This window comes from Malus sylvestris, chromosome 7 (assembly GCF_916048215.2).
Source record: "Malus sylvestris chromosome 7, drMalSylv7.2, whole genome shotgun sequence".
NCBI lineage: Eukaryota > Viridiplantae > Streptophyta > Magnoliopsida > Rosales > Rosaceae > Malus > Malus sylvestris.
In genome coordinates this window covers 20174627-20246293 of record NC_062266.1, presented here as the reverse complement: position 1 = coordinate 20246293, position 71667 = coordinate 20174627, and the positions used below count along the sequence as shown (strand labels likewise).

Here is a 71667-nt window from a genome sequence, read left to right as displayed (position 1 = left end):
CAGACGAACGGATACCTAACACAAGCAGATTAATTTCAGAACGATCAAACTTGTTCTGTTATTAAGTTGAAATAAACGAACGGACAAACAAACAAATATGACTATTAACATTATTTTATTAATGCAAAAGAAATAAACAAGATTTCCAAGACGGCTACAAAACAAAAGTTACATTTTGACTTTATTTGTACCATATTTGACCAATCTCGAAACTACTGAGCACCGGTCAACGTTATACCGTCAAGGACTCAGAAGAGTTTCCCTCAAATCAGGAGGCCAATCACAGTGCGACACGTGTCGACATCAGAAGCCAATCATAACGCGACACGTGTCAACATCAGAAGCCAATCACAACACGACACGTGTCAATGTCAGAATGAAACTAGAAACTCTCTTCAATAAATAGAGATCATTCTCTCACAATATTTCCTAATGTCATTTGTACTAAATCATTCACTAGTACTCACTAAAGGAGAGCTTGAACCTATGTACTTGTGTAAACGCTTCACAATTAATAAGAACTCCTCTACTCCGTGGACGTAGCCAATCTGGGTGAACCACGTACATCTTGTGTTTGCTTCCCTGTCTCTATCCATCCCTGTCTCTATCCATTTATATACTTATCCACACTAGTGACCGAAGCAATCTAGCGAAGGTCACAAACTTAACACTTTCTGTTCTACCAAAGTCCTCACCGATTTTGTGCATCAACATTTGGCGCTGTCTGTGGGAACGACACTTATTCACACTCTCTTCAGCTTTATTAAGGTGGTTTCCACCATTCGTACACTCTCTTTTGACCAGGCATCCCTCTCCAACATGGGGAGCGAAAGAAGCCACAGCACGCAGAATGACAACCCTCTTGCACTTGGTGCGAGGCAACGAAAGAATGAAGGAAAGAGGGTTGCTCTTCAAGCTAAAGTCAATGAGCTAGAAGCTCAGAACAACAAGATAGCAATGAAGAATGAGGTCCTCTAGGAGCAGTATGAGAAGCTCTTTTAAACGCCCAACGAAACTAGGCGTACTCAAACACGCGAACTCGTTACCCTTGTGGACATCAACCATCATCTGGGTGCCCCCCAACATGAAGGGTCACCTTCCTTCGACATGGGTATCCCTGATGAGGAGTGAGCTAATCATCAGAACATTGATCAACATGAGACTTCTCTCAATCCAGCTACTTCGACCCAAAACAAAAGAAGTGAGGGAAGACACCTCCTTACAAAAGGAGTGGAAGGATCGAAAGCCATCTTTTGTGACTGTCGAGAATTCCTAAAGCAACGTGATGCGAAAATTACTTAACACACAAATTAAACCCTCTTGTATCAATTGTAGTAAAGAATGTAAGTAGGGATCGTTCTGGACTGGGGATTACGAGAGCTAGCTAATAACCTCTAAACTAACTTAAAAACATAAAATTAAGTTTAAAACACCAAACTAGACTCAAAAGATGCAATACAAACTAAAAAGACTCAAAACTAGTTTAAAAGACTCAAAACAGCTTATAACAATGAATTAGACTCTAAACTGACCCTAGGGATGGTTTTGGACGAAATTAGGTTCTAACTTGACTCAAGACACTTAAAAACACAAATCAAAACAGATTTTGACTAATAAAACACTTTAAAGTAAAGGGGGATTTGATTTTGACGAATTTGAAAACAAAACAAACAGATTGTAAACTAAAACAGATTTTGGACGAATTTGGGTAAACTATGGATGATGGGCTAGCTAGAGGGTTCTTCTCCACACATGACATACTTGCACATAAACCAATTTTCAATTGTTCTTTCAATAAATCATGAAACTCAACACCCCAGGTTAATTAAGTCCGCTTAAATTAACCTTCAAGTTCTCCTTAAGTTATTGAATTGGATGGGAAAGCGCATACAACAATTAAAGCATTCATCAAAAGTCCTTTTCGTGAACAGCACAATAAAGATACAATTAAAGATCATTAAGCATTATGAGAACTTTAAGTATTGACGAGGCAATCGTTATAATGATGAGCATGAAACTCCTGCCAAGAATTCATTTAACGCGATCGTTTATAAGCTACCTCCACTACTTGTGAATATAAGTTTGTAACTATTAGGTGAAACTCCCTTCTACTCTAGCATCATATTCATGCATGCAAACTAAGTGTGCACTCTTAATAAACATACACGAATAAGTTATCAATCAAGTAGTTAAACAAATTGAATTCACAACTTATGAAACCACAACTGAAGGTAATCAATTCATATTGCAAGTATGTTCATGGCTTTGAATTCCCCTCTAGCTAAGGGGGATTTAGTACCTCATACTCACAAAGCAAAGATAAACAAATTTAGACATTGAAAACAAAAGAATGAAAACACCTAAAAACGCTCCAACAATCCAACTTGAATGGCAAGCACGTCCAAGGGTCCTTATTCTTCTCTTTGTTGTGGCACAAGGTGTGGTTTGATGGATGCATATGGATATATGGAAGAGAATGGCTGAATGTGTTCAGGTTAGATGGAGGTCACGGCAAGGAAAGGGAAATGAAGGTGCATGGAATTGTGTTTTTGTTGTGGGATTGTGTAGAATGGTTAAGAAGAAAAGACTATGCCTTGCGCCAGAATGTGTCTTCCTCCCTTCTCCCTAAACTGCCCCCCCAATGTGTCTTTGGATGGATATATTTATAGGCTAGGGAGAGGATGTAGTGGGTGCTGGTAATAAGTGGATGTAGTGGTAGGTGAATGTGTTGGGTGGTTGAAATGAGTGGATGTGTTAGGTGAAATGAGTGGATGTAGTGGTAGGTGAATGGATGTGTTTGGTGAAATGAGTGGATGTAGTGGTAGGTGAATGTGTTGGGTGGTTGTAATGAGTGGATGTGTTGGGTGAAATGAGTGTGCTAAAATGGTTATTTATAGGGAGAAGATGATGCACAAACTTCAAATTTCGTCCATTCCTTTTGCTCCAAGCATATGCTATCCATTCCATGCCCAAAAATGCTCCAAAATGCACTTCTTTGCCATATTAACCCTTTAGACCTACAAACACACGAAAATAGCTTAAAATACTATAATAACTACGAACTAACAACATAAATGCCAAGAAACAAGCTAACTAAGTCTCATAAATATGCTCCTATCAAATTCCCCCATACTTAGCTTTTGCTAGTCCTCGAGCAAAACAAAACAAACAAAACAAAACACAACCTAGACCTTCATTCCCACAGATTTTGGTCATCCTTACACTTGAGCACATACTTAATCACAGTCACCACTTACTAGTTCACAATTAACCAATTAAAACGATGTTTTGAATGTAATAACATGCCTTAGAGAATTTGCTCAATTCCTTACAAGATACTCTCTATTTTCACACATATTTTCTGACTACACACCCTACACTAGTATATGTGTGAAGATTGATGTAAACACGAAAGATTAGGACTCACATATGTTATAACAAAGAAAGCAATTTTCTGGAGTTATTAAGCATGTTTAGATATGATCTCGTGAATGGAATGCTACTACTTAGATGCGAGAACTAGTGACACCATATGCTCATACCAATTTCGAACTCCACAAATTGAAACACACAACACTCAATATTGAAGTCAAGGGTTGTAACAGGGCTTGGGGGTAATGGCTAACAAAGAAAGGATAGGGATAATAAACGTTCTTAAAGCGATAGCAAGCAAAGCAATGAAATAGACACTTGGAAATCACTTTAGAATGTAGAATCAACTTTTAATTACAAAGGGAAGATTTATGCAACACTTAGGGCCGAATTCAATCTTTTGAACCCTTTCTTTAACAAACAACACTTTAGAGCTCTTTTTCATACTTTTTTTTTTCAATTCTTTTTTTTTTCTTTTCTACCCGTGCTTTATTAAGGACTTTGGCACACACACACACACACAAGAATCACTTCCCCCACACTTGCTTTCTGTAATACATTGATCAAAAAGGAGTTCATTTTAAGTCATGCTTTACTATGCTTAAAGAACAAGGGTATGGATGGTCCTAACACTAGGCTAGGTAAGGATAGTGTGGGTTAACAAAGAACATAGGCTTAACAAGGCTCAATGGGGCTAAACTTAAACACATAATGAAATAGGGGCACGGCAATTTGGCTTTGGTGGTCACTACACAATTTCATCTTGAATATGTGTTATGCAAATCAATAGCATGCTTTGAATGAAATAGGCATGAGTTCTAGCATTTGGAACTAAATGATGAAACGCCTTCTAAGTAGCAACCAAGCAAAGAATAATGAGATCATACAACGACTTTAGAAAACAATGATGCACAGATTATTAACTCTCCAAATAAACGTTTAGGCTCAAGTTTCACAAGGTTGTAGCGTTCATTTGAGTTCCTTCTTTCAAGCATGTTACAAAATCTGATTTTTCCTTTATGATTGCATGTGAATTCATAAATTATAACCACAACCAAGCATACACCAAAGAGTAAATCAAATTTTCATCCATGTTTATAACTCTCTTTAACAGTCATGTAATTAAAAACCAAATCTTCATCATTGTGTTGGAAGGTACCCTAAGACAAACAAACACACAAAAACAACTCTTTTGGTTTTTTCAAAACAATTTTTCAAATTTTTATGAGATTTTCGGATTTTTATGTCAAAACACACTAAAACACTCCAAAACAGCATAAAAACACTTAAAAACAGCAAGGAACAACACTAGAAGTAATGGGTGATAAACTCCCACGAATTTCATGCAAAACAACTTGGTTACCCCCCCCAACACTTAAATCGAACATTGTCCTCAATGTTTCAAGCATAAACTCACACAAACACAAGCATGCAATCAAACAGACAGAGTGGAGTTTAAGAACGCAAATCTGGTTTTGGAGATAGATGATCTTGTTGTCTTTCACAGCTTTGATCTCGAACTGGTTCGGAATTTTGAGCGAGAGTTCCTTGGTTTCAAATCAGACTCCTTCTGCTAGGTTGATTTGATTGTGCAATCTGCATTCTTTTCTGCTTGTTTCTTCTGCACAGTAGGCAGGCACGAGGTAGAAGTGATGGTCTGTTTCTTTCTTCAATCTTTCCAAGTACCCACCTCTTGCTTTCTTTCTCCTTGTCCCTAGCTAAGGATGAATTAGCACATTGTCTCCACATGCTTCGAGGTATCATTTTCACTTCCCTTATCTGTTCATCAGGCAGATGTGGTAGACGAATAGGAAGCATAAGATGTTGAAGATGAGTACTCGAGAGCAGGGCTAGGTAAGCAATCAGGAAGGGGTTCCAGGCAGTCGATTCCAGATCGGAAGATTGATACCAAGTGCTGGCTGATTGCTCTCTTTCTCCTTGTCCCGTAGATGAAAACAATGACAAGGAGAAGGACAGGAAGAAAGCATGATATGAGATACTCTTGCTTTCAACTTTCATGATATGAAATACTTTTGCTTTGGATGAGTTGTTTGCAGAGGTACCCCAAGGAATAAGGAACACTGAGTGACTCGAGAGGCTTCGTTGGGAAGGCATTCTCGGAGATGACGGAAGGTTATGTATGTCTGCCTTGCTATGGAGGGTGAAGGTCGACATTTATAGGAAATAATAACTGGTACTATTCTTTCACTCTTGTCAGCAACCATTGGACGATTGGACAGTAAACTTCACGTGCTTTCTACTTCACCAGAAATCTTCGACAGATTGCCCATAATTTTCGCAAGGCTGAGTGTGTATGTGACAGGCGCTGACACGTATGGAAAAGCAGATGCCTCTTCGATTTTTGAGCTTGCCTCTTCAAGTTCTGAGCTCGCCTCTTTGAGTTCTGAGCTCCATCGAATGCAGAGGTTGCATGTGACAAGTGTGGACAAATCTGGAAAAAAAGATTGGCCTGTGATTTCTGAGCAAGCCCAGCTTTTGTGAAAACTAGCGCCTCTTCGATTTTTGAATTGGCCTCTTCGATTTCTGACCTCGCCTCTTCGATCTCTGAAATCACGTCGAGTGCTGATTTTTATAGAGGTATGCAGTACGTTTCAAAGCACACTTGAATTTCTGCTTGTAGAAACTCCCTTCTTGCACTTCTACGATCTTGACTTGTTCGACCTCTTCTTTCTTCAACACCTTTGAAAATGTCTGGCCCTTCCAACCGTCGTTTTGACTTGAACCTTGGTGAAAAGGCATCCATGCCTTCTCCAGACAACATATGGCGCCCATCCTTCATATCCCCTATTGGTCCTCCTACCGTTGGGGATTCGGTAATGAAGAATGATATGACCGCTGCGGTGGGGGCCCGGAGCCTTGTCACTCTCAAAGATAACAGACTGCTTTTCAAACGGTCTGATGAGTTGGCTGTTAAGGATTCTCTGGCTCTCAGTGTGCAGTGTGCAGGTTCTGTGTCTAATATGGCACATCGCTTATATGCTCGAACCCGTCAAGTTGAATCATTGGCGGCTGAAGTGATGAGTCTTAAACAGGATATTAGAGGGCTCAAGCATGAGAATAAACAGTTGCACAGGCTCGCACATAACTATGCTACAAACATGAAGATGAAGATTGACCAGATGCAGGAATCTGATGGTCAGATTTTACTTGATCATCATCAAAGGTTTGTGGGTTTGTTCCAACAGCATTTACCTTCGTCTTCTGGGGTTGTACCGCATAATGAAGCTCCAAATGATCAACCTCCGATGCCTTCTCCTTCTGGGGCTCCGCCAACTGCTGAGGCTTCGCCGACTACTGAGACTTCTCCTAAGCAGCCTTTGTGAAGGCTCTCTCTTGTATTTTTCTGCTTAATGTTCCATTTTTTTATGAAAATGAATGTAAAATACCTTGCATATTTGTCAATGTTTCAAAAATAAACCCACACCAAAAACAATTAAACAAGCAACAAATAAAAATGACAATCATGGCAAAATAAAACTGCAGAAAATGGAAGGTTTTTAGGAACGCAAAACCAATCGTGGAGCAATTCAAAAATCTTCCTTATTTGAATACATGGGTTGCCTCCCAAGAAGCGCTTGCTTTAACATCTTCCAGCCAGACGAAACTTCCTTCTAAACTTGGATAGGGCCCATAGCATGGAATTGATCCTTGAATGGAAGGTGATACTTGACGTGATCCGGCAATGATTTAAATTCTAGTGTAGGTGCTTGAATCATCAAAATCAGCAAGTTAGTATATAATAAAATCGAAGTTGGAGAAGATGGCTTACTTGTTTGCTCCAACACAAACTCAATTACGAACACCACATCAAGGATATGGGACTTGGCCAGATTTGGTGTTTTGAGAGTTATGACTTTTCCCGTGTCATAAAATCCAACTTCTTTGGGAATTTTCGTCTCAAGTGTATCTTCTTTGATGAATTCTAGACATTCCCCATCCACTTCTTGCTCTTGATTCTTTGGAAAGGTTTCGAATATGCCTTTCTCACCCTCTTCTTCCTTAGATTGCATGATCCTGCAAGGAATAAGGACATTTGGTGAAACGGGGTCAGGACAAATTGAATTTAGGCTCACCTTGGTTGTAGTGGATGGCATAGAGGGCATATAGAGATGTGGCAAGGGTGGTTCTTCCCTTGCCGTGGCCTTGTTATTCTCTTCTTCTTCAAGCAGCAGTTGTTCATCCATGTTTTGGCTTGGTTTGGATGTCTTGGGTTCACCTCCAACCTCCATAGCACTTCTTAAAGTGATAGCATCATGGATTTCAAAATCTTCCTTCAAATTTTCAATAGTTGAGTTGGAGAGTTCACTGTGCTCTTGAATTTGTGCCATGAACTTCATAATCTGTCCAATTTGCTTATCCAATTCACTCGTCTTCTTGGCTTGATTTTGCATCTCTTTGTTTCGATTTTCTACTTCTTGGTTCAAAGAGGTGAGTAACTTATTAAACATATCATTATCCAAAGACGTACCTGAATTGAATTGGGCAGATTATTATGGTGGCTATGATGGTTCATATGGCCAGTGATAGAACTCATCTGATGGTGGCAAATATTCTTCTTGTTGTGAGCCCTGTGTCAACGAGGTTAGTACATCAAGAATTTCATCATAACTCATAGGCATACTTGAATTTGATTGGAATTGTTATGGAGGAGGTTGTGGTGGCTACATAGGTCTTGAATAGAACTCTTCTTCTTGCTGTTAATATCCATCTTGTTGGAATTGTTGAGGTTCTCCCCACATGTAATCTGAATAATCTCTCCAATCCGAATTGTAAGCGTTGGAAAACATGTTATCCCATGATTGGCTATGTCCTTGATAACCCCAAGCATCTTCATTCGCAACGAATTGAAAACATTGATGAGTTGGATATCCTTGCCCATAGGACACACCATATGTAGGGACACTTTGCATTGTGGTCCTTTCGGGATATTATGACAATTGAGAAATAAGTTTCGCCAATTGAGCTTGAATGGTAGCAAAATTCATGTCTTACTTCTCTAGTACCTGAAATCAAGGAAACAAAACTAAATCAAATATCAAAAGTAAAATAAACAAAAAAAAAAAACACAAACAGAAACAAAGTCAGTAACTAAAAACAAAAGACATGAAAATATACAAAAAGAAATAACAAGGGATTAGCAAAGTTGCTAATCCCCATACGGCGCCAAAAACTTGATGCGAAAATTACTTAACACACAAATTAAACCCTCTTGTATCAATTGTAGTAAAGAATGTAAGTAGGGATCGTTCTGGACCGGGTATTAGGAGGGCTTGCTAATAACCTCTAAACTGACTTAAAAACATAAAATTAAGTTTGAAACACCAAACTAGACTTAAAAGATGCAATACAAACTAAAAAGACTCAAAACAGCTTATAACAATGAATTAGACTCTAAACTGACCCTAGGGATGGTTTTGGACGAAATTAGGTTCTAACTTGACTCAAGACAATTAAAAACATAAATCAAAACAGATTTTGACTAATAAAACACTTTAAAGTAAAGAGGGATTTGATTTTGACGAATTTGAAAACAAAACAAACAGATTTTGGACGAATTTGGGTAAACTATGGATGATGGGCTAGCAAGAGGGTTCTTCTCCACACATGACACACGTGCACATAAACCAATTTTCAGTTGTTCTTTCGATAAATCATGAAACTCAACACCCCAGGTTAACTAAGTCCGCTTAAATTAACCTTCAAGTTCTCCTTAAGTTATTGAATTGGATGGGAAAGCGCATACAACAATTCAAGCATTCTTCAAAAGTCCTTTTCGTGAACAGAACAATAAAGATACAATCAAAGATCATTAAGCATTATGAAAACTATAAGTATTGACGAGGCATTCGTTACTATAATGAGCATGAAACTCCTGCCAAGAATTCATTTAACGCGATCGTTTATAAGCGACCTCCACTGCTTGTGAATATAAGTTTGTAACTATTAGGTGAAACTCCCTTATACTCTAGCATCATATTCATGCATGCAAACTAAGTGTGCACTCTTAATAAACATACACGAATAAGTTATCAATCAAGCAGTTAAACAAATTGAACTCACAACTTATGAAATCACAACTGAAGGTAATCAATTCATATTGCAAGTATGTTCATGGCTTTGAATTCCCCCATAGCTAAGGGGGATTTAGTTCCTCATACTCACAAAGCAAAGATAAACAAATTTAGACATTGAAAACAAAAGAATGAAAACACCTTAAAATGCTCCAACAATCCAACTTGAATGGCAAGCACGTCTAATGGTCCTCATTCTTCTCTTTGTTGCGGCACAAGGTGTGGTTTGATGGATGCATATGGATATATGGAAGGGAATGGCTGGATGTGTTCAGGTTGGATGGAGGTCATGGCAAGGAAAGGGAAATGAAGGTGCATGGAATTGTGTTTTTGTTGTGGGAATGTGTAGAATGGTTAAGAAGAAAAGACTCTGCCTTGCGGCAGAATGTGTCTTCCTCCCTTCTCCCTAAACTGCCCCCCCCCCAAATGTGTCTTTGGATGGATATATTTATAGGCTAGGGAGAGGATGTAGTGGGTGCTGGTAATGAGTGGATGTAGTGGTAGGTGAATGTGTTGGGTGGTTGAAATGAGTGGATGTGTTGGGTGAAATGAGTGGATGTAGTGGTAGGTGAATGGATGTGTTGGGTGAAATGAGTGGATGTAGTGGTAGGTGAATGTGTTGGGTGGTTGTAATGAGTGGATGTGTTGGGTGAAATGAATGTGCTAAAATGGTTATTTATAGGGAGAGGATGATGCACAAACTTCAAATTTTGTCCATTCATTTTGCTCCAAGCATATGTTATCCATTCCATGCCCAAAAATGCTCCAAAATGCACTTCTTTGCCACATTAACCCTTTGGACCTACAAACACACGAAAATAGCTTAAAATACTAAAATAACTACGAACTAACAACATAAATGCCAAGAAACAAGCTAACTAAGTCGCATAAATATGCTCCTATCCCAATGTCAAGACAATCCCATCCATGTAAACTTGAAAATCAATGACCCAAGGGTCTCTGAAAGACTCGATCCCCTCCTATGTCCCAGGCCGGCTGCCAATTTAGGGAAGGGGCAAGAAGTCCTAGAGAAACACGAAGGTATAAGGACTTAGAGATGTTCCGACAAACATACCTTGGAAGTTAGTACGGCAAGTCCAGGGAAAAATCACATGTTCTTGATAAAACCTTCATACTTCCAAAATGAGATGGAAATTTACGAAAGAAAGCTCCAGTGGTACATGACTTCACTCAGGACCCTCTTGTCCTACAACTTCTTAAGGAAGTAAACAAGTTGAAGGCTGAACGACAAGCTGAGATACCTGATTGGGACCAACCTAGGCCTGGCCCTCTTACAAGGAGGATCCTCGACACCCCCCTCCAAGCTAAGACAAAGCAGAAGATTGGCTTGCAACTTTATACTGGAAAGGAAGACCCGATTGAACACCTTAACCTTTTTAAGTCCATCATGGCATACCAGATGCACACCAACAAAGAGCGATGTCTTATCTTCCCCTCTACCCTCTCTAGTGGAGCTCTAAACTGGTATTGCCGTCTTCCACCTGAGATGGTAGACTCATTTGAGGAATTGAGGAAACTGTTTGTCTCTCAACACATTTTCCAGACCGATCGCTTGCACTCTGCAGATGACTTGTACACTATTCGCCAGAAGCCAGACGAGTCATTACGTATGTATGCTGGCCGCTTCAGCTATGAGTATTCCCATTGTGCCCAGTCAGACGACAAGACTACCCTCAAAGCCTTCACGGCAGGCCTACGTGACTGTTTCTTTAAGTACATGATCAATGCCAACACTTGGAAGACTTGCTCTGAGGTGATGGCACAGGCTTACAACCATGACTCTGCCAAGGCAATGACATATCAAGGGAAACCCCTCACAGCCACCCCTTATCAGCAAGTAGGGAGTGGAAGTCAGATCCAACCAAATGAGAAGACCTCGACCTTCTAAACGGCAGTGGTGCATCCCCCTGCCTTACTTAATACTTCGCCAAGTCAATAGACGTATCAACCTCAGGGCAAAAGGAAAGATTTCCATCCTCACCAGTCTCATTTTAGTAAAATGAGTAAAGGACACTATAGCGATAACCAAGGGTATCGCCACGATAATGCCCGCCCCCAGGCAATCAACACAGTGGGCCAAGCACGTGTTAGGACAGGCCCTACCCCGAGATATGAGACATACACACCTTTGAACGCCACATGCGTGGCCATTTACCCCAGCATAGCACACCTGATACCTAAGCCAATGCTGAGCCAGTCGGGTTACAAGCCTATGAACAACGCAGGCACGTTTCGCTGCTACCACGAGTATAACGGTCATGATGGTAAGAAGTGTATCACCATTCGTGATCATATTGAAGTTTTGGCGCGTGAAGGAAAAATTGATCAATTCTTCCTTCACCCTTCAAGGGATAACCGTAACCAACGCCACATGAATGGGATATATTCCATAAGCGGCGGCACACCCATATCTGAATCTTCCAACAGAGCCATGAAAAACAGCGAACGAGCTTGAAGGTCTGGTCACCAAGTGTTTCACGTGGAAGACATCAGGGGAGGCAAGTATCAAAAGCCTAACTGGGATCCAATATGTTTCTATCCTAAGGAAGAAAGAGGTATCATATACCCTCATAATGACCCACTGATCGTGGAAGCTCACATAGCCAACTTTGAAGTACGACGAATCCTGGTAGACACGGGGGTTTCGGTCAATATCATGTTTGCTGAAACTTTCAGGGCACTTAGGGGTGGTTTGGGAGTGAGGTGCTTAAAAAAAAAACACCCATGAAAAAAAGCTGTAAGGGTTTTAGGTGTTTGGTAAACCCAAAAAAAAAGGCTTACTTTGGAAGCTGCTGTGAGAATAAGCTGAAATCGAAGGAAAAAGCTGAAGCTGCTATTTGCAGCTTTGGAAAACTGGTTTTTTTTCAAAGCACATAGAGCTACAGTGCTCCTTTAATGAAAAGACCCACTATCAGACTGCTTTTTTTTTTCAAAAGCACTTCTACAAAAAGTTTACCAAACACTCTGCTGATTTATTTCACATCCGCTTATTCTCACAACACAGCCGCTTAATCTCACAACAGCTGTTTTTCAAAGCACAGCAATACCAAACCAGCCCTTACTGTAGCTGAACACTTGCTCGATCGCTCGATTTCTCCTCTAATAAGCTTTTCTGGTGATATCGTACAACCTTTGGGGATCATACATTTACCTTTCACCATTGGTACAGGCCCTTATACAGCTACCATTACGACTAACTTCCTGGTGGTTGATTGCCCAACGGCATACAATGTCATCTTGGGACGCACAGGCATCAATGATCTCAGGGCCATGGTATCAACACATATGTTGTTGATGAAATTTCCAACCCCCTATGGCAATGGTTACATCATAGGAGATCAACTTAGTGCACGATCATTGTGGATGTAAATTTCTTCCTCCTTGATCTTGGACAATTTTGCACCTACAAAACAATTAACACCTTAGGTTAAGGCCAAGAGCCTCACGCGCCCACGATGAATGGGGGGGCTTTGGCCGAAGAACCTCCGATGCCAAAGTTAGAATTTAGAGAGAAAGAGTGTTTAGAGAATTTTGAGATTTTTGCCAAAGTGTTGGAATTGGCTTTTTTGGTGAGAATGAGAGTATATTTATAGGGATAGGAGGTGGCTAGGGTTTTTTGAGTTTAATTTAGGTTTAATTAGGAGTTACAAAATTGATTATTTGTATAAATGGGGTAATAAAATGGAGAAAGGTGAAAAAGGTTAGGAAAAGGGAGGTGGCCGGCCTCTTAGTAGTTTTAGGTGTGAATGGGTGTTTTAATTGATAATTAAGGGATTGATTAGGTAATTAATCCCTTAATTAATCAATTTTTAGGGAACATGAAAGGAAAATATCATTTAGCTAATTGATTAGCTAAATAATGGAATACAAAATATATAAATAAATTAGGCTTTAGGAATTACCTTATAGAAAGGATTTGATGAAATAGGCTTTAAATTGTTACCTATTTTGGGCACTTTTGACTTGGTTTAGGGATGATTGCCCGCTGCTCGCGCGTAGGAATCCCAGTATGCCTCAAGGGTATTTTTGTTCTCTTTTACCCAAGAATCCATGTGTTGCCTTGCGATTATTTTTGGCTCCACAAATGTCCCCACACCTATTGGGCTGCTCGTAGGAAAGGGCAGCAGGTGTAGAGATCATCTTGCTTTAGGAAACGTGGGACTACTTCCTATTTTGATGTAGATTCTCTCTTTAATAGGAAATTAGATCCTTCTAGGAAAGGGAAATAAATTTCTCTCAAAGCCTATTTAAGTCCACCTTAAGTGGGTTATTAAATCAACTTTGGAGAGCGATTTATTCTACCCTACAAGAGAGAGAAAGCTTAAAGGATATTTGTTCCCCTCCTCTAGCAATTTTCTACATCTTGCCCGTGCAAATGACCGTCTTTCGTTGCTTTCTTCGTCTTCTTCATGTCGCACTAAGGTAAGAAAAAATTAATTTTCCTTGTCTTCTTCTTGGATGGTGCTACATCGTGGCAGCCGTCAAGATGGTGCGGCATGTCGGCTGGCATGGGCCAGGAGTCGGCTCGGCATGGGCCGATGAGGTATTGTGGCAGGGACCACTGCTTTAAGCTACTCAACTTGGCTAGAACCAAAGGCAACTTGTATGGCTGGGGCCACGGATTATGGCGATGTGGCGCAGGGCTAGCTGAGTCACATGGCTCGTGTCTTTTTGGGCTTTTAGACATGACGCGAGCTAGGCAGGTGATTGAGAGAAATGAAGAGGTTGCAGGCCTCATGAGCTGCTGGAATGTTGGGTTGAACTCCTCTGCTGGGTACCACGAATGGCATTGGCTACTTTAACTCTCTTCGTTAGGAGAAACGTGGGCTGCTCCCAAAATAAGAGGTGAATAGGATCAAGGCGGATGCATTGGCTCGTCCAATCACCGTTGTGGATCCTGTTGCAAGTGAAGGTGGGAAAAGGGATCTTCCCTGCCTGCTCAAGAGATGCCGGCTGAGAAAAAACCAAAGACTTCTTTCGCTGCTTATGCAAAGGATGAAAAGTTTATTGCTGCTTATAATCAAGTGATCCACTTCAAGAGAATCGTCGATAGGCTTGAACCCCAAGTGTTGGAACTTCAAGGTGTACTGAAGATCAACGAAAGTTTGAAGAAAGAAGTGGATGAGCTGCAGCGCGTCCATGTTGGTATTAGTGAAGTAGTTGGAGAAGTTGGTGCTCAGGCTGGAGCAGTCGGGGGTGATGCCGCTGCTAAGAGCTTCGCGGCTGCTGAAGGTGTGGCGACCGAATAGTCGTGGGATGTCCAGGCTGCTAAAGTGTAGTCATCTAGGTAGCCTTTAAGATTTTCTTTGTTTTTCCTTGTAGCTCTTGTTTTGCTTGAACTCCTTCGGCCTTTGCTAGTCGTTTATAAACATGTTTTCCTTAGCTTTTCTTCATTTTTGCTTCTTTTGTTCATGCCCTAACCTTTAGACTTGATAGACCAGTGGCAAGCATGCTACTTTTTTATAAGCAGACAAACTCGCGTAACCTATGCAGCCGTAGGTGTTGGTGTAGAACTTTGCAAAGTTGTTAGCCATTGGGTTGGTAGCCGGATGCCTTACTTACAGAAGCAGACAAGTCCGCGTAACCATTAGGCTGTTAACCTTGACTTTCTCCCATTCCGTAGGTTGCATAGTAAGTATCACAACACTTTAGGACTTGGTGTAGGTTGTTCCGCGCTTGGCAGAGGTGAAGCTTATCGACTACGTAGCATGTCGGCAATGGATAAAACTTCGTATATGCGTGCTAGCTTGTTTAACCTTTCACAAGAATGTGTGGTTGTATAAGTCTAGTGTGGCTTTACTGCTCGAAGGGCAAGCCGTAAGCAGTCTTCCGGAATCCGTAGGCTACCTTAGTGCACTCGGTAGCAGCTTTAGGATTCCAGGGCAGCCGTCCATCGGATGTACTGCGTAATGTGCCATCTCCGTCTCTAGGGCCCGGTTCCCCATGGATTAGGCCAAGAGACCCAAAATCCTTCAGTTAGCTAAGCCTTGAAAAAGACCATTGCGGCTACTTCTAGGAATCCCGGCGTAAGCCATCGTGCATCTAGTTATACTAGGGTAGCCCGGCTCATCCACGTCTGGATATTCGGAGTGTAGAGTTTATCCTCCCGTTCTTAGAGAGCTGACCCATGTGGGTGTCGGGGAATTGGTTTACCCTCTCACATTGGAGAGTAATTAGTTTACCCTCTCACACTGGAGAGCATGGTTGGTCTTTCTGGGGGCGCAATTCTTACGGTAAGTCCCTAAGAAGGGCGCGGTCTTCTTTTGAAGTGCAGGAGTGATCAGTTGTTGTAAGCATGCAGCCAAGCCAAGTCGTGATTACTTCTGAATTCCTCATTGAAAAACGAGTTAAACGAACGAGAACTTATATATAAGGTAAGAACTGCATAACAACTGGATAATCCTCGGCTGGTAAGGTAGTGCCCTTCGAGCTGCTTGAGTCTTCAGGCTTTGATGTAGCGAGAGGTCACACATGGTACTTCCTCAGATTGTAGGCGTTCCACTGTTTTTCGATCTTTTTGTCGTTTTATGGTGGCGAGGGTGTAATTGTTCTTGCCACCTACTCTGCTGATCTTATACGGACTTTCCCAGATGGGATCCATATTTTTTGAGCCTTTTCTGCTGGCAGTGATGAAGGTTTTTCTTATAACCAGATCTCCGGGCTGGAACTGCCGGATCTTGGCCCTTTTGTTGTAGCTGGAGATGAGCTGATGCTGGTAAGCTGCAATGCGAGTGATACTCTGTTCACGCCTCTCTTCTGTCAGATCTAAGCTTGTGGCCATCTTCTTTCGGTTGCTCATCTTTTGGTTGTACGATACGCCCATAGACATCCTTGGAGTTCGTCTGGCCATTTTCTTTTCTCAATGGTGGGGGATTTCTTATAGCAGTCGAGGATCATCTTAGTGGATGCTTTGGCCCGCCTATTGCCTTGAGGATATCTTGGTGTAAACATGTGCTGCTTGATGCCATATTTTTGGAAGAACTTCGCCAAATTTTTGCCCACGAATTACGGGCCGTTGTCGGTGACCATGGATTAAAAGATGCCAAATCGGCAAATGATACTCCTTCATATGAAGCGCTCTATGTCTGTCTGAACCATGATCATCATGGGCTCTGCTTCTACTTATTTGGTAAAGTAGTCGGTTACCACGATCATCATGCATTTGCCCCTGGTAGTCTGGCTGGTGATTAGCTAGGACTCGGAATGAATGGAAAGCTTTTTCACCACCAAGTCTTTTGTCATTCGAAGGCCTGCTAATGGGGCTTCGTACTCTGATTTGTTGTTAGATGCTTTGAAGTTTAGAATGATCGCCTGCTTGAGCATTGAAACGTCTGGGTTGGCAAGAACCACGACTGCTCACCAGCCTTCGTAGTTGGATGCGTCGTCGACATGCAAACGCTAGAAATCTCCATTGAGGGAGCAGGTGTGGCTAAAGTGTGCTCGGCTGCCTTCGGGGCATCGTTGGGCCGAGTTGTTGCATTCGTCAAAAAACTTTGCATCTACCAGGGTCTACACCTTTATCATCGCCGGTTTGGATTCGGCGGAATAGTGCATCATGATGATGACTGCTTGCGTTTGAAGGTAAAACTTAAGCTTTTAGGTTACAACAATTATCGCCAAAGTTAGCTTTTGAATTTTTAATAGCATCGAGGAAAGCTTTTGAACTGTAGAATACAGGTAACTATAGAATACAGGTAGTCGGGCCACCAGCTCTTCTTGCATGATGGTAGAGCTTATTGCTACTTTAGATACCGTCAAACATGCGAATAAGTCATCCGCTGCTTCTAGGGAGGTGATGCCAGGTACTTCTTCAAGTTCTTGAATGTGCATTGGCGAGCCTCATCCCAAAGTGCATGCTTCTCTGCCAAAGAAAAAGAGTCTGCTAGAGTTAGATCTTTTTTCATGATCAATTTTTCGAATAGCGGGTGGTCTGCTGGAAGTCCTTTTTGGAAGGCAGCTCTAGCTATCGAGTCGTTGCGTCCGACTATTTTTGCCTTCTCTACTTTGAACCTCCTCACATAGTCATGAGGCCATTCCTTTAGGTTCTTCTTGACGTCGAACAAATGGTCAGACTTCTTTTTGATCGAGCGATAAGATGAATATTCTTTGGTGAAAACTAAAGAAAGTTCGTAGAAATTCCGGATGGATTGTGGCAGCAGGGTGTAGAACCAATCTTACGCCTCGCCTTGTAGAGTGGTGGTGAATATCTTGCACATGAGATCATCGTTGTTTCGATAAAGGATCATTGCGCTTCGGTAGCGCTTTAAGTGTCTCTCCGGGTCTTCAACCTCTTTGAAAGATGTGAAATGTGGCATGCTGAACTCGCGTGGAAGCTTTGCCTGCTCGATCTCGTCCGTGAAGGGTAACCTGCTTATGTTGGTCATGTTCTGTCGTAGTGCCTCGTCGGTGACCTCGTTGCGTTAGAAATCATGCAATCACTTGGTCAATAGTCTCTCTACTTCTTCCTGAATTTGCCTTTGTTGAGGTAGTGGAGCTCTCGGCTGCCCCCAGCCATGACTTGCTGGTCTAGGCTGCTCTTCCATGTGTTTGGCTCATCTATGCCGTGGATGAAATGCATGTGGTGCGTTCCTAGCAGGCGAACGAGTTCTTCGCAGGCTGCTGGTTGAACTTGAGCTGGATTGAGTGACTGCTTCTCTCCGTCCGTCGTGCTGCCTACTCTGATGTGAGGTGGAGGATGCTCCTTGTGGGCTTAGCCGCGAATGGACAATTTATCGGAGTATGACCCCAACCGTGAATGTGTGCTCATCCGTGGGCCTAGTCGAGAGTGCATGTTCCTTTGCGCGCTAAGACGGGAATGTACACTGCTCAAACGTTCGACTCGTGGCTGGTCAAGTGGCTGCTTACCGGGACGCTGCTGGAAAGGTTCATCTGCCCTTGTCCTACTTCGGGATACCTTGTCCGGGGCACGTTGGATCCCGATGCGTTGCAAAAGTTGATTCACCAAGGTTGTCGGTTGTGCAAGGGCGCTCGTCAACTCTATGACTTGTCGAGACAAGTGTTGTTCGCCATTTGGATTGGAAGAGCTTGGAAGGAATGCGCCTCCTTGGGCAGTGGAAGGGTGGTAGACTCCGGGCACGAGATTTGAGTTGGGAAATGTCAAATTCGTGAAAAATTGTGGTGAGAATGCCCCCGGCTCGATGGTAGGTCCGGATGGTTAAGATAGTCTTGGGCCGACTTGGGCTGCTTGGAAAGCTACTGGAGCAGGATGGGCTGTGAGAGTAGGCTGCTCGACTGGAGCTAGCTGGGCCATGGGAGTGGGCTGCTCGTCGGGAGCAGGCTGGGTCACGAAAGCAGACTGCTCGGCAGGAGCAGGTTGGGCCGTGAGAGTGGGCTGCTCGACAGAAGCAGGCTGGACCACGGGAGTGGGCTGCTCGTCGGGAGCAGGCTGGGTCACGAGAGCAGGCTGCTTGGCAGGAGCAGGCTGGGCCACGGGAGTGAGCTGCTCGACGAAAGCAGGCTGGACCACGGGAGTGGGCTGCTCGTCGGGAGCAGGCTGGGTCACGAGAGCAGGCTGCTCGATGGAAGCAGGCTGGACCACGGGAATGGGCTGCTCATCGGGAGCAGGCTGGGTCACGAGAGCAGGCTGCTTGGCAGGAGCAAGCTGCTTAGTATATGATGCATGCGAATGCGAGGCTTGGGCCCGGGCCCGTGCAAACTTGGATGGCACGACTTGGGTCGTGGCCTTGGTGCCGTGAGCCTTGGATAGCACGGCTTGAGCCATGGTGAAGGCACCATGGACCTCGCCACGGGTGGCTACCGAGGTAGCCATTGTGGTGGTTCCCATGGTGGAAACTCATGGTGGTGGTGCTGCTCCACTTATTGTCGCATTTAGCCTCACGGATCTCCGCAATCCCATTTCTTGAACATTAGAATTTTCACTTGTGGAATTTTCTAAATTTCTAGCCATTATATTTTGCTTATACGTTTTATCAAAGAACATTTGCAAGTAAAAAATTCTAATAATAAGAACGTATGAAAAATATTCAAATGGACTAGAAAATAAAGAATAAACCTTTTTGTGCGAGATTCTTCTACGAGTATGGATTTCAACTCTCAATGAAAGCACCAATTTGTGGATGCAAATTTCTTCCTCCTTGATCTTGGACAATTTTGCACCTACAAAACAATTAACACCTTAGGTTAAGGCCAAGAGCCTCATGCGCCCACGATGAATGGGGGGGCTTTGGCCGAAGAACCTCCGATGCCAAAGTTAGAATTTAGAGAGAAATAGTGTTTAGAGAATTTTGAGATTTTTGCCAAAGTGTTGGAATTGGCTTTTTTGGTGAGAATGAGAGTATATTTATAGGTATAGGAGGTGGCTAGGGTTTTTTGGGTTTAATTTAGGTTTAATTAGGAGTTACAAAATTGATTATTTGTATAAATGGGGTAATAAAATGGAGAAAAGTGAAAAAGGTTAGGAAAAGGGAGGTGGCCGGCCTCTTAGTAGTTTTAGGTGTGAATGGGCGTTTTAATTGATAATTAAGGGATTGATTAGGTAATTAATCCCTTAATTAATCAATTTTTAGGGAACATGAAAGGAAAATATCATTTAGCTAATTGATTGGCTAAATAATGGAATACAAAATATATAGAATAAATTAGGTTTTAGGAATTACCTCATAGAAAGGATTTGATGAAATAGGCTTTAAATTTTTACCTATTTTGGGCACTTTTGACTTGGTTTAGGAATGATTGCCCGCTGCTCGCGCGTAGGAATCCCAGTATGCCTCAAGGGTATTTTTGTCCTCTTTTACCCAAGAATCCACGTGTTGCCTTGCGATTATTTTTGGCTCCATAATCATGTTACAACACTTCGGTCAAGCAACAGCACCTGCCTGTGCCCAAGGAAACCCTTTCTATACATGACCAAGTCATAAAGACCAATATAGACGAAACCAACTTGGATCTTCACGGTGGCAATAGTCAACCCAACGATCCTCGAGATGACTTTTTCACCCAGCAAGCACAACCCGCTGAAGAGTTGGAGAATATCTCTATCTCAAAAGATTATCCGGATCGCATGGTGAAGATTGGCACCACCTTGTCACCACCCATTCGGTTGGCATTAATCTTTTTTTTACAGGAGTACACTGAGGTCTTCGCCTGGTCATACGAGGACATGCCAGGCATCTCTCCCGATATCATCTATCATCGCTTAAGTATTGACCCCAAGACCAAGCCAGTGAGACAGAAGTGAAGATCCTATGACGCTGAACGGTACGAGGCAATGAAGGCAGAAGTTGAAAAACTCAAAGGCATAGGCTTCATCCGTGAAGTCAATTACCCAACGTGGGTAGCAAATGTTGTCATTGTTAAGAAGAGACTAACCAAGGAAAGTCTCCTACTCCAAAAGGTCTTGTGGAGAATGTGTGTCGATTACACCGGCCTAAACAAAGGATGCCCGAAGGATAGCTTTCCTAGATAGACTTATAAACTCTACGGCAGGGTATGAACTCCTGAGCTTCATGAATGCTTACTCTGGATACAACCAAATCCTCATGAACCCTCCGGACCAAGAACACACAACCTTCACTGCTGACAGATGACTATATTGCTATAAAGTCATGCCCTTTGGCCTAAAGAATGTAGGAGCGACTTATCAAAGACTGGTCAATTCAATGTTCGTCAAACAGATTGGGAAGAGCATGGAAGTTTACGTTGATGATATGCTAGTCAAGAGCGAACATGCTGACCAACACATCACCAACCTATCTGAAACTTTCACCATTCTGAAAAGGTATCGAATGAGGTTGAAACCCAACAAATATGCCTTCAGCATAGACTCTAGCAAATTCTTAGGCTTCATGATAAGCCAACGAGGCATTAAGGCTAATCCTGAGAATATCAAAGCAATCATCGACATGAAGGAACCGATAACTTCAAAATACATCCAAAGCCTTACTGGCAAAGTGGCAGCCTTAACTAGGTTCATCTCTAAAGCCACAGACAGATGTGCTCCTTTCTTCAAAGCACTTAAGGGAAGTAAGAAGTACATTACATGTACTGATGAATGTGCTGAGGCATTCAAGAATCTCAAAGACTACATGAGTAAAGCCCCTCTGTTCTCCAAACCTGAGGTTGGTGACACTCTCATTATCTATCTGTCGGTATCGACTTTAGCAGTAAGTTCCGTTCTCATTTGAAATTATGGTAATGTCGAACGGCATGTCTACTACGCTAGCAAGGCCTTAAAAGATGCGGAGACACGATACTCCAACATTGACAAATTGGCTCTAGCATTGGTCATATCTGCTCGAAAACTTTGCCCTTACTTCCAAGCACACTCCATCATCGTGCTTACCAATCATTCTCTTCGACAGATACTCCAAAGTCCTGACACTTCCAGGCGAATGATCAAATGGGCGATGGCATTGGGCAAGTTTGACATCTCCTACCAACCAAAGCTAGATGAGAAGGGTCAAACTGTGGCAGACTTCATCGCTGACTTCACATATCATGTTGACATTGTTTCTACGCCTAAAGAAGTGGTTTTATTACACTTGGAAGCTTAAAAAATAGAACCAACAGCCCCAGCATAGAGTCTATATGTTGATGGCTCGTCCAACCAACAGGGTTGTAGAGCAGGACTAGTCCTTACGACCCCTGACAACGTGGCGATGGAGTATGCTCTTCGTTTCAAATTCAAGGCGTCGAACAATGAGGCTGAATATGAAGCCCTCCTAGTAGGCTTACATTTGGCCAAACACCTTGGGGTTAAATGAATTGATATCTTCAGTAACTCCCAATTGGTGGTTAACCAGGTCACCAACAACTTTAACGCTAAGGATAACTCCATGGCAGCATATCTGGCACAAACACAATTATTGCTCAAGCACTTCCACTACCAGATCATCCAAATTCCTCAAGCGGCAAACAGTCATGCAGATGCTTTGGCTCGCCTCGCCTCGCCTCAACCATGGAAGACAAGATTGGGAGAAAAATTCAGGTCGAATTGTTGGCAGCACCAAGCATCATGGCTGCGGAAGTGTGCAACTTACAACAGGGGGATAGTTGGATTACCCTAATTTATAGATTTCTTACTCATGGCACCCTTCCAAATGACAAAGTCCAAGCTAAGTAGATTCAATACAAGGTTACCCTTAACTTGATCATTAATGACCAACTTTACAAGCGGGGTTTTAACCTACCATACCTAAGATGCCTTACGCATGCAGAGGCGGAAACTGTCATTCGGGAAATACATGAAGGAGTCTGCGAAGATCATGCTGGATCTCGATCCCTAGCACACAAGGCTTTTTGCCAAGGATATTACAGGCAAACACTCCACCAAGATGCCATTAGAATATCCCGCTCATGTGATAAGTGTCAACGCTACGTAACTATTCCTCACTCCCCTCCCGAGCCGCTCACTCCTATGATCAGCCCTTGGCCTTTCACCCAATGAGGACTTGATTTGATCGGTCCAATGCCTGCAGGGAAGGGCAAGGTTCGCTATGCAATCATTACAGTTGACTACTTCACAAAGTGGGCCGAAGTAAAACCCTTGGCAACCATTACTGAGGTAAAAATAAAAGACTTCATATGGAAGAACATCCTTTGCAGATTCGGCATTCCCAATGCGATAGTCACTGACAATGTGTGACAATTCGACAATAATAAGTTCAGGATGTTCTGCTCTAAGTTCAACATCAACTTATGTTTTGCCTCCCCAGCTCATCCCCTGTCTAATGGACAAGTTGAAGCCATCAACAAAATAATCAAGCGAACTTTGAAAACCAGTTTGGACAAGGCTAAAGGTTGTTGGCCATAAGTTGTACACCAAGTTCTTTGGTCATACCGCATTTCGTATCGGACATCAACATGAGAAACCCCATTCTCACTTACCTTTGGTATAGAGGCAGTTGTCCTAGTTAAGCTTGAGCAAGCAACGTTTCGAGTCCAGAACTATGTGCAAAGCGAAAATGACAAACAACTTACCCTCAACTTAGATCTAGTCGAGGAACACAGAAACCAAGCTCACTTAAAAAATGTCGCCTACAAGCAGCGCATCTCCAACTACTATGACTCAAGGGTCAAACCTCGTTCTTTCAAAGTGGGGGACTGGTATTGAAGAAAAGATTACTCTGCGACAAAGTCCCGAGTGAATGAACACTTAGTCCAAACTGGGATAGACCGTTTGAAGTTGTTAACATCAGTCGCCCTGGCTCTTACAAGCTTAGAAGCTCCGATGGCAAGACCCTTGGCCATCCATGGAACGCTGATCACTTGAAATACTTTTACAAGTAAACTCACATTGTACAAGTGTTAAGCTTCAGCCGTTCGACATCCTATGTAACGAAAACTATTTGGCATGAATTCAATAAAAAGGTGATTTAGACAACTCAGTCCTAATCCTCTTACATTCCTAGCAATGAAACACTCGGGTTCAAAGTTTCAACATGAATGCTTCCAACATGAAACAAAGTCTAAGTATATGTCAACAAGACTATACAAATAAACGAACAGCTTCACTGTATATTTGTTCAATCATACATTCCAACATATTCATACATAAGCCAACTGTGCTTTGAAAGGGTTACATACTTTGTATCATTCAACACTTGCTACAATATGCCTAGACACATTGCCCTTATTCTCACCAACCAGGTAATGAAATGTGAAGAAGGAACTCATCTTTATGCCACCAACCAGGTGATGAAATGTACAACCCGTACTCTCCTTCATGCCACTAACCAGGTGATGAAATGTACAACCCGTACTTTCCTTCATGCCACCAACCAGGTGATGAAATGTACAACCCGTACTCTAATATCATTTGGCAACTTGCCATTCATGCCACTAACCAGGTGATGAAATGTATAACCAATACTCTAATATCATTTGGCAACTTGCCATTCATGCCACCAACCAGGTGAAGAATGAACTCATCTTCATGCCACCAACCAGGTGATGAAATGTACAACCCGTACTCTCCTTCATGCCACCAACCAGGTGATGAAATGTACAACCCGTACTCTAATATCATTTGGCAACTTGCCATTCATGCCACCAACCAGGTGATGAAATGTGATGAAAGGTGATGAAGGAACTCACCTTCGTACCACCAACCAAGTGATGAAAGAAACTCACCATTCATTCCACCTACCAGAAAACGAGTGGTACAACTTGTACATGTGAACTCCTAGCATTCATAAATAATCAAAAACTCTCAAGCTTGACAACTCAACTAGGGGAGCACTTATGCCCAACAAGAGTTATAGTCACCAACAAAGTCTTATTGCAAGCCAACAAAAACTTCAGTGCATGGCATACGAAGATCAAGCTATTCAGCCCTCTTGCATCTGCTTTAGACATTTCCCCTCTGTAACAATGCAAACACCACAACTCGTACAAAAGCTTCATACACTCTTGATCAAGACAGTGTGAAGCAAAACCAATTTATGGTGTCAACAAGAGCTTCATCAATGAAGGGCAACCACAACTCTTAAAAGCTTCACACACTCTTGATCATGACAGTGTGAAGCAAAACCAATTTATGGTGCTAACAAGAGCTTCATCAATGGAGGGCAACCACAATTCTCAAAAGCTTCACACACTCTTGATCAAGACAGTGTGAAGCAAAACCAATTTATGGTGCCAACAAGAGCTTCATCAATGGAAAATAACCATAATTCTCAAAAGCTTCACACACTCTTGATCAAGATAGTGTGAAGTAAAACTAATTTATGGTGCCAACAAAAGCTTCATCAAAGGAGTTCAACCACAATCCTCAAAAGCTTCACACATTATTGATCAAGACAGTGTAAAGCAAAACCAATTTATGGTGCCAACAAGAGCTTCATTAAAGGAGTTCAACCACAATTCTCAAAAGCTTCACACACTCTTGATCAAGACAGTGTGAAGCAAAACCAATTTATGGTGCCAACAAGAGCTTCATCAATGGAGGGCAACCACAATTCTCAAAAGCTTCACGCACTCTTGATCAAGACAGTGTGAAGCAAAACCAATTTATGGTGCCAACAAAAGCTTCATCAATGAAGGACAACTACAACTCATAAAAAGCTTCACACATTCTTGATCAAGACTGTTCGAAGCAAATTCAATTTATATGGTTCATCCAAACCTTCGACTACTACAAGGTGTGGCTTACATCACAATCTCTTGCTCAACAGTGTGGAAGCAAAATTTGTATATGTTGTCTCTCTCCCACATTTTCAAATTTCTAGTTTCCAACAAAAAAAAAATTGAGAAATTCAACAAAGCTTCATCAATGGAGGACAACTACAAATTCTCAAAAGCTTCACACTATCTTGATCAAGATAGTGTGAAGCAAAATCAATTCATGGTACCCAACAAAAGCTTCAACTCCAAAGCTTCACTTACAAAGCTTCAACTCCAAAGCTTCACCTACAAAAGCTTCACCACAAAAGCTTCACCAACAAAAGTTTCATCAATGGAGGACAACTACAAATTCTCAAAAGCTTCACACTATCTTTATCAAGATAGTGTGAAGCAAAATCAATTCATGGTACCCAAAAAAAGCTTCAACTCCAAAGCTTCACCAACAAAAGCTTCATCAATGGAGGACAACTACAAATTCTCAAAAGCTTCACACTATCTTGATCAAGATAGTGTGAAGCAAAATCAATTCATGGTACCCTACAAAAGCTTGACCCACAAAAGCTTGACTCACAAAAGCTTCACCTACAAAAGCTTGACCCACAAAAGCTTCACCTACAAAAGCTTGACCCACAAAAGCTTCACCTACAAAAGCTTCACCCACAAAAGCTTCACCCACAAAAGCTTCACCTACAAAGCTTCAACACAAAAGCTTCATCTACAAAAGCTTCACACTATCTTGATCAAGATAGTGTAAAGCAAAATCAATTTATGGTGCCCAACAAAGCTTCACCAACATAAGCTTCCCCCACAAAAGCTTCACCCACCACAAAAGCTTCACCTACAAAAGCTTCACCTACAAAGCTTCACCCATAAAAGCTTCACCAACAAAAGCTTCACCCACAAAAGCTTCCCCCACCACAAAAGTTTCACCCACAAAAGCTTCATCTACAAAGCTTCAACACAAAATCTTCACCTACAAAAGCTTCACACTATCTTGATCAAGTTACTGTGAAGCAAAATCAATTCATGGTACCCAACAAAGCTTCAACATCAAAGCTTCACCTACAAAGCTTCACCTATAAAGCTTAAAATATATATATATATATATATATATATATTTTTTCTTCAGAAAATCAAAAATTCGAAATTCAAAAATTCAAAAAAAAAAAAACAAAATTGCCTAGGCCTCATCTGCTTTGGGCCTAACAACTTTCATAACAAATATATATGAAGAACGAGTTTTGGGTTACCATTTAGAAAGGAAATGCCTCATTCGTCAACTCCCTCGACCGGAGACTTGAGGGACTCCTACCATATGCTACTGCACCTTGATACTCAGAAGTCTCACGACCACTCAGTGACTTGGATTTTTCAAGTCTCCAACTGAGACGTTTTCCTCACTCGGGAAATTAAGGGAACACTACCTCAACATACATGCTTCACTCTCAAAGCTTCAACATACAAGCTTCAACAAAAGAAAAAATTCAAAGAACTTAGTGAAGAAGGCCTTGGTGTATTTAACACAATACGTTGAAATGAAGCAAAGCTTGTTTATTGATATTTCCGATAAGTTACAAATATGTACATATACATGAATCAAAATAAACAAACAAGAGGGAGCCTTCACAAAGATTGCTCATGAGAAGTCTCAGCAGTCGGCAGAGCCCTAGAAAGAGTAGGCACCGGAGGGCAATCATTCGGAGCCTCAGTACTGGGCAGAACCCCAGAAGGATGAGGCACCGAAGGTTGATCATTTGGAGCTTCATTACGCGGTACAGCCCCAGAAGACGAAGGCAATAAATGTCTTTCGAACAAACCCACAAACCTCTGATGATCAAGTAAAATCTAACCATCAGATTCCTGCAGCTGGTCAAGCTTCATCTTCATGTTTGTGGCATAGTCATGTGCGAGCCTATGCAACTGTTTATTCTCATGCTTAAGCCCTCTGATCTTCTGTTTGAGACTTATCACTTCAATCGCCAATGATTCAACTTGGCGGGTTCGAGCAAATAGGCGTTGGGCCATATTAGACACAGAACCTACACACTGAAAACTGAGAGCTAGAGAATCCTTAACAGCAAACTCATCAGACCGTTTAGAAAGTAGTCTGTTATCTTTAAGAGTGACAAGGTTCCTGGCCACCACCACAGCGGTCATATCATTCTTCATCACAGAGTCCCTAACGGTAAAATGACCAGCAGGGGATAAGAATGATGGGTGTCATATGTTGTCTTGAGAAGGCATGGCTGCCTCTTCACCAAAGTTCAAGTCAAAAGGACGGTCGGATGGGCCAGACATTCTCATAAATGATGAAAGAGAAATGAGGTGTAATAAATCTCTGAAGTAAGGGCAAAATTCCTACAAGCAATAACTCTTTGAATGTACTTCTTCACACAATTGGTGCCCTTATAAAAGAAAAGGCAATAGTTGGTTCAAAAATCGAAGAAGCATCATTCTCCGGATTCCGAAGAGGCACCACTTTCCACACGCAACATCAGCTCCTCAGGTACCATAGATAACTTTGCCAAAGATCTCTGACAAAGTTTAGACACATAAATTTTGAAGGTCCAGCCACCCTACTATTACCCACAAGGGTAAAGGAACAACACCACTGCTTGATAACTAGAAAGTCCCAATGTGTGTCAACCTCCGTGCTCCGTGGCAAGGCAGACTGGCAAAAATGCCCAACCTTTACTCACATTCGAGAAAACACTCCCAACAAGATTGCTTGCTCAAAAATCAAAAAGGCACAGCTCTCCGAATCTCGAAAGCCAGACTCCCAATAGGATTACTTTCTCAAAAATTGAAAAGACACTGCTCTCCGAATCTCAAAAGTCAGACTCTGAACAGGATTACTTTCTCAAAAATCGAAGAGGCACCGCTCTCTGAATCTCGAGAGCCAGACTCCCAACAAGATTACTTTCTAAAAAATCGAAGAGACACTACTCTCCGAATCTCAAGAGTCAGACTCCTAACAGGATTGCTTTCTCAAAAATTGAAGAGGCACCGCTCTCCGAATCTCGAGAGCCAGACTCCCAACAGGATTACGTGCTCAAAAATCGAAGAGGCACCGCCCTCCGAATCTCGAGAGCCAAACTCCCAACAGGATTACTTTCTCAAAAATCGAAAAGACACTACTCTCCGAATCTCAAAAGGCAGACTCCCAACAGGATTGCTTTCTCAATAATCGAAGAGGCACCGTTCTCTGAATCTCGAGAGCCAGATCCCTGACATGATTGCTTGTTCGAAAATCGAAGAGGCACCGCTCTCCGAACTTCAAGAGCCAGATTTCCTTGGATAAAGCTTGTCTGCAATCTTCACACGCAACATCAGCTTTCCAGAGACCACAGACCATTTTTTCAAAGTGCTCTGACAAAGTTAAAACACGTGAAGCTTGCAGCTCCAACATTGCTATAACCAAGAAGGGTAAAAGAATAGTACTACTACTTGTTGTTAGAGAGACTCCTATATATGTCAACCTCCATCCTCCACAGCCAGGCAGACCTGTAAATAAAAAAAATGCTCAACTTTTATTAACATCCGAGAGGGCACTCTCAGCAGAGTTTCTCGAAATACTCAGCTTCTTTTCCTCCCGATAATACCTCTGCAAACAAGCCACACCAGAGCAAGAGTATCTCATTTCATCAGGGTTAAAAGCAAGAGTATCACATATCATGCTTTTTCCCTGTCTTTTCCTTTGGCCTTGTTTTTACCTGTAAGACAAGGAGAAAGAGAGCAATCAGTCAGTACTTGGAATCAAGCTTCTAGTCAGGAACTGACTGCCTGGAACCCTTTGTCTGATTACTTACCTGGCATTGCTCTTATGTACTCATCTTCAATATCTTATGCTTCCAGAAAAGATACCACATCTGCCTGAAGAACAGATAGGGCAAGTGAGAAGGATACAAGGAAGCATGTGGAGACAAGCGTAACAGAACACGTGTCGATACATCCACTACTTTGTCAACAGCAAAAGTATCACATATCATCAGGGTCAAACGTACTCTAGATTTGATGGACTTGTTTTGACCCTCAAATTCTTGAGTCGGCCTTATACTCTGGAGGAAACCAGAAAACCCTCCAACCCAGTTTAAGAATAAGCCTGTGGAAAGTTACTTCTTCAAAAGCAAAAGTATCTCATACCATCTCTTCTCCATTTGCTTCTGCTTATCCTTGTTGTTGTTTACGACACAAGGAGAATGCGAACAATCAACCGGAAGCCGAAGTCAAACCTTTAATCCAGGTTACTTGCTTGGAAGTCTGATTGCTTACCTTGTCTGTTACCTCCTTCGGCAAATCTCCTAGCTCGGCGACTTGGGGGACTCCTACTATAGGGTTTGTATCGCACTTGACCAAGCCCGAAACTACAAGTAAGCTTCAAGTGAAATTGATACATTACCTTGTGCATCTTCATCGGTTAAAGATACCACCCCTGGATGGAGGAAAAGTACTTCCAGAGAAGATGCCACATCTACATATGAGACAGATAAGGCAAATGAAAATGATACCATACTTCGGTACTTAGAAGTTTCGTGATTACTCAATGGCTTGGATCTTGCAAGTCCTCAACCGAGGAGCTTCCCTCACTCGGGAACTTAGGGGAGCACTGTTTCTACCATACTTGACAAATCCTGAAACTACTGAGCACCGGTCAACGTTATACTGTCAAGGACCCAGAAGAGTTTCCCTCCAACCAGGAGGCCAATCACAACGCGACATGTGTCGACATCAGAAGCCAATCATAACGCGACACGTATCAACATCAGAATCCAATCACAACACAACACGTGTCAATATCAAAATGAAACTAGAAACTCTCTTCTATAAATAGAGATCATTCTCTCACAATATTTCCTAATGTCATTTGTACTAAATCATTCACTAGTACTCACTAAAGGAGAGCTTGAACCTATGTACTTGTGTAAACCCTTCACAATTAATGAGAACTCCTCTACTCCGTGGACGTAGCCAATCTGGATGAATCACGTACATCTTGTGTTTTCTTCCCTGTCTCTATCCATTTACATACTTATCCACACTAGTGACCGGAGCAATCTAGTGAAGGTCACAAACTTAACACTTTCTGTTGTACCAAAGTCCTCACTGATTTTGTGCATCAACAGACTTATTTGTTCACAAGTGAATAACAAGCACCCTATTTATAATAAACTAAACCCTAATCTCTAAGCGAAAACCCAACTCTACTAGGTTGGGCTCAAATCCAAAATTTATTAGGTCATCTTCAACCGAAAGGGGCTATGTTTAGCCCTTGTCAGATTATAGTCCTGCAAAAAATTATTTTTTAGTGAACAGTGTCACTCCATATTTATATACCATCTCCAACTGAAGAGGGCTAATTTTTTAACCCATTTAATAATTTATTATTTTTGGTTTGTTTGGTTAATTGAATTGAACTACCATACTAAAATAAGGATTCCAAATATATTTTGAGCACTACTTGAAGATGTGGCCATTTGAAAATTATTAAAAAAATTAAAGGAAAGATTATTGGAAGAGGTAAGAGAGATGTGTGTATGAAAATAGTGTCTGAGGTGAACAGAATGTGAAAAATTGAAATAAAATAAGATAAGATAATATGAGAGGGTGAAAAGAATGTGAGAAATGGTGTAGAGTCTTAGGTATTTATAGGAAAAACAAAATTAGAATTTAAATAATTTTTTTTAAATTTCATCTAAGAGAATAAAAAACCCAGATGGGCCCAACTGAATTGACTGACTAGCTAGCTAAGGATGACCAGTCTGTTGGTCATATGGCTACATTTTGCCCAGTGGATCTCAAGGTTTTGTGTCAAAAAGAGCTATCATTAAGCCTATGGCCCTATGGCCAGCCTGATTGGAGATGACCTTATTTTCCAACGCCACTCATCAAACTCATGTCGGTAACCAACATGAGTTTGCCAACAAGTAGATGTGGGTGTAGGCTCTGATTGTCGGACGAACATGCAGGCTCTACTACGTGGACAGATAGACAGGCAGGCTCCGCTACGTTAGATCTGGCAATTTCTTACACAACTCGTTAACATGACACGTAAATGACACGAAAATAAGAGGTTTCGGGTCAACACGATAACTAATCGGGTCATTATCGGATCACACGATAATAACCCGCTAATAACGGGTCCTTAATAGGTTTACACGAGAATGACACGTGGGTAACCTATTTTGACAAGATAAGAAAAAAGTTATGATTTTAATTTTTTAAACTACTAAAAAAAACTTATTATAAAATACAATAGATATAATGAATATGTATATATTGTTTATTAATTATTATTCTGTTTAAGTTTTATTTAATTAATTATTTTTATAGTATATTATAGGCAAAAATTGAGATTAAAACTCATAAAACACATTAAAAATAAAAATATCAAGTAATTTAAAAATACCAAACACATTAAAAATAGTTATAATAATTCATTTACATGTGCAAAAAATATGAAAAAAATATGCAAACGCTCGTAGTTGCATCCTCTACCCTATGAGGATGGGTATATAATCGTTTGAATTTTTAAAACCACACAAATTCTCATGAATAGTATTTTAAAGGGAGTTCAAAATAAACAGAATTCATTATCATTAATTTATAAGTCTGAAATATATGAAAGCATAATAAACGTTCATAATTGCATCATCAACGCTTAGATGATGGTTACATGGTCGTTTAGATTTTTAAAACCCTCCAAATCTCATGAACAATGTTTTTTATTTGAGTGCAAAATTAATAATAATTATTGTAGAAGTGTGAAAAATGTAATCACTCGTAATGAAAAGCTTTACAACTTTCATGAAGGGGTCAACTTTGAAATTTAGTATGTATATACTAATTTAGTATTATATTTTACATTTTTTGGGTCAAATTATGTTTTTCATTTTCATTTTTATTGATTTAAAATATATTTTTCTTAACGGGTAACAGGTCGGGTCATATTACCTGATAATATTAACGGGTTGATTTCGGGTCGTGTCATATTACCTGTTTACTTTAATGGATATTACACGACACAACTCGTTAAGCTATCAGGTATGACACGAAAATGACATGAACACGAGAAACATGATATGAATGTCAGGTCTACGCTACGTGAATAGGCAGGTAGATTTCATATTCAAACACATGACAGATGGATACAGATTCAGATGACGGTTGGCAGATAGATTCAAACAGGCAGGCAAATTTTGTTAGGCGGACATACTCTATTGCAGATTTTATTCAGTAGACAAATCCTAATTGTTGGAACCTCCAATTTCTCACATCGGCCATGAGGGAAGAAGAGAACCCATTTATATAGAATTACCCCACTATAACTAACACCGAGACCTTTTGTGATAAAACCCCACATCTGAAGATTGGGCAAGTGCTAAAGTGAGGACTTTATCGGTGTTATTGGAATGGACCCTCGGCCCATCGACTTGAAAAATTCTACATGTAGGCCAAACAAACGAGATTTCTATATCTCAACTACAGCAACAAACATATAGAAGCAAACACTATCACTCGAGTGGACACAAGTCCAAATACTCAAATGACATTCACAAGAAAGTTCCAAACCGATCACCAACACGTGTGGGTGACGTTGGACAAATCGGCTATGGAAGCTGGTGGTTTGGTGCGTAATGGTGGTGTTGCGCAACAAGTCTGTTGTGGGCGAGAGTAACTGTTAAACAGGATCATTGATCTATGAGCGGGTAGCAGCAAGCGGATTTGTCGGATTTTTAGGCTGATTTAGGCAAGGTGTTGCAGGCTAAGGCGCAGCGCGGTTCGTCAAGCTTGAGTTTATGGTTCTCAGTCGTGAGTTATGGTGCACCAAGCTTCGAGCAGTGGTGAGCAGCGATTTGGTACTATTGCAGGTTGTCAAGCGTGGCGGGACGCGCCGGAGGTTTAGGGCTTTAGTTAAATCTCGGGAAATAGCAGACGATGGCTTGGTTTGGTGCAGCGTTGGCGTGGCTTGGCTGTAGCTTCAATTTTAGAAACTTTTTTTAAAATATTAAAAACTAATGACAACTAAATTAATTGACAAATCTAAACTAGACAAAAACAACCACAGGCAAAGCGTACGAATTTCAAATATAAGCCGATTAAATCTCAAAAAATAAAACATGCCCTGATACTAAGTTAAAAATAAACGAATGGACAAACAAACAAATATAATTAAGAATATTAATAAATTAAACCCTAATCTCCAAATGAAAACTTAATTCTAACAGGGTAGACTCCCACCAAAAAAAAAAAAAAACCAATGTTAAATTTGTCCGTACACAACAAGCCTCTACCTCTCTTTCGACATCTTTGAGGTAGGCGGCGATGTGAGCGGTCCTTCAGAATGACAGAAAATACACAATGATAACATCCCTTTTGTGGCATTGTGCACTGGATGACGACGGTACAACACTGGAGGACCCTTCCCAACATCACAATTAGCGGTAACAGTTGCAGTGTGGTGGTCATGAGGGTGGATGAATGTGACTCGATTGAGGAATGTGACATGGCCATGACTATTAATCATCTTGTGTTAACATTACGGTCTAGTAGTATTCCTCTTCACTTGTAAGTAAGAGGTCTTAGACTCGATTTTCGCCAAAGATGAATTTGAACTGCATTATTATGGCTAACCTAGTGTGAGGCATAACTCACCCCCACCCCCTTTCAATGTAGATTATATCGTTTATCAAAAAAAAACATGTCGACAGCTCAAAGGTTGTTTGGAGCATTGGTGTTCCTCAAAACAATGGTGTGCCCTTATAGTAGTTCCACCCCATGCTATTAGGTTGGCACCCAACTTGAAAAATGGACCGACCTCCCCTTTTTTTGCTCCACCCCAGCCTAATAGGCTAGCACCCAGCCCAAGCCAAGCCATAGGCCGGCCCATAATCAATAGACCCATAGGACGGCCCATTTGACACCAGCGTGGTGTTTGAGGGCATTTGAAATTTGTTTTGCACCAGGCACATGAGAAGCACGCGCGACTAGGCGTGCATCGCTGATAAGAAATCAGAGGTGGGGCCTGCATGCACAGGCGCACTCAGAGAACAGATGGGGAGACTATATGGCCCATCCTAGGCTGTTGGATTTCCAACGGCTAGTTTTCTGAACTGTTGGATTTCCAACGGTAAAAAAATTTTGAATTTGACATCCAACGGCTAGTGACGTAGGCATAGCTTGTTGGATTTGAATCTTTTTCAAATCCAACGGGCCAGATTAATTAACTAAATTAAAATTTATAAAAAATTAATTAAAATTATTAAAAAAATACATAATTTTTTTTTTCTATAAATACCTAACCCTTATCATCCCCCTTACACCACATTTCAACATTTTCAACACTTTCTACCAAAGCTTTCATATAATTTTTTAGAGAAAAAAATGACTACATGGAAGCTCATCGAAGATGTTACGTTGTGTGAATGCTGGGTTCACACTACTCACGACCCAATTACAGGTAATGAGATGGATAAGCAAGAAATCTGGAGTAAAATTACAAAAGCGTTTTGTGATGTACATGGAAAAGACGCCAGAAGTAGTCAAGGTCTTCAAGGTCGTTGGAAAAAACTCAATGCATCCCTTACTTATTGGAAAAACGTTATCTCTCATGCTTCCAGTAATCTGAATAGTGGGACAAGTTTAGCGGATTAGGTAACAATATTTTTATTTATTTATATGTATTCCACTCGCATCAATATTTTAATTTATTTATTTATGTTACACCAGCATTTTATAATACTATCTTATCCCACATTTATAGACACTACAAGCACAAGCATTCTATAATGCGAAGAACCACAACAAATCATTCAACAAATGGGAATGTTGGTAAATTGTCAAAGATTGCCTCAGATATAGAATTGTGGCGAACAATACACATCATCATGATGGACTGAAGAGTCTTAACATCAAACATTCTAGCAGCAGCCCTGACGAACGAGCTTGCAGGATATCAAAACAACACTCCACATCCTTCCTACACCTCTCTTGACATTTTGCGAAGTGTTTTTCTTTTTCACTCTGTGGATGTGGCACTGTTTTGACAAACGTTGTCCACTTAGGTAAATGTGGTTTGCAAGGTAGTATGCTCTGTTGTATTTATCGCCATTAACCCAATATGTGCATCTCGGCGCTTTTCCTTGCAGTAGTTCGTCGAACACTGGAAATTGGACAAAGACATTCTGAGCTCCTAGAACACCAAAAAAAGCATGTCAAATCCATGTATCAAATGAAGCCACCACTTCCAAAATGATACTTTTGGCTCATTTTCTGTCGCCATAAGCTCCTTGCAATGCACTTGGACATTTTTTCCAAGTCCAGTGCATGCAGTCGATGCTTCCAATCATGTCAGGGAAGCCTCACATCTCACCCTTCCTCAGAAACTTTTGCATGTCCCTTGGTGTGGGTTTCCAGAGGTACTCATTGGTGTAAAGGGCTTCAATTGCAAAGCAAAACCGCATCAGGGACTCCAAAATAATTGTTTTTCCCATCCTCGCTATCTCATCCACTTAATCTACAGATGCTTCATATGCAAGCATTCGAAAAGCACCCGTAATTTTTTGCTCAGGAAGAAGACCTAGAACATGAAAAGCATCCTCTTTTTGCACAAAGTATGGATCATGGTTGCAAATAGCACTCATGATTTTGTTGAACAAACTTCGTTGCATTCTAAAACGACGTCTAAAAACATGATAAGGGAATACGATGTTGGGAATAAAATAATCTTCCAAGAGATCTTTACCTCGTCTTTCCCTTTTTCTATCAAAGTTTGCGGCACGTCTGGATTTGGCTATCTGACCCACAACTTCCATGACACGGTGAGAATGTGAGGCCCTCTGCCTTCTATGGTCATCATCCTTATCCTTATCAGCCTCATCTCCACCTCCACCTTCCTCGAGATTGACCAATTCTTCCTGTTGTGCCAACAATCTTTTCTGTTGGTCTTCAAACTGTTTATATACTCTCCTTGAAGAAGACATTGTAAGAACTTAAGATTTGAAAAAGATGCAGAAGGATTCTGAGCTAAAAAGAATGATTGAGTTTGGAGTGAGGATGGATGTAGGGTTTATATGGATAAAAAAAAAAAAATTAAGGATGAGGTTCTGGACAATGCCACATGGCACTACATGATTGGTTGAAAATCTTATCGAAATCTTGACTAAATTATTGTAAACTGATAGTGACACATGATGCGTCAGGATTGGTTGAAAATCTTATTGAAATCTTTGCTAAATTATTGTAAACAAATAGTGACACGTGGCGCGTCAGGATTGGTTGAAAATCTTAGTGGAAATCTATTCACAAAATAGTACGTTCGGATAATGACACGTCGTGGTGCGACGAGATTGGTTAAAAATCCTATCTGAAATTAAAACTATTTTTTTAATTTATTATTTTATAAAAAATTTAATAATATTTTAAATGGGCTGGGTGCCAGCGCATTTTGTAGGGATGGAGATCGTTTGTGCCAGCGCATTTTTTAGGGATGAAGATGCATTTAATCTATTACTGTTAATTGAGATTTATCATTGTTCACTGAGTGAATTAAATGGGCTGAATGCTAATGCATTTTTTTAAAAAAGTGGACTTGCTGTTAGATATCACATGATCGGATGCTTGGTGCTCTGTTGCTTATGTTATCTTATATTTTGGGAATGTGAAATTTAAAAAATCGGAACCTCTATTTTGTTCTAATCGATTTCTTCTGTACTGTCTTTGCATGTGGTGCACACATGTTTCTGTTTATTCCTGTCTGTTTTCTTAGATCGACAAAGCATAACAAGTGTTGGGAAAGGTGGTTTCATCTTTTCTCCGTCCGCGGCCGAACTTTTACAAAACACATGAAAAGGTACAACGGTGAATAGGGGGAATGAAGAACAATAGAGGAGACGGAGAGAAGGTCTATCAACGTAACATGCCAAACTGTTGTTATTGTCGATCCTAATTGAATCAAAAAATAAACATTCGTCACGGAAACGAGAAGATCAATGTAGATCAATGTAGACATTCCTTCACTACATGAAACATGAACACCATGTTGATCAAGGATGTGTGATCCTAATTTACGAGCATGTATGCCGACAAAGGGAAGAAATTTCAGTCTGAATCTCCCCTTTATTTCGCCAGAGAATAAAAGTTACCATGCCTAGAGATGAAAGTGAAATCATGAATGCTCAAGTTCAAGCTAAAATTTGATTAAACTAAAGAAATATAGTAGTACAGACCCAATGTCTATCATGGATAAATGAAGTTAGACGATCATCTGGCTTCTGTTTCCCAACATCGATGCTTCGAAGAAAAATAAATCCAACTAGCGATGAAACTGAAATGTACATACACTGACCGTGTAAACGAAATAGTTACCCTCGCATCAAATCAATGTCAACATGACTGTTACGCATATCCAGTGGCCGTGATGCCTGCCACGCGGCCAATGAAGCACTTTGGCTTACACTCTGATCTGGTTGAATGCTGTTTAGTGCAACCGAATTGTCAACCGTCTCGTGTTCCAAGTCTGTGACACCTTCTACGGCTTCCCTTTTCTTGTTCTTTGTCTTCGAACCACCCCATATGAAGCTACCTACTATCACCTGGATTCATCCACCACGTGTTTCAGCCTCAAAGTTGGCAAGGGAAGGGAAAAAATAACTCCTTTCAAGACATTTTCTTATCTACTAATGTAAACTCGTATCGTTCAGATGAAAATTATGCTGGCATGTTTCTGTTCTGGTGAAGTCACCACTCTATCCGATTACCATTTACGGTCACAGTAACAATATTTGTAAAGAAAACAGCACCAACCCCATAAATTTCTTTCCCCATTGAAAAGATTAACTATCAATTCATAAGAATGACAAAGATTTACTGATCAAACACAATGAAGAAAAGCTAAAGCAATGAAGAAGTTACTACCTGAACAGGGGTTGCTGCAATAAGCATCCCTCCTACTCCTCCACCAATGACACGACCATCAGGACTAGCAAGGGAGACGCTCAGACCGCCATTTCGGTTTCGGGAACCACCAATTTCAGTGAGCAAGTAAGAGCCTGAGAGACATATTATCTCAAACCGTCCCTAAAGAAGTCGCAAACCACAAGAAAATAAACTCAAGTGAAGAAAAAAAGAACCAGAAGCTTCGGTGAAGAAAAAAGAACGAAAATATGCAAAGGAAAATGCATAAATGTGTCTGTCTGTGTATGTATATGCGCACGCGTGATTGTGTATGTAGGATTTGCGGAAAAAATTTACCACAAACATAAACGGATGTTGAACTCAGATTCCTTTTTCATGAATAACCTCATAGCCATAAACATTACCCCCAAAATTCCAAATATACAAGAAAATATAAGCCTAGAATTACTCAAACCTTCACAAAGGATCAAACTGACCAAGAAGTTCAATATTCATACCTCATATGTGACTGTACCACCAGAAGTTGAGGGCTGACGTAGCGTCACAGTAGAGACAGCACCGTTGGCTGACAAGATGCACACAGCTCTTGGCCCCTGCTGCGAAAACGCCATTATTTTTGTTGCAACATCCTGCAAGAAAAGATAAGCTGATTTCAAGACAACAAAATAGATAACAGTAAAACCTAAAAAAGAAATATCTTCAAGAACTCGATTGTTTATAACTTAATATAGCAGTCATGACAGAATAACAATCACCCAAGTGAAACTGATGCACCTCAATGCTTATCTTTTTATTTTCCAATAAGATGTCATAGCCTATATCAAAGTCAACCACCTTAAAATCATGGCTACCTCAAACTACCAAATTCAAGCTGACTCGCAATTTTGGCTCATTTGAATAATTGCTAGTCCTTTATATACTTATGATGTGTAATATCTTTACATCTCCAATAGTTACTTATGCATAATTAAATTATTACATTTATGGACATTAACCTATATACATAACTAAGCCGGCACAGGACTCATGAATCTGGCATCATCGGGCTTCTGAGCCACTCATTTAGTTGCAGACATAATCAGAATCTACACCACCACTTCTTGGCCACATTAAAATCAATAGAGAACTCTTCATGACAAAAGAAGTAGGTTCTTGCATATATATGATTATATAATACATGTATATATATGGATGAGTTTATTTGGCATACTTCTCCCACTGCAATGCTGATAATATGTGGAGTAAATCCCATCCCAGCAGAACCAGACAGCAATCCGCCTAGCAAAACAATCAACCATTTGCAACATCATTTTCATACAACAAGTTCCAAAGCAGGGCAAGAAGCATAAATTTAAATCATGTAGGTAGTACGCAACGACTTATTGAAAATGTAGTTCTTTTTACTACATTTATGTTTAAAATCAGCCTGTATAATTCCACATTTTAATGCCCTTGGATATGTACCAAATGCATCAAAATTGCCCAAATTCTGTTTGGCCATTAGAATCATCCTGTCTACTAAATGTTGCAATATTTTTGAGATAGTTTACATGACACTAGTGGGAATGTCAGTATATTTACTTCGGATAACAAGCATTCGAGTTATAGGCACAGACTTCAAGCCGCAACTAATATCAGATAGGCAGATAGTGAACTTTTAAAAGCAGATCATAAGACAATGTAAACGGACGCATTACGTTATTTAGGATACCCTAACTTAAAAAAAGTTCTCTGAGATTTCTCTAAATTATGAATACCATAGGAACAAAAAATTCTTCAACAAGATATCACCAGCGTTACTAACAAATATCCCAATAAAGAAAAGTAAAATTGCCATTGCAAGTCGCAACTTACCATGAGACACTAATTGTTGCTTCTTCCCAGACCCTGGTGGCCGCCCTCTACCCCGTTTTGGGCTTGATGATACTGTACCAGGATTAGCAGATGCTGCAGGAGACAATGCCAATGAAACAGTCCCATCAGGTCCATATTTTCGAGGTCTTCCTCTTTTCCTTTTAAAAGATTCGCCTGGTGGCACCGCGGATGGTGCACCCAGATTGACACCATGCTGTGAAATAGCCGAAGAAGGCCCTACCGGCAATGTTGATCCAATGTTACTTCCTTCAATATTGGATTGAAATGCTATATTTGTATTAGATAAGGGATGAATGCCTGGTGATCCATGTATCCCAGATTGTGTTCCGGAACCAGTTATTCCTCTAGACGTAAAGTAAGAGGCTGACCCCGACAATGCCATAGGGTCCCTCCGATCCATGCATTTATTTGATTATCTTTCAAAGGCAACCTTGAAGCCCCAACTTTGCAACTCAATGCAAAATGCTCCCTCGTGCTCTAATACTCACTGTTCAGTACTAGGACAGCTCTATAGAAACACAAAATTCGGCAGAATGTGAACCCAATTTGCAAATACTAGACAAGTTTCTAGGTATCGAAAATTTGGATGCAGAATACTAACACTGAAATTACCACAAGATATACATTGGTTGCAAAACTGAAATATTATACATCTTTTCAGGATGTGAACATAACAAAACCGATAAATTGATCAGATTTCACAGATGAAGTTTCTAAAAACTATATATGGAATTAAAAGCTAGAACAAAAGAGAGAGAAAAAAAAAACCAACTTGGCTATATGCAAAAGAAAAGCTATGAAATTTAAGTAAAATTACAACTTGATTAGAGCAACAGCCACAAAACTTTTAACAACCAAGAAAGCAAGAGAGAAAAGGAAGTTCAAAATTCAAAGGCTAATAATAATTATGTAGGAGAAAAGACAAAGATGGAAGCTACTTTTACAGCTTACCAAACCAAGGTAAGCAAGAAAAAGGCTTCATGCTGAAGGGAAAGAGCAAGAGAGACTGGAAGGAAAGAGGTCCACTGTCACCAACCCATTATAAATCCTTTGACACCAAGCATCTTCAAAGGCAACCCCATAACCATATGCATCAAATCCAAAGCTCTAATATTTCAAACTTCAAAATTCAAAACAACCCCTCTCAAGAAAAACTATTATTTAAAAAAGGCTACAACTTTGAGTCAATGCCAACATGTAGGAACAAACCCAGTTCTTGTTTTGGCACCACAAAGTGTGAGAATGCAAAAGAAAAGATAACCCAAGTAAAAAGATGACAGACAGAGAGAGAGTCAAAGTGGTATTTTTTTCAAACAGGTTTAAAGGTCAGACTGGTGAAGAAGAACACTGTGTGCTTCTCTAGGTCTGGGACTAGGGGAAGGGTAAGAAGTTTGAATTGTGTAGGGAGGAAAGAGAGAGATTCTTGAAGGGGCATTAAAGGTCGAACTGTTTTTTGGGAAATGCAGGAAGGAGGGGGTCATTTGGTGTGTGTGAGAGAGAGAGCGATATTTACTACTGGGTCTAGCACAAGTCCTTATCTGAATGCATTTCTCTAGGATGTAGTTTACTCTCTCTCTCTCTCTCTCTCTCTTCCTCTGAGAAAAGCTGCTTATCTTTCTCTGTTCAAAAGCACCTCTCTCTCTCTCTCTCTCTCTTGTGTGTGTGGCACAAGTGGAATTGGCCCAATTGGGTGATGATCCCTTGCTTTGCCTTTGCTTCCCTTCCCTTGTTGGACTATTCAATTTCATGGGATAGAGTTTGAGAAGCAAACAAAAACTTGACAGCAAAAGCACTTCTTGTTTGGATAATACCGATTATTTATTCGAAAATAATAGGAAAATCATGATTTTAAATTATATTTTGTATGTTTTATATTGTGACAGTTGATAGTTAAATATTTTTATTAATAATTTAAGTATACACTGTTACGACACATGATTTATAAAAATAAGTTCAAGTAAATAATTTCTATAGGATCATTTTTATTTAATTTTTTTCTACACTTAAATATTTTCTTTTGAAAAACTATTTATGGATTTTCTTTAATTTTAGATATGTATAAACTCTTTGAGGGAGTCTATCCAACGCGCAAGTTAATGTGTGGGGGATAAATGTGACTGTGGAACCGATGTGTTTCCGTAAAGATAAATGATCATCACATCACATTTTTCTCTCCCTCCGTAGTTTAATTTGAGGGCCAAAATTAAAAAAAAGGTATGTAAAAGGAGGTGTGTAGTTCTCATTTTTCTTTGGTGTATATACACACTATGAAGTTCTAAATAAAGTTGGCCACAACTTAACACGATAAATGGTTGCGGCACGTAAAAAATTTTATATACAAAAATGTTGCACACAACTTAGTCTTTGAGTTAATTTTGTCCCTTTTTTATTATGAAAAAAAAGTCAAACAGTCTAAAATAATGCTAAATCGTAATGAATTGGTTTGCGAAAAGTGATAACTTACCTAAACCAAGTCAAACCAACCACTTACATATAGTATGAGAAATGATTAATACAACATTTTTCTCTCCTTAGAGCAATTCCACCCCAGTGGATTTTGCCCAGGACCCAGCACAAAAACAGGGCCAGCACCCTGTCAACCAAGTCCACCCCTCATTTTGACTGGTACCCAGCCCGAGCTGGGCAATGGACCAGCCCAAAACAGACTGAGCAAGAAGCTGGGCAATTTGCCTGGCGCGTGCGCTTCACGCAGGCGCTGCCGCGAGTAGCCGACAGGGCTGTCAGCCCACTTGTGCTCCGGATCCCATCAGCGACGTGGCATGCTTATATCCGTTGGATTTCCAACGGCTAGTTTTTCTAGACCGTTGGATTTCCAACGGTAAAAAAAATTTAAATTTTACTTTTAAAATATACCGTCCGATCACAGATCAACGGTCCACGTTAATTAACTAATTAAAATTTATTAAAACATACAGAAAAAATATTAAAAAATACATAAAATTTTAAAAAAAAATTATTTATTTTTTCTATAAATACCTAACTCTCATCTTCCACCTTACACCACATTTCAATATTTTCTACACTTTCTACCAAAGCTTTCATATACTTTTTGTGTGAAAAAAAAATACCAAAAAACTTGTGGTTGAAGAATAAAGTGTATTTGATGAGTTTATGTAATTTCATTTTAGTGTGTTTTTTTTTTTATAGTTTATTTGATGAGTATGTAATTTTATTTTAGTGTGTATTTTTTTTAAGTTTATTTGAAATTTTATCTGAAATTGGTTAAAAATCTTATCCGAAATAAACTTAAAAAAAAAAAACACACCAAAAAAATGCGCTGGGTGCCAGCGCATTTTTTTAGGGGTGGAGATGCCTTGGCCTATTACTGTTCACTCCAGTCTATTACTGTTCATTTGAGTGGATAAATGCGCTGGGTGCTGGCGCAAAGTCCTTAGGGGTGGACTTGCTCTTACACATCCCTGTTTAAACATATTTATTTATGTTTTTTTATTCAGCTTGACTGCAGTAAATAAAGATGAGTAGGGCTAAAAAAGGTGTCAATGCTTGTCCCGAAATATTTTCTCGGAAGTGTGAAAAGACAAAATTGCCCTTGGACGTTTTGTGTGGTTGTGTGGTTTAAGTTTAAAAGTGAACTAATACATTAAGTCCCTAATATTTTGGAACCAATTAGGACTTAAAGTTGTTATGGTTTTGTGGTTGTTTGGAAGTCAAAAAAAAAATTGGATCACACACACACTCCAACTCCCTCTCTCTCCTTCCCGTGTACTCTCCCTCTCTCCTCCCTCTCGATTCTCTTCTTTTTCCGTACGAACCGTACGGACAAACTCCAACCCTCACGAAACTTTGCAAATCGAACCTTTAGAGGCCATGTTTGAGTTCCTTGTAACCTTAGGATCTTAACCAAACCATTTTTAGGACGTGAAAGCTTCGGGATCGTAAGAACCAAGAACCCCAAATTGAGGTACTGTTCATGCACACATTAATGTGGAGTTTTTGAGAGATTTCAAGGTTATAGGAAGCTTTAGAACGTCTTCACGAAGCTCGGAGAAGAAAAACGAAGTGTTTTGGACGTCGAGAAGTCGAGTTTGGCGAGTTTCAAGTTTTGGCCGGATTATCGAGTTTTCTCCGTCGAGATTCCGTGGATTTCAAGCCTTGAAATTGGTAAGACTTTGTTCTTCTAATTACATGCTTCATTTTGGGACAAATTTGAGGTAATTTGGTTAAGAATTGACTGATATATCAAGGTTTTTCGAATTACCAGTTTTCCGGCGACGGCGACGGTCACCGGAGTCGAAGGAAGAAGATGAGCGAATATTCCGTCAACTTTGACGGAATATTCTAACGGCGTCAGGTTAGTTTTAACGGTATATGCTATTATTTAACGGAATATTCCCTAACGCCGTTAGGGTTACCGTCAGTGTGCCTGGCACGTGCCCGCGCTTGGGCGACGCGTCTGGCCGTGCCTTGGGCGGCACGTGACGACGCGTGGGTGGTCGGAAAATTTTTCTAAAAATTTGGGCATGTTTGTGGAGTCGTGTAGGTCACGATGGTATATTTATATACCTCATTTGAGCAATATAAGAGAAGTTATTAGCTAGTATTGGTTATGTGCTTTACATTAACGTTTTTATAGTTGTTTCGCATATAGAGAAGACTTATCCCGAGGACGATTGCAGTCAAGGGCGACTCGGGGGCTACGACCCTTCGACATACCAGTGAGTGGGCTTTTGGTTTTCAGTATATATTTATATACTTGATATTTTCCTAGAAAATGTGTTTAAATGAAAGTATGCTTTGAAATGCCATGCATATAAATTTACATTTAGCATATGAATTAGTATATGATGCATAATATGAATTGGTGTTGTGGACGCTCAGGTAACTACCAGGTGAGTTATGTTTTGTTATATGAAATATTGATAATATGAGATGTGATTGAGAGCTCATAAACCTGCACCCCGGGTGATTGTGATTTAGCTAGAGATATGGTTCAGGCCTGTTTATGATGTCACCTCCGGCACCCTATGCTCACATTGGATCCAATTTAGGTGCACAGTCTTGTCGTACAGACCATTATAGGTGGTTCCGACTCGTAGGTGACTAGCGATTTATCGCACATCTATCATGAGAGCGTAGCATTGAGCATAACTATATTACACTCAGTCTTGTCGTACAGACCCTTCCAGTGGTTTCGACTCGTGTGCAGTGTAGTGTTGTATAGGTCACCTGTAGTGACTCCGGCTAGATTGACTAATAAGCTATGAATTCAGCCGTACAAACTTCTGCAGGGGTTCCAGCCAATATGTTATTTTCCATGAATTTATTTTCAACTGAGTTACTTATTCTGTTTATACTTTGGCATGGCATACTTATGAATATGGATATGTGAAGCATGATTTGAATATATATATATATATATATATATATATATATATATATATATTCTATTTCTGGGAAAACTATACATGTTTTACGACGAGGGGTTAGAGCATTTAATAATGAAATGATTTTGAAAAGCTTTATTTTTTCCCACTCACACTTTCTATTTTGTGTCCCTCTAGGTTTTAGGTAGACTTGTTGTTGGTGGCATTTGTGGATCTCGGTGGTTCTGACAAAATATAATATTCGTAGGACCTCTTCTGGTACTGTATAACTAGTACTTGTCCTACTGGACTGCACCTAGACTTTCTACGCTCTGATTAGGTGTATTTACACTTGTATCTCATTCCTAGCACTTTCTGCTTATTAGTGCACATTAATTAGCTTTCGGTTTTTATTTATTCGTATATCTCTTACCATTATCGCTTCCGCACTGTGCACATGGTTACGTCACCCTCACGTGACGGTCAGCATGCCCTGATTCGGGTCGGGGTGTGTCAAAAGGTGTATGAAAATCAACTCTCTATTAGTATTTACATGTTTCCTTTACAAGGGTAGTTTTTTTATTGTCTAATAACTAGAGATAACGGTGTTGAATTTGATGATTGATGAATATCAAAGTTGTTAATTTTTGAGTTGTAACTATATTAGTTACTAAAGGCTTGTTTGATAACCTTCATTTTCAGTTACTAAATGAAAATATATGTAACAAATTATGATATTTTTATTATTGTAATTCCTCTAAAATGTTGACAAAATAATTGAGCTTAGGTCCAACTCACTAGAACAAAACCGTTCAATACTTTGGTTTGTTTCGATTTCCTTAAAAACCTTTGACAAAATCAAACCAAATCAAACATTAATTATGTAATCGATCTAATTATGATTTTACCGTGAAACCGATCCAATTTAAATGGTGTCAACTAGTACACATACATCACCACTATTTAGAGTGCGTGAGCATTGGAAGACTAAAGTACAAAGGTGACCTCGCTGAAAATGGGTTAGGGCCCGGTCGAGTAGAGGGCGACTTTGCATGTGACTGACTATGTAAGTGTGTGACTCATCTCTCTCATCTCACCACTTTGCATGCCCCAGGGTGGCCCATGCAAACTAGGATGAAAATATCTACTCAAAGAGTACCGATGGCACAAACCTATACACGTAGGACAATGGAGGCTGGAGAGCTACCTATAAAGTGAATGTATGTGGAAGGTTTGTGCATGATGTGAGTGTGTATTTAGTTAATCCCTAAGGCTTTGGTTGCAAGGTTCATATACATTGTTGGTCTATTCTCTAATGGCTTAAGTTTTCACGTCAACATATAATTAGAAGTTTTTTTTGTAAGTGGTCGTGAGTTATATTTATATTCATCACTTGTTTGTTAGTTTTTAAACATAGAATGAGACAGAACCTATTTGTTTCGTTTTACTTCAATAAATGCACGTGTTTCTACATTTCAGTTGAACGTTATTCGGCATGAGTGGGAAAACGTAAACTTGATATACATTTTTGCTTAGTCACTTTTTTACCTTTCTTGCTAATTGCCCATTAATAAGGGTAATTGCCTAGCATTAGTCTAATGTGGAAATATCCACACTAATTCTTCATGTTAATCAGTCGATATAAGATATGAATAACATTAAGAAATATATATTAATGGAGCATCAACTCATGAACAAAGATGGGCTAAAAACTATTATACAAAGATTTGATATTAGAATTATCCCATACCAAAGTAAACTAATTTTATAATATAGTCAGACACTATTTTTATAATATTGGATAGTTGCACAGATTTTTGGAGGACTGTTTTATTTGGTCCATGAGCATGGGATCATGATCTCCAAAAGTGGATGTACCTTTTTTTTTAATAAACAAAGTGGAAGTACCTTGAACTCTGTTTTTAGAAAAATTCCAATTTTTAAATACAATTTTTTATTTGTTTTGGTGATTCTCCAATCAAGATTCGGCCAATTTTAGTGGGCCAAAAGGTTATGCGTGTCGTTTTCAATACCAATCATTAATCCAAAGTTTATATGGCAATATTTTTTTGTTAACTAATTTTAATAAAAATAAAAGGGTAAAAGACTGTTTACCACCCTCATGTTTCGTGGTTTTCAACATTTAGTACATCAAGTTTTTTTCGTCCCAGAGTCATACCTAAAGTGTAAATTTTGGGACAGTCTCGTACATCTGTTAGTCAAACTGTTAGTTCTCCCGTTAAGTGATGACGTGGCGCCCTGATTGGACGCCACGTGTCATTAAAAAAATAAAAAAATTATTTAAATAAAAATAATATTAAAAAATATTTAAATAAATATTTAAATAATAAAATTTTTTTTTTTCCTTCTTCTCTTCTTCTTCTTCTTTTTTTTTTTTTTCTTCTTCTTCTTCTTCTTCTGGGTTCGGTTCTCTCTTTTCTTTTTTTTTTCTTTTTTTTTTCCTTCTTCCTCCTCCTTCTCCTTCTTCTTCCTTCTCCTTCCTCCTCCTTCTTCTTCTTCCTTCTCCTTCCTCCTCCTTCTTCTTCTTCCTTCTCCTTCCTCCTCATTCTTCTTCTCCTTCTTCTTCCTTCTTAAGAAGGAAGGATCCTTCTTAAGAAGGAAGGAGGAGAAGGAAAAAAACAGAAAAAAAAAAAAAAATCGAACCCAGAAAAGAAGAGGAAGAAGAAGGAAGAAGAAGGAGAAGAAGAATGAGGAGGAAGGAGAAGGAAGAAGAAGAAGGAGGAGGAAGAAGGAAAAAAAAAAAGGAAGAGAAACCGAACCCAGAAGAAGAAGAAGGAGAAGAAGAAGGAGGAGGAAAGAGAAGGAAGAAGAAGGAGAAAGAGGAGGAAGAAGAAGAAGAAGAAAAAAAAAGAAAAGAGAGAAACCGAACCCAGAAGAAGAAGAAGAAGGAGAAGAAGAAGGAGGAGGAAGGAGAAGGAAGAAGAAGGAGGAGGAGGAGGAAGAAGGAAAAAAAAAAAAAAAAAAAAAAAAGAAACCGAACCCAGAAGAAGAAGAAGAAGAAAAAAAAAAAAAAGAAGAAGAAGAAGAGAAGAAGAAATTTTCTTTTTTTTTATTATTATTTTAATATTTATTTAAATATTTTTTAATATTATTTTTATTTAAATAAATTTTTTATTTTTTTAATGACACGTGGCGTCCAATTAGAACGCCACGTCATCACTTAACGGGAGAACTAACAGTTTGACTAACAGATGTATGAGACTGTCTCAAAATTTACACTTTAGGTATGACTCTGGGACGAAAAAAACTTGATGTACTAAATGTTGAAAACCACGAAACATGAGGGTGGTAAACAGTCTTTTACCCAAAATAAAATATACTAATACAAAGTGAGGCAAGTTTAAAGACAATCCACAACACTAAAGTAAAAGTATAACCCACTACAAAAGTAAAATAAGAAAACAAGCCCCAAAAAAGCGAGCCCATAATAATGCCTAAGCCGCTAAACCTAGATTTGGAAACGAGAACTAGCATCCTCCACCAAATAGACACACCACCATTGTCGAGATGCCACCACTAAGAAAAAGAACCAACAAACTGAAAGGATGAATTGAAAATAGGGTGGGCAAGCCACCGCACTAAAAGCTTCCCATAATCCACCAAATAATGTGAGCACTTTAGTAGCTATCAAAACTCAAAGCACGCCTCCAACCGAAATCCATGAACGGAACTCGAAGAACTGAATTGTTGAACCAGGTGGGCAGTAGCTCACCGGTAGAAACAACAATTTGGAAAGAAAAGGCATGAAACTTTGATATGAGATAAGATTTGCCAACAATTAAGAAAGAAAAAAATCAATAAAAATAAGACAAGCTCATAGCAAAACAATGAGACATCAAGGGCCAAAGAAAAAAAAAGGAAAATGAAGAAGGTGGGGTTAAGAAAGAAGGAGAAGGGATTAGAGAAAAAGGAGATCGGGTTGCCATCGACCCCATCCAACATCCAACAGGAAGGGTCAGCAACTATAATAAGATTGGATTTGGGGATTCTTGACTTTGGGAGTAAGGGAGCGGCGCTAGGGTTCTCTCTTTATTGGCACCTTGTTTATATGGCAATATATAATGTTGATAAATACTTGCAAATTTGTAGGTTTTCCATGACATGGGTTAAAGTACATAGTTAGATTAATGTGTTCACTCTTGCACTCATATCTAAATCTTCTTCTTATTGTAAATTAAAGTAGTTTAGAATATTGTCTAATCAGTCGAGAAAATAATATGTTTTGAAATAAATGATCAATTTCATTGAAGATGGAAGACGAATAATACAACGAAGCATCAAACGTGAGTCAAAGAGAAGCCAACAAACTACTTATTACAACCCTCAAATATCAAATCAAGAATAAAGGCAGAAGGTTTCTCAAACCAAGAGCAAAAATTGTCAAGATAAAGTGTGTAACAAACAAGGCAATGAGAAATACCATTGGCTTAGCAGTGAACATGAGTAAAAATATCCGCCAACGCATCAAATACACCAACCAAAGAAATGTTTGTAGAAGAAAGATTTGGATAAGAATTTTAAACAGTTCCTTTTCAAAGTAGATTGATATTTTCCCACATCCTACATGTCTTGTAGGTTCAAATTTCCTACCCTAAGGATATGTAATTAGATTTATTAATACGATGGTTCAATTTCTAAAATAATAAGTTACTTTCTTGAACATCAACCCTTCTTCCAAACAAAATGAGCCTTCTTCCAAACAAAATGAGAGAAGGAATACTTGAGAGGGATAATGACCTAGGCAAAGATTATGTTGGTTGGTGGAGCTACCCTCAACCTATAGTTGTTGAAGAATAACTTGTGGATGTTTGCTGAATTTAAAAAGAAACAAATAGAACAAAAGAATTATTTGTGTAATATTTTAAAGAATGAAACAGATGTTGGTTTTGACTAGGAAGTTGTACTTGCTATTTATACCATGTCCTTTTAATGTTTTACCTAGTGTCTATATTTAGACAATAAGAGCATTCCCAACGAGGGACTCTATATGAGGTTAGAAAAGTGATAGACATAACCTAATTTAGAGCTTCGAATAATCTTTGGAGATTAAAAAATAATATCTCCCAATAAGGGGCTAATATATCTTTATGGCTTTATATGGGACTATATATTTTATTATGTAGTAATTTGATTACGTGGTAAATTTATTATTGTCTTAACTTCTCTAAACTTGATTTTTGGACGTGTTATCTTAAATTTTAATTTATAAACTTTTTAACATAAAAATATTCAATTTCTGACAAAGTTAGATTTTATCACTTATGCACCGTTGTAGGTTCTCTTATCTCAATCTCATCCGTTGGTTTGTTTCTATGAAATCAGACAAGATAAGATTTCGTTTCATAATAATCGTTGGTTTTGATTATTTTATCTCAATCTCATTTGTTGGTTTGTTTCTATGAAATCAGACAAAATAAGATTTCATTTCATAACAATCATTGGTTTAACTTCTCTGATTGACACATTCTCCGAAATCAAACAAGATTTTCATTTCATAACAATCATTAGATTGGATTATTTTATCCCAATTTAGTTATGTTACTTGTTTATATTTTCGGTTAGGTCTCTAATGGTTCAAATGAAAGAGGGATACGAACCTACTCTTATGGAAAATAAACAGAAAAAGTAAATGGTTGATTTTTTTTTTTTTTTTTGATCTCGTAGTAAATGGTTGATTGCCTTAATAATTAGGGCATACTTTTGCGTATCGAGTTCAAGCTTTCCAAAATGCCCTTACTAGTAGTTGTAATTTCATGGTAATAGAACACTTGGAACATTTGGAAACAAGTATAAAGTATGAGATTCCTTTCTCAATTCATTTTTCATCACAAGAAGCGACACTGAGGGAAGGAGAAATCGAACAAAGGACCTCATGTGTAGGTCATGTAGAGATAAATGTCCTTAACTACTCAAGCTACATACCGCTTATTTACCCCATTTTTTAAGTTATTCACTATAAATAGGGCAAAATTGGAGATTTCGAAACTATTACAATAATTTAAAGGAGGGAAGAGTTTCGAACTCTAGATGCATGGGTAGAAACGCAACACTCTATCCACTAGGACATTAGAGGATTCTTTTAAGGACATTGGAAGTTTTGCAAGATTATCCAAACTTTTCTCAGAAGGGTTCACAGAAAAGCTTGTTCTTGTTAACCTGAAGTGGTGATCCATGGTAGTTCTTATTTGTTTACTTTTGAAATGCGCCGTGGATGAGTGATGAGATGGCCAACTTCCCACTTTAACGAAAAATTCAGTTTCAAGTTTGCCCGCTAATGTTTGTGGTTCTTCACTTTAGTCCTCATCCATCCTACTTAGGAATTAGGAGATGATTTTAAAAAAAAAAAGAAAAAAAAATTCAATTTTCATTCAAAATTTTTGGAATTGAATCGAATCCAATCACAATTTTCTAAATTACAATATTTATAATTTTCAAAATCAAAGTTAATTAAAAAAACTTGAAATATAATGTGGAATTTAATATAATTTACAAGTTTTTGAATACTGTCCAACTTGATATACGTTTATCTATAACATAATTTGTAATTTCACATAATTTACAAGTTTTGGAATATTCTCGAACTTGATATACGTTTATCTATATTTATTCTTTTTAATATTCAAGTGTTTGACAATGAGCAAAATGTATACCGTAAAATGTATTAACTAACAACAAAATACAAAAGTTGATTACAGAGTAAATAATTTTAGTAAATAACTATAATATCAACAAAAAAAAGTAAATAACCATAATAATTTGGAATTTTCAGAATTTTTTAATCAAAATAAATTAATTCCAATTGCTATTCTAGTTTTTCAAATTTTCAGATTAAAAATTTTTTAGTTCGGATTTTTTTTTTGGGTCAAATGATAGATTGATTATATTAGATATTAGATTAGGGAGCTGACATGATTTAAACCCACACCGTAGTGTAAGAACAACACTCATCTCGACTACTGTAGTAGATGAGCACTTGTTTTTCAGTTCGGATTAGAAACCTTAACGGTTGACAAGTCAATTTGCGGTTGCGTATTACGGGCTTTGTTTTGTGGCCCAAATAAAAGTACAGTTCATGGCCCTAAAAAAGTATTTTTAGTTTTGGGCCGTAAGTGAACTCATGAATCGTAAAATTATATTACGAAAATACCACAACCTTCAAGATTCTTTCGTTCACTCCCCAAGGTTCTGAGCTATTTCAAGGGCTTCCGTCAGAGCTAGAGAGGGATGTTGGATTGGCTCAATCCGCAGAGTAGAGAACCCAGAAGAAAGATTGTTAATATGGGTCAATCGGGAGGATTTTAATTTCTGGGTTTCGGGTTTTTGGAATCTGGGTCCTGCAGTTTTTGTTGTTTTCAGCTACGCCGAGCTGCCTCAGGTGCAAGTATCTGATCTCCGAAGTCCTGGCGTTGCGGATGATTGGCATCCAAAGAGAAAGAATAAAGTTTCTGATACAGAAATCGACCCATTAATCAGGTACTTATAAGGAGGACGAATTAACTTCCGATTTCTGGAAAAAGTACTTTTTGATTCTGGTAATTAATGAGATAATTTTGATTTTTCTGTTTAGGGTTCTTTTGATATCGCATTGAAATGTTCCTGTAATGTTCATTGAACTCCCTCGTCTGGGTAATATCGAATCGTATTGAATTCTGCGTGGTTTGGGTTTTTTGGGTGTGCTCTGTTTGGATGCTCGGAAAATTAGGTGGGAATTGGAAATTCAGTTTGGAACTGAGGATTTGGAGTTATTTTCTACGTGGGGTTATGAGTTTGAAGATTTTCGGCTTAGTTTTGGCTAAGAAAGAATTAGAGTGTTACTTATTGAGTTGAGTTAGGAGGATTGCGGTCTCCGAAATTAGGAAGGGTTAGTGCTATTGTTATGGCACTTGCATTTGTTTTGAACCTACGAAATATTTGGCCCTTTTCAGTACTGAAATCCGATGACTTGACAATATCGAATGAGTTAGTGCACAAACTCCGAATACCTGAACGCACGAAACAATTTGTTTACGCGGTAAGGGAGCCTGAAACTCAGTCTGTAATATACATACTTTCTGCTCAAAGTTTATCACAGTGGTCAGCATCGGATGCTGATTGTCTAATTAGGGAGATTAGACCTGATGCTGTCGTTGCCCAGGTGGGTCATTCAACTCTGACTGAAATTCAATCAGAAGAAAGTGTCTTGAGTGATGGTTTTGACTACTCATTTCCCACTTCATCGTTAGGAGTTCTCAAACGATGTTTTTTGGAGAAGGTTAATAAGGAGAGGTATGAAGATATTGCAGGAAACTTGGTTTTACAAAAGATTTTTGGGGTTGGTTTTCATGGACATTTTTTGGCAGCCAAGAGGGTGGCTCAGGAGGTTGGATCATCATTCTTGGTGCTTGAATTGCCATTTGTAAAAAGTTCTGGTGCGGAGAATACCCCGGGTGAACTTGAAACACTGAGCAAGTTCCAAGGTTTAGTTAGTAGTTTGGTTCCACAGAAAGTGGGTTCAGTTGCTTCATCGAGTTTGAGGAGGCTACACATAACCAATGATATACAGTCACAGATGGTTAAGTTATTATCCCCATATATTGATTTATCAATATCGAGGTTAAATCCATCAACTTCTGTTTCTGAGGTGGCGCCTAAAGAAATCCAGCTACAATCCAATTATGAGGCCCCACAGTTTGCTCAGTCGATTTATCCATTTCTTTTGGATCTACATAATATCTTTTCTGATCTCCCAGCAATGGGAAAGGCTTTAGCTTATGCGCAAAAGATGCTTTACGATGTGAACAGAGGTGAAGCTGTAGATACCAGTGTTATATCTGAAGTCTATGCCTTTCGGATTGCAGTCGAGGGGCTGAGAATTTCCCTGAATAATGCTGGTCGGCTTCCCTTTAATAAAATAAGGGATTCGAATTTAAATAAGGTTGAGTTTTCTGATCTTCCAGTTGAGGACAAGTCACATGCTCTGCTGGTAGAGGCACTTCGTGGCCAAACAAAGAAGTTCAAGACCATAGTGGCAGTAGTGGATGCTAGTGGCTTAGCAGGTCTTAGAAAACACTGGAACACTCCTGTCCCTTTAGAGGTCAAGGATATGGTCGGAGAGCTTGTTAATAATTGCGAAGGTGAGGGGGAAATGTCAAATGACACTGACAGGAAACGACTACTAACTGACAAACCATTGGTGGCAGTAGGGGCCGGGGCAACAGCAGTTTTAGGAGCATCTTCACTCTCTAAGGCCGCGACACTCAAAGTTCCTGCTTCAACCTTGATGAAAGTGGTGACGTTTAAAATCCCAGCTTCACTCAAACTCTTTCTAAGTCAAACCCATAAGACATTGGGATTTGCTCTTAGTAAAACTGTTGGCCCCTCAAAAGTGGTAGCTCCAGGTGTCAAATCAACAACTATACTGAAAGCAACTGCTTCTGCTGAGAAGATCCGAGCAGCTGCCCATAGTGTTATAGCTGCTGCAGAGAAGACTAGCTTTTCAGCCATGAGAACAGCATTCTATCAAATAATGAGGAAACGGCATATCCAGAAAATTGGTGTCCTACCGTGGGCTACATTTGGATGTAGTATTGCAACTTGTGCTGGTCTGGTTGCGTATGGAGATGGGATTGAATGTGCTGCTGAATCACTACCTGCAGCTCCATCAATCGCCAGTTTGGGTCGCGGGATTCAAAGTTTACACCTCGCATCTCAGGAAGTGGCACGGAGAGATAGCACAAGCTTACAAAAATCTATTGAGTCCCTCATGTACAGGTTAAAGAAAGTCAGAACTCAGTAGTAAGAATGCAATTCTTATCTTATTTGTATGCTAGTCGTTGCCATTTACAACAATCTTTATAGAAAACCGAAAGAAAGTGTCTAGAGCAGGGGTTATTTGTATCGTCATTTGTGTTTTTCCTTGTTTTGTATTGGGAATCTGTTTCTAGAAGTAGATTGCCCGTACACAAATTTTGCAGGATTTTTTTTTGTGTTTTATGTAAGTATTGAGAGTTCTTTGAGTTCGAGACTTGGGAGCAGCCTCTCCATAAATGGGGGTAAGGCTAGCCGACATTCACCTCTCCCAGACCCTGCGTAAAGCGGGAGCCTTGTGCACTGGGTACGACCTTTATTGAGAGTTCTTTGAGTGGAGTTAGCTTAAAAAAAGAATGACAATGAATACATTTATTTTAACATGCAGCTCATCTTGAAGACAAACATTATTCTCATGGGTTTATGCATTTGTGTCTCAACATTTTGTGTCCAAAAGATTCATATCTTCACCACCTTTACAAAGATGCTCACTCATGATTTGTATCTAAACTTTTTTTTAATTTTTTTAATTTTTTATTATTTTTAAATATTATTTTATAGTAAGGAAAAATCAAGATTAAATACTAAATTGTACCCTGGTGCACCTTATTAGTCGTAAAGTTAGCAAATGATTGAAAGTCTCGGCTTGTGTTGGCCGTTGGCCCCATTCCCATTCAATCCACACAACAAAATTCAATTCAAATCTCACCAATAAACTCCAACACCGTTGGCGGTGGGATTTAGAAAAATTGTGGAGTAAATTAATACAAGAATGATTTTATTGTTACTTAATTTAATACCCTTGACTCGTGGTATGTTTTTTATAGATTAATGCTAAATTTTCTTTTCTATAAATAAATAAATAAAAACAAACACTATTAGCATCACAGAGAGTCTTTTCTCCTCCTCTTGTTCTACACGAATTTCTGAGCTATTTTTTCAACTCTCACATTTTTGTTTCTTAATTTCTCAATTTGGGTTTTGTTTAGAATTCAATTTCTGTGGTTTGTGAGGCAAAAAGGTTGGATCTTGAGAAGTTTTCTGTCTGATCAAGAAAGGGAAGATAAGGACGTAGAGTGAAAGAACCCCAGAAAAGTGAAGCTTTGTGGGCAATGACAGCACATGGGCAATTTGGTGTAGGAAGGGATGGAAAGACAGGACTCCCCTGGCAAAGATAGGTGATAAAGTGCTAAGATAAGACTTCAACCACGTGGTTGCTCATTTCTTTGACCAATAGGAACCTCTTTATGTGATTCAAGAAGTGGGTGGAATTAGCTTAACTAGACTATTTCGTCTATTAAGGAGGATTCCCCAAATACCTAAAATAAAGATGATCATAGAAAATGTGAAATAAGGGTTTGAATATTGGATAAGAAGCTTAAAGGGATTTTTTTTTTTTTTTTTTGGGGGTCAACTGAAAAAGTGCTTTACTGGTTTTTTGGTGCGAATAGATTTTCTGTGAGCTGTGAAGCTTTTGTTTGCTGGGTTTTAAGTTTTGGTGATTTCAGCTTCCCCAGGTTGGTTGAGGTACTGAAAGAACTTTTAAGGCTGTTTCGGGTTCATTTCATGATTTAGTATATTTCTTCAAGATGAGTAATTGGCCACAAGGTGATGAGGTGCATAGAGAGGGAAAGGGAAGCACTCCTTGCTTTCAAATAGGGCCTCGTGAATGACTACAATCTTCTCTCTCCATGGGGAAGAGAAGCCCACAAGCAAGATTCTCGCAAATGGTTAGGCATCCATTGCAACAACCGAACCAGCCATGTTACATTGGGATGGGATTGTGTGAATCAAGTTGACTCATTGATGTGAAAATTAACTTGACACACAAATTAAACCCTATTGTTGACAATTGTAGTAAACATGTAAGTAAGGATTGTTCTAGACCGGAGATTAACTAGGAGGGATTGTTCTAGACTGGAGATTAACTAATGATGCTAATCAACACAAATAAGACTTAAAAACATTAAATTAGACTCTATAGACTCAAAACTGATTCAAAACACTCCAAACAACAACAAACAATAAAAAAAAACTCAATTCTAGACCTAACAAGTGATTTTGACGAAAATAAACTTAACTTGACTCAAAAGATTAAAAGAAAACAGATTATGACTTAACTAACAAGACTTAATGAAAGGGGGATTGTTTTTGACGAATTTAAAACTTAAAACAAAAACCTTGCATAAAACACTTTAAGAAAACGAATTTGATGAATTGAAAAGGGTGAAAGGCTAGTTAGAGGGTCCTTCTCCACACATGACATATGCAAACAAACCAATTTCCAGTTATTACTTCTTTAAACCATGAATGACAACACCCTAAGTTAACCGTGATAGCACAAATTAACCATCAGATTTTCCTTATTTCATTGAATTGGACGGGATACGCATCATAACCAAATTATCCTTCTCAAGTCCACTAACTATGAAAAGCATGATAGAAAACATATCAAAGGTCATTAAGTTCTTTGAAAACCATAAGCATTGACACATTCGTAATAATGAAAAGCATGATACTCCTGCCTAGGATTTACTTAACACAATCATGACTAGTGACTTTTACTACTTGTGAATATAAGTTCATAACAATTAGGTGAAACTCCCTTATACTCTAGCATCAAATTCATGCATGCAAACTAAGTATGCATCCTCAATCAACATACATAAACAAGTTTTAATAACTCAGATAAGCAAATCACATTCAAGACTCAATAAACAATAACCGGATGTAATCAATTTATATAAAGCATATAATCATGGCTTTGAATTCACCTCTAACTAAAAAGAAATTAGTTCCACATGTCTTTAGAAACTGAATTAAACATTAAAGCCAAAATTGAAACAAATTTAAAGATAGAAAGAACCAGGAACGTCCCAGCAACTCCAACGGCAGATTCGAACCCTCCTTGGATTGCAAGCCACAGCACAAAGCTCCTTCTTCCTTCCTTGCTGCGTTACTCGATGAATCTTTGAGAAATTGGCGTGAATTGTGGTGTAGAATGAATATGGGGGTGGTGGTGATTTATGCGGCAGAAGAGTTATATTTATAGGGCAAACCCACGGCACAAGGCTGTCAAGGAGAAGGATTTGTCACAATTTCTAAGGGGAAAAGGATTGCACAATCCTTGAGGAAAAGGTTAGGGTTTGGCAGAAACCAAGGGGAAAAAGGATTACACATCAAAAACCATCATGAACAAGGATATAGGGTGCGGCACAACTAGGAAAAAAGGCTTCTAGAAAGGCTAAGGTGCGGCACGAATGTAGGATAGGGATAAGGCTTCTAGAATCTGAAATATGTATTTTAAATGCATAATTATCCCTTATAAATGGCTGAAATTAAGGCACAAACTGATTTGGATAAGATAAGATAAGATAAGGCTAGATTAGGAAATGATAAGATAAGATAAGGTTTGTTTGGATAAGATAAGGTTGGATAAGGTTTTGGATAATATCTCCTTCTTTTGAGCTGATTCCTTATCTTCTTTGTCTTAGATTTATTTCTTCAACTCTTTAGCACATTCCTAGACGTCTTTGGTCTTCAAATTCGTCAATCCATCTTGCTCCACTCATAAGCTATCCATATGATGCCCAAAACTGCTTCAAAATGCTTCAAATTGCAGTTTCTTGCCAACTTTGTCATTTGGACCTACAAACACATGAAAATAGATTAAAACACTATAATAAGTAGAAACTAGCTATGAAAATGCAAGAAAATAAGTTAACTAAGTTGCATAAATATGCTCCTATCACTCATTTGATCGGAAAGGAGACTGGAAGTTCGTTGGTGATATTTGTGAAGTAAGACGACGAGTCCTAAAACTGATTGAGTTGTAGCATTTGAAGTATTTGGACCTTTGGGATATTAACTTCATTGTGAGCCAAATTCCATATGTCATTGCTTCTCTTAAGTTTAAGATATCTTAATCTCTCTTATGCTTCTTTTGGTGGTCAACTTCCTAGTCAGGTTGGAAAACTCAACACTGTTGCATATTATGATCTTACAGGTAATGACATTACGAATGCTGAAAATCCCAATTCATGTCTTCCTCTTATTTCTTGTTTAACATGTTTGGACTTGACTTGGAGCAATCTCATTAATGGTTATGAATGGCTGGAAGCAACTAATAAACTCCAGGTCTTAGGAACTTGGCATTGGCTGAATGCAGTCTTCCTTCTCTAATTACCTTAAATTCTTCTAAATCTCTTGTTCGTGTTGTCCTCTCTGACAACTAATTAACTGGCTTAATTCCCAATGTCATTGGAAACATGAGCTCTCTTGCATATCTAGATCTCTCTTTTATTTAACTAACGAATTTGAAGGGGGATTTCAGAATGTCATTTCTGGCGACTCTCCAGATTGACGTCTGGATTTCTCCTCCAACTTTAAGCTTTGGTTCTAATTGGATTCCTCCTTTCTAATTGCTTTACATAAATTTGAGGAGATTTTCACACCCTTATGGAAAATAAATGTGAATTTGTTCTCTCAAGGGTTGAAAGATGGTTTTTGTGTTTTTTAGCCGGGTCCAAATAATGTGAATTACGAGTACAAAACAGGCTTCTAAAACATAAACGGATCAAACACTCAACGCGGATTTGTGTTGATTGTTGATGCGGTCTTTGCAGATGTTATCAATGTTTTGAAGAGACGAGTCATCATGTATTAGTTTTTTTATATACTTGGATGCTCTTTAACACGATTGTTGTGTAGTAATTCCAGGCCACTTGTGTGGAGTGAAGTCAAGTCACACCTAACAATAATACATATTGTGTCGCTTTTACTTGTTTCTTCCACACGTCTAGACTTGTGGACAAGAATACATATTGTGTCATTTTACCTGTTTCTTCCACACGTCTGGACTTGTGGGCAAGATATATATTTTGTCCTTTTACCTGTTTCTTCCACACGTCTAGACTTGTGGATTGTTCTGATTGGATTCCTCCTTTCCGGTTGGATTCCATGTATTTCTTCCAGACGTCCAGACTCTCCACATGTATTTCTTCCACTTGTGGAGTTGTAATGATATTGACTGATCGAAACCCATTTCACCCGACTTTCTTTTTCATTACCCAACTTTCTTTTTCATCCCTTGGCCTTGGAGAAGCTAGAAGGTGCAGTAACAAGTCAAGTCAAGTGAATAAGTGGCCACTCGAGTTATTTGTAAAAGGCAACTTTATATTTGTATATATATACACTTGCAGTGTTGCAATCTTCTTCCAAATTAATTTCCGTTAACAGAGCGTAAATACTTTTTCTTTCATTGTTGTTGAGATGCAGGGCGAGGGAATTATGTGCTTCAAACTATTTCATGCTTCAATATTTGCTGTGCTAATTATGTTACAATGTTGCAACCATTCCCTATCCATGGATTTCAGTAATATTTCTTCTGGAGTAGTTGGCCACAGGGATATTGCTAAGGTGCCCAAGGTGATCAGGTGCATACAGAGAGAAAGGGAAGCACTCCTTGCTTTCAAACGAGGCCTTGTGGTTGATTACAGTCTCCTCTCTTCCTGGGGAAGCGAAGCCCAAAAACAAGAGTGTTGCATATGGGAAGGAGTCTACTGCGACAAATATACCGGCCATGTTGTCAAACTTGATCCCCGTGTAGCTCTTGGTGGTCGATTATCAAGTCAGGTTGGAAACCTTACCCACTTGCAATATCTCGATCTCAGCGACAATGACTTTGCTAGTGTTGAAAATCTTAATTCATGGCTCCCTCGCCTTTCATCGTTAACCTATTTGGATCTCAGTGGGAGCAATCTCAGTAATTCTTATGACTGGCTGGAAGCAATTAATATGCTCCCTAAACTTACAAACTTGTCATTGGCTGGATGTGGTCTTCCTTCTCCTCTTATTCATTCCAGTACTCTTTTTAACATAAATTCTTCTAAGTCTCTTGCTCATGTTGACCTCTCTTCCAACCAACTTACTTCTTCAATATTTTTATGGTTGTCAAACTACAGTACCAACCTTGTTATTCTCAAACTCTCTTACAACCAATTAACTGGTTCGATTCCCCATGTTTTAGGACACATGAGCTCTCTTGCGTATCTTTATCTCTCTGATAACCAAATTGAAGGAGGGATTCCGAAATCTTTTTCCAGGTTATGTAATCTGCAACGATTGTTCCTTTACAACAACACTTTGGAAGGGTTGGTTTCAGAGAGCCATTTCTCCAATCTCTCCAGATTAACTCATTTGGATTTGTCCTCCAACTCACTAGCTTTAAGCTTCAATTCTAATTGGGTTCCTCCTTTCCAATTGGATTACATAGCATTGGGCTCTTGCAAGATGGGTCCACATTTTCCCAAATGGCTTCAAACTCAAAAAAATTATCAGATTCTTGAAATTTCTAATACAGGAATTTCTGATATCCTTCCAAGTTGGTTTTGGGACGGGCTGTCTCATTATCCAGAAGAAGATTATTTATATATAGATGTCTCCAACAACCAAATTAGAGGAATAATACCTGACTCAGGATTTGAGTTTCCCTCATCTTTCATTATTCGAGTGAATTTGAGTAGGAACCAATTGGAAGGTCCGATCCCTTCATTCCTTTCCAAAGTGTCGTTTCTCGATCTCTCCAACAATAAGTTTTCAGGGTTAATTTCTTTCTTGTGCCCAGACAAGGTTAGTAATTTAACCTATCTTGATCTCTCAAACAACAATTTACACATACAAATTCCTAATTGCTGGACAAATTTTGCAAATCTAGCCATTCTTGATTTGAGTAACAATGCTCTTTTTGGAAAAATTCCTACCACAATGGGCTCTTTATTTTCAATTCATACATTGAAGCTGAATAAGAATAGATTTGTGGGAGAATTGCCTTCATCCTTAAAGAATTGGACAAGGCTCGTAGTCTTTGATGTTGGACACAATAATTTATCAGGAATGTTACCTAAATGGTTAGGGGTTGAACTTCCAAAGTTGGCTATCCTTATCCTCCGTTCTAATCACTTTTATGGAAACATTCCCCTGCACTTATGTAATCTAAAACAGATTCAAATCCTAGATCTCTCGATAAACAATATCTCTGGAAGTATACCCAAATGCTTCAGCAATTTGACTAAATTGACAGAAATAGGAAATTCAAATCTAACTGTCCATCTTGAGTTTGGCGGTACCAACAGCAAGTTTTCCTGGCGCAGCGTTTATGAAGATGAAACATCCTTGATATGGAAAGGCATAATGTCCAAATACAAAAGTACTTTGGGGCTTGTAAAGAGTATTCATCTATCGAGCAATCAATTAACTGGGGAGATTCCTAATGAAATCGCTGATCTTGTTGGGTTGGTTTCTTTAAACTTGTCGAGAAACAATTTAACAGGTCAAATAACTCCAGAGATCGGGAAATTGCAGTCATTAGATTCGCTTGATTTGTCAAACAACCAAATACATGGTACAATTCCAACAAGTCTTTTTCAAATATCTGGCCTTGGTAAGTTGGACCTGTCAAACAACAACCTGTTTGGAAGAATTCCAATGGGGACTCGGCTCCAAAACTATGATCCCTCTGCTTTTGCTGGGAATCCTCTACTTTGTGGAATTCCACTTCAACAGTTGTGCTCTCTAGAGGAAACAAGTCCAGAGGAGCCACCCGTGTTTAGGGATCAAGTTGAAGACAATGATGGGTTTATAACACTGGGATTTTTTGTGAGTTTGGCACTTGGGTTTGTTGTTGGATTTTGGGGAGTTGTGGGAGTTTAATGTTCATCAGGTCATGGAGATACATATACTTCAAGCTCTTGAACTGTGTATACGACTGGCTTTATGTGAGGGTGGCGTTGATTAGGCGATGAAGAATGGTTTATGGGTAAATTGTAAGTACTCTTCCACATAACTATAGTGTGATGATATGGCATCATTGCTATCATGATTAATATGAATTTGGTCTGTCTAATTGTCTTTGAATTTGTAACTAATATATGCTGTGGTTTTTCTCAATATTTTCAGCTCGTGCATCTACCGTTCGCAAGCCATGCTCCCCTTCAGCCGGAGAAGGAGATAGAAGAGTGCAATTAGAAGTTATGATTTGGTGAAAGTGTTGTGCTTGATTTAGGGGCGTGTTTGTTTTTGCAATGATGTTATTCAGATTATCTTTGAGGGGTTAATTTAATTAGGTCCCTTTAATCCCCTTTTACTTAGTGTTATCATTTTATTATTAAATTTTCTTGAGAAACTTGCAGAAACTTATTAATCAAAGCTACAAAGAGAAAAGCAGACATATAGTTCAATCAAGATTTGATACATTAACCCTAAGAACATCCCAGCACCGGTCTTTCAATATCTTCGTTAAAAACCAAATCTTGACAAGATTAGATTCGGCCAGCGACCATCTGGTTTTTCTACATGTATACCTGCGTTGTAATATCCGATCCTATTTTCTTTAGTTGCTTGCATTTATTATATAAAATCCTGCATTTTCAGTCGTTCATCAGTTATTTTGTTACTTTGAAACCATGTTCGTTAGCGTCAAATTAAGACCAAGAAACACAATAACTTAGGGCAAATAAATCAAAACAAGAACCACAACCAAACTAATAATAAGCATGTACGTACAACAAAACAACTGTATTTATGCTTGTCTGGCCTCTCAAAATATAACCATTTGTTATATATACTCATTATCATAGCCTAACAAATTCAATATGAAAATCACGTTTGATAAGTACATCAATTATTAACCATACAATAATTCCACTAGACACCATGATTCATAAATTGACTTTCCGATGCACCAAGGTATTGAAATCCTAGTGGAGAGCCCATCTAACCTATAAAAATAAGGAACTTTAACGAAAAGCTTTCTGTGATGTTCACTTTAATGAAAATCCACATTTTTACATTAAAAAATCTGTTTTGATACTATTCATTTTACCTTTTATTTTGTCATTGTATATCAAAACCACAACTTTCAAAAGTAATGCAATGAACCTGGGATGAAAGTTAGTCCCTTTGAAAGCGAGATAGTCGGTGCATGCTTTAGTAGGTGGAATGTTATGGTAAAAAAGATAAATATTATTTGAACAAGTGCTTGGTGCATAATCGTGGGGCTTGAGTTTGGGGCTACATCTAGCGTTTCTAATTCGTGCAATATTCTAATCTAATCTAAACAATGGGGAGTGGGATTCGACTTTGGGGGCATGTTCAAGGGGAGCATATTGCTTTAGCCAACTTGGCTACACGTTCATAAACCGTTCTCTAAACATATGTTCATAAATGCTTTTGTCTTCATAGTCGGGAGTCCACAGAATCACCCTTGTGCAAAAGCATATGTTTAGAGAGAGGAATATCCAAATTTTGGGGCTCATTGTTGATTGTTAATAGACTCTTCTGCAACTGGAGCTGCAATGGAAAGAAACATGGCAGCAGAAGGCTCACCTTGGTCTAGGTTTGCACCTGAGCCTGCTGCATGCGCGCTTGACACCCGGCAACTGTTTTCAGTTGATGTCCTTGCAGATCACTTGTCTGATGGCAAGATAATAGTATCGTATCTCCAGCGAAGATACTTCTCAGACAGCCCGTCACCATCCATTTTTTTTCCAATTTCTTCCAAAGAAATTCATCGAAAATATCACATACTAAACCGATCGCAATGTTACAATATGTCCACTGATCCTTTTTGAAGAATCATGCTGAATAACCCATTCTAATGAAAACATTACATCCTTTTGAATTGATCAAACCATCCATCAAATCCCCCTTTCTTCTCTATGATGGGGACCATGGGGTTGGATTAAAAGTTTTTGCCAGCACCCAGTCAATATGCTAATGGTAGGATTACATAACTGTTTCTTGCTGCCTTTAACTCAAAATGACTCCCTTTTTTATTCCATAGTCTGAACTGTTTCTTTGCTGCCATTAGCTCGAAATGACTCCTTTGTTATTCCGTAGTAGACTGGTTCTTCGCCTACAAAGGTAATGAAATTCCAGCCGAACGCAGACCCACCAACAATATATGTCCCTTGAGTCTGACCATCTTCAGCCCGCTGCTTTTCAGTGGATACACCTGTTGGAAACTTATTTTCTGATGGCTTTGCAAAAGCCCTTGTATCTTGGGGCTTTTCACCTGGCACATTCTTACTTCTTGTTGCCGAAACTGTTTCTGCCGTCATCTGTTTGCATAGTTCCATCAGAAGTTTAACATCTGAAATTTGCAACAAAGCGATAATTAGCACATCTCATGATCATTAAGCAACATCTCATGCAATTGGCACCATCATACAAAGCCTTGAACTCTAAAGTGTCCAAAGGAATCCAAAAACTGGAGCAAAGGAAGATATGGTGCTCAAGAAACTAAGGACAAAACCATGCGTCAATATAAGAAGATGAGTGAGTTAGATATCTGCTCGTAAAGAAAGCAAAAGGCCAACCGAACGCCACTAATAGTATTCTAGGATTAGGCTGCCACCAATAAAACTATCACAGACTGAGTTTCAAGGGTGAAACTCGATATAATCATTTACACAAAGATTAATAAACCAAGCACACGAATGAAGGTCGGATGTCATCATAACCACCGCATTAATAAACCACTTATTTTAAGATTAACAAATCAGCTCAGCTTTAGCATACAACTCAAGGGATAACCATTTGTCTGTGAAAAGATGGAAACAAAATCCTAATGAGCTTACATTCTTGAATTTCTTCAGATGACTTGCACGTTCGAAAGTCAGGGGTCCCGAGGACCTTCAAGATGACCAAAAAAAAAGAAGTTACTCCATGCATACTTCATATAATGTAGCAAACAAACGAAGCAGTTCAAAACAGCAGGATTTAGAGAAATTGACTGAGAGTGATTACATTGACAACCTTGATAGACGAAATCTGCAAACCAAGTGATTACATTGGCATACAGATTACATAACGATATAGCATGCATTCAACACATTACACTTGGTCTGCAGCCTCAGTTAATCGAACACTATCTGAAATGTAGCATATAAACACTAATTTTGACAGCTTCACTTAGTACAAATTAGAAACACCTCAATTCACTTGAAAGCATAAATCACTTGCCTTCATTCTTCACCTTATCCCAAAAATGATTACTAATAGTTCAAATATTACAATTCTGCACCGAAAATATTAAACAACTCAATCATTAGATTCATTACTAACAGCCATTTCCATCAAAAACGTTATTTACACAATTTTTAAATGCAGAGCCACTAAGGGCACCTAAAATTAGGGGTGGAAAAAATTCCCAAAAATCTCGAACCAAACGAAAAGAATACCGATCCCAAACCGATTTTCCCAAAATTTTCGGTATGCTATCCCGAAAAAATACCGAAATTTCGGTATGGGAATCGGGATTGTCTTCCCAATATTTCGGTATTCCCATACCGAACCGAAATATATATTTTTAATTATTTTATATATATATGTGTGTATACACACACACAGATAATAATATATATAAATCATGTTGGCACAATAATGAAAAAATCATGTTACTTTATTTTTCATCCCTGCAACATAAAGATATGAAGGATTATGATATGTCTTATGTGTCATTCTATTTCATTCATAGGAGTCACCTTTCCTGGAAGTAACACAAACACCAGTGTTAAAGGTGTTGAAGAAAGTAGAGAACATAAACACCGGAAGTATAATGAGTATTCCACATAATCACAAAAAGGTATATAACTTCTGTAATAGGTTTGCCTTCTAGTGTATTCTTAAATGGTAAAACAACTCTGTTTTATAGGTTATAAACTTATAAATGCATCTCAGTACTAAAAAAGAAGATATCATATAAAACTTATCCGCGGTTGCACTGGTGGTTGTTTAAGAGTTTAATGTTGCCTACCGATATCGTTTGATCAATTCATGCATTATTCCTTCTACCTCCTCAACTTCATGCCAGGTAACTCATCGGGAGTATGAAGTTGAAACTAGTAATGGAAGAACAATCACGAAACGAAGGAAAACAAGAAGCACAGTAATGTTTAAAGTATGTACCTGATTATTTCAATGAAAATATAACAACTATAGGAATTGGGAATACAGAATCACCAAAAGTCCAAAAATATTTCGGGCTTCCAGATTGTCCCAAAATACCGAAACCATTTCAGGATTCTCGAAAATTGGAATTCCCGAAATTTTGGTTTAGGATCGGTCTTGAAATTGGGAATACCAAAAATTTCGATTTGAGAATCAGGACTAAAGTTTTGGTTTGGTATCCCATACCGAACCATCCCTACCTAAAATGTAAGTACAAGGCAGCAGAGTTACAAAGATTATACATTTATTTAATATTTTAAGAAAAATGAAATCTTTAGAAATGTTAAAGACATGCAAATTATGAATCCAAACAAACCCAAAATCCACAATTCAATAAAAAGAAAACCCTCTGATAAAAAATAAAAAAAATAAAAAAAAAACAATAAAAGGAAAACCCAGATCACAAAAATCTTCAAAATTTCAAGAGATTCTCATCAAAATGCAAATTTTGGAATATGGGTTTTCAACTGTACCTCGAGAAAATGAGGGCGGACCTCTTTGAGGACGGCGCGAATCTTGTAGAGGGTGGATGAGTTGGAGAAATGAGCATCGTTTTCAAGAGGTCTCTTCTTGGACTTGGGAGGAAGAGAAGACGGAGGAGCCTGTGGAGGGAGGACTTCGGCGGAGCTCGGAGGGATTGGGAGGATTTCGGTGGCTGTGGACTCGGCTGGCTTTGGTTCTTCCTCCATAGTGTTGTTTGTCTGCGGAGTTCAGAGTACTGTTGGGTTTTAAGTTGCACACAACAGAGTGAGAGACGCTTATGGTGTGTTTGGCTGTCAGTGTAAGCTTACGCGCTTAAAGCAGAACTACATACAAGGTTTTAAGAAGGGAGTTTTAACGAAAAGCCCATGGTACTGTTCATTTTAACGAAAAACCACATTTTTACACTAAAAAGTCAAACTTGGTACTATTCACTTTACCCTTTATTTTGTCCTTATCATTAAAACTCAAAGTTTTCAAGCCCTTTTCATTAGTTTTCCTTTTTAAGAACTCATATCCCACCGTTACATTACATTAGTATTGTGATTTTTGTACTTGTAACATAAAGATATATGTAAATTTGTATCTACGTAGCGTTATACTAATTAGCACACCAGCTATAGTGGTGTCATGTAAGTTTTTTTTTGTTTTAAATTTTCAGAAACAATTGTGATAAACAGCAAACCAAATGGTATTTTCTCATATTTTACTAAGACCAACTTGTTGCAGTCAATTGTAATCCAAAAAGGGTAAGGAATTAACTTTCTCTACTACTATAAATAAAGGCACAATGGGGTGGAATAACACATACCCACAATTACACATCTCTCTCTTCTTTATACTATTGCCGCACCTTCCCTCCCTCTATGGCCACCATAATTGTTCAATAAATTATGCCTACAACATGTTATCAGCATACTCTTGACGCTGCGCTAACAAAAGTTTGATATTCAATTAGGGGAGTATTACGTTTTAATCATTCTTTTTATGATTAATTAATTATTTTATTGAATTGATCTACATGCTATTGATTCAATTTTTTTTTTTTTGTGTTGAACGTGATACAACGCATTGGAGATGCAATTCCGGCTTTCCGATAAGGATCTTCTACAAATTCAAAGGTTTTTATTTGTTTTCTGCCAATCAGGTACGCTTAAAATAAAGGAAGATATTTGAAACGACCATGAAGTATGAAAACATTTCCCATGATGCATGAACCCCCTACGTTTATATTTTCCTTAGGATATATATATATATATATATATATATATATTGTATTATTGTATACGTTTATATAATTGTCAATATATATACATTTGTTTCATGCATTGCGCAATTATATTTGCTATGTGAAAAATGTGAGTCAAAAGTATAAAATCAAATTAGAAGCAAATTTCGTTTCTTAAACCCTAACAAAATCGGGAAAAAAAAAAACAATAGGGAAATCAGGCTCTGTTCCTAGACCCTGTTGATAAGCTCATATTTATATATATTTTACATAAAATTCACTTGTCTTTTCTTAGTTAGTTCCTTATATTTTTGAGCTATTTACTATGTTTTTGTGTTTAGTGTGATTTATCAAGCAAAGAAAAGAAAAGTAGCACAAGTGAGATATTAAGTAACAAATTCGTCAAAACTGCATGTGCAGATTAGCTGACTTTGGAAGCATGTTACGAACAGCTCAGAATGAATAAGAGAATGAGCCTTATATTCTTGGAAAGCTACGGATGTCTATTTTCTGGAGCAATTTACGGATTGTTAATATCATTTTTCTAGAAGAAGTTATGGGCATTTTAACACTGAAAGGTTCAGAAAAGGGCTAAGCAGATTTGGCTAATAAAATGAGAAAGTAAAGGCACTTGTTTTGTGTTTTTCTTTGTCATCAACACTCAACAACAAATAGGGTTATGATTGCACTCATTTGGCTTTGGAGCAAGTGGAAATGCACAGCTAGAAAGAGAAGGCACGGCACATGCAAAAGAGAAACATGGATAGCTACACACATGCAAACTACACAGGTTGGAGGGCATACACACACTCCACATGGACAGCACACACACAACAAGAAAGGCACGGCATGGAGGGCTTGGCATGGGTAGAAAATGGGTGGATTGTTGGCTGAAATAATGAAGAACATGTGTGTGCAAATGCAAAGGAAAAACACACACACATGGACAAAGGAAACACACACACATGAGCAAAGGAAAGACACACATATGGGCAAAAAATGGGTTGATTTGTGGCTGAAATGATGAAGAACATGTGTGTAAATGTAAAGGAGAAACATGGCAGAAAATGTGTTTGTTTTGTGGCTGAAATAATGGAGGTCATGTGTGTGCAAATGTAAGGGGAAACATGGACATCATACACCCATACAAACTGCATATGCAAGGAATTGAAGTGGTCCTCTCCTTAGCCTATAAATACATCCACCATTCCCCTTCCTAAGGAAATTCTTGATCCATAAAAAAAAAAGAGCTTCATTCACAAACACAAGTCCCTTGCCGTGAACTCCATTCGATTTCATCCATACATTCAAACACATCTCCATACACTTCCATTTTCCATGCAGAGAAGAGAGGAATGAGGAGAGGAATGACCAGAACCTTCAGAACCCAAAAAAAATAAAAAGGTGAGCGAAAGTGCCGAAGTGAAAGGGGGAAAGGAAAGAAATAATAGAAAATGAGGGAGGTACATCCCACGTGAAGAATGAAGAAAGGTAGTAGAGAAATGATGGGTACGGCAGTATATCAAGATTAGGGTAGATTTAAAAACTAAAATATGAGTTTTACTCGAAAGTTGGAGTAGATCTAAAGAAGAAAGCAAAGCCATGATGTAAGTATGTTGTGCAAATATTATTATTACGGGCATAGTCTGAAATATCGATAATATTGACGAAATATCGAGGATGTTTTGGTTTTTTCGAATCACGGATATTTCGGAACATATCCATGTAAAGGAAGGAAAAAAAAAAAAGGGGATTTGAACCCCTCCCATTTTATTCCTCTAGCACCTTAACCACGATATATCACTTATGCTTTAGTGGTAATATGCTAAAATATTTATATTTATATGAGTGACATGTTAACAATTACATGCAAAAGTATTTTGGGGATTTATCATTTGATGAATATTCTTCACAATAAACTTACTCTACACATAGAGATGATGAAGATAATGAAAAATTTGAACCTCATAGGAATTTTATGTGGTACTAAATCACTCATGTATCTTACCATGCAATGTATAAAGTGTAAAATATTGTAGTAAATCATTATATATAAATGATTATGGTGTGTTTAATCTTTTTTTTATTAATTACTACATATTTTCTACACTTACAGTGTTTGTCAGCTTGCTATATAATCAACTTAAATCAGTTAAATCCATCATGTAATACATTTACTTCTAATTTTTTTTGATAAACTAATAGATAATTGACTAAATAAACATTCTCCAAAGTTTCAATAAAAATTTCCAAGTTTTTCTTACAATTTCCATGGTTTTTATTCAATTTTTATCGATATCGATAATATTCCGATATTTCCATTGAAATTTCCATGTTTTTAGACTACCGATATTTCCGATATCATCTATATTTTATACCATGATTACGCCCTTCCATTTCATTTCCTCCTTTTTCCAGTTCC

General features: G+C 38.8%; 4 protein-coding genes and 2 long non-coding RNA genes across 9 annotated transcripts; 3 read left to right on the top strand and 3 right to left on the bottom strand.

Annotated features, from left to right (window-relative positions):
• Positions 1-37759: 37759 nt before the first annotated feature.
• On the bottom strand, positions 37760-42065 carry LOC126630528 (AT-hook motif nuclear-localized protein 9-like). Of its 2 annotated transcripts, XM_050300644.1 has the most exons (6): positions 41328-42065; positions 40356-40884; positions 39712-39779; positions 38999-39130; positions 38502-38663; positions 37760-38179 (listed from the first exon to the last, which is right to left on the bottom strand). In XM_050300644.1, the coding sequence occupies exons 2-6, from the start codon at positions 40774-40776 to the stop codon at positions 37949-37951; spliced, it is 1014 nt and encodes a 337-aa protein (XP_050156601.1). In that variant the 5' UTR covers positions 40777-40884; positions 41328-42065; the 3' UTR covers positions 37760-37948. The 2 variants fall into 2 exon arrangements, with proteins under 2 accessions (XP_050156601.1, XP_050156600.1); XM_050300643.1 differs by having other exon boundaries at positions 40356-42065.
• Positions 42066-44151: 2086 nt separating this feature from the next.
• Positions 44152-46267, top strand: LOC126630678 (uncharacterized). Its single transcript, XR_007626076.1, has 4 exons — positions 44152-44519; positions 44620-44709; positions 45007-45073; positions 45920-46267. It is a non-coding gene; the product is annotated as an uncharacterized LOC126630678 (long non-coding RNA).
• A 6644-nt stretch (positions 46268-52911) lies between these two features.
• LOC126628742 (uncharacterized) lies at positions 52912-55737 on the top strand. 2 transcript variants are annotated; one of them, XM_050298532.1, is made up of 3 exons: positions 52912-53215; positions 53310-55050; positions 55108-55737. In XM_050298532.1, the coding sequence occupies exons 2-3, from the start codon at positions 53619-53621 to the stop codon at positions 55515-55517; spliced, it is 1842 nt and encodes a 613-aa protein (XP_050154489.1). In that variant the 5' UTR covers positions 52912-53215; positions 53310-53618; the 3' UTR covers positions 55518-55737. The 2 variants fall into 2 exon arrangements, with proteins under 2 accessions (XP_050154489.1, XP_050154488.1); XM_050298531.1 differs by having other exon boundaries at positions 53310-55737.
• Positions 55738-60292: 4555 nt separating this feature from the next.
• Positions 60293-63769, top strand: LOC126628741 (receptor-like protein EIX1). 2 transcript variants are annotated; one of them, XM_050298530.1, is made up of 3 exons: positions 60293-61423; positions 61499-63351; positions 63485-63769. In XM_050298530.1, the coding sequence occupies exons 1-2, from the start codon at positions 60800-60802 to the stop codon at positions 63236-63238; spliced, it is 2364 nt and encodes a 787-aa protein (XP_050154487.1). In that variant the 5' UTR covers positions 60293-60799; the 3' UTR covers positions 63239-63351; positions 63485-63769. The 2 variants fall into 2 exon arrangements, with proteins under 2 accessions (XP_050154487.1, XP_050154486.1); XM_050298529.1 differs by having other exon boundaries at positions 60295-63351.
• A 1323-nt stretch (positions 63770-65092) lies between these two features.
• On the bottom strand, positions 65093-68333 carry LOC126628743 (uncharacterized). The gene is made up of 3 exons (XM_050298533.1): positions 68011-68333; positions 66166-66220; positions 65093-65678 (listed from the first exon to the last, which is right to left on the bottom strand). The coding sequence occupies exons 1-3, from the start codon at positions 68224-68226 to the stop codon at positions 65359-65361; spliced, it is 591 nt and encodes a 196-aa protein (XP_050154490.1). The 5' UTR covers positions 68227-68333; the 3' UTR covers positions 65093-65358.
• Positions 66289-68004, bottom strand: LOC126628744 (uncharacterized). The gene is made up of 2 exons (XR_007625535.1): positions 66547-68004; positions 66289-66455 (listed from the first exon to the last, which is right to left on the bottom strand). It is a non-coding gene; the product is annotated as an uncharacterized LOC126628744 (long non-coding RNA).
• Positions 68334-71667: the final 3334 nt, after the last annotated feature.

What these genes read in the sequence shown, in the direction of transcription:
- LOC126630528 (XM_050300643.1), bottom strand. Translation starts at nt 40,776, where the DNA reads ATGGATCGGAGGGACCCTATGGCATTGTCGGGGTCAGCCTCTTACTTT. An exon ending in GCAACAATTAGTGTCTCATG is followed by an intron (nt 39,780 to 40,355) that starts GTAAGTTGCGAC and finishes TTGTTTTGCTAG; the next exon opens with GCGGATTGCTGTCTGGTTCT. An exon ending in TTGCAGCAACCCCTGTTCAG is followed by an intron (nt 38,180 to 38,501) that starts GTAGTAACTTCT and finishes GGATGAATCCAG; the next exon opens with GTGATAGTAGGTAGCTTCAT.
- LOC126628742 (XM_050298531.1), top strand. Translation starts at nt 53,619, where the DNA reads ATGGCACTTGCATTTGTTTTGAACCTACGAAATATTTGGCCCTTTTCA.
- LOC126628741 (XM_050298529.1), top strand. Translation starts at nt 60,800, where the DNA reads ATGCAGGGCGAGGGAATTATGTGCTTCAAACTATTTCATGCTTCAATA.
- LOC126628743 (XM_050298533.1), bottom strand. Translation starts at nt 68,226, where the DNA reads ATGGAGGAAGAACCAAAGCCAGCCGAGTCCACAGCCACCGAAATCCTC. An exon ending in TCCGCCCTCATTTTCTCGAG is followed by an intron (nt 66,221 to 68,010) that starts GTACAGTTGAAA and finishes GTCATCTTGAAG; the next exon opens with GTCCTCGGGACCCCTGACTT. An exon ending in ATCTGAAGAAATTCAAGAAT is followed by an intron (nt 65,679 to 66,165) that starts GTAAGCTCATTA and finishes TGCAAATTTCAG; the next exon opens with ATGTTAAACTTCTGATGGAA.